Below are 70413 nucleotides of genomic sequence, written 5' to 3' on the forward strand. Positions count from 1 at the left end.
AAACGCCTCATTTCATAATCTCAACCATCGGGGTGGTTTAATGTGAAATTTTACTCTTGCATTAAAAAAAGAAAAAAAAGAAAAGAAGATTGAATAGTCTCAAATTCCCTTTTTTATTTACTTGATTGTGTTCATTAATAATCTCTTATACATGCCGATTTGTTCCCTTGAACTTGTTAATTATAAATACATTTAAGGCAAGTCATAGCAGAAACACACAGCTTGCCTTTTTTGTAAATATATCTTAAAGAGATAGATTTATGGATGGGGTTTGGTTCACGCGCTCATGGTTACGCAGTGACGAGCTTTTTTTTCTTGTATCATCACATCACCTTTTTGAGATTAACGTTAGCTCCGAGACGGCGTTGCCATGACAACCAGCGATACGTGCTTGATGATCGGCATATGTATATGTAATAATAATAATAAACAGCTAGCAGCTAGCATGTTAGCATGTTACTGTACTTTCGCTTCTTCTTTACCCGGTGTGTTTGCTGCTGTAGTCCGGGGACAGGTTGAGGACTTTGCCATCTTCTCCGGTTCTCTGCCGGCTGCTCTTCAAAGTCCCGTCGACGGTAAACGAACTGTTCGTTTGAGTGTTGCGTCGCAGCGGACATTTTATAGTTTATTTTTCCACAGCTGCGGTCCGCTGGCGCTGACAGTAACTTTTCAAAGGATCATGACAACACGAGAGTTCAGATTGATAGCACGGCATCAAGGTCCGCCCTGGAGGCGCGCGGCGCGTTCACGACAGTTCATCCAATAGCAGAACAGTATCGACAGACTGCAGTTTCAGAAATGTAAACACTCGCCACCTACAGGCTCCTTATGGAATTACAACAGACCGAGACTATAAATACTGTATTACAATAAACTGTAATTTTTGACATATCAATATATTTCATAAAGTAATCATTCTATATTATGATCTTAATAAAACACTTTTTTGAAGAAGTTTGGGAATGAGGTAGAAACAGAGCTTTCAATGTTTGCTTTTTTGTGTGTTTAAACAGGTACATCTGTGGCTGTTGGTCTGGTCTGACCTGTAAAACAGAAGACAGACTTTGGTAAATGGCTGTATTTGTTTCCGCCTAAGGCTTCCTCAAAGTTAAACTTCAGGGTTTTCTGTCACAAAGTTCTTTCAGAAGAGCACTGACCGTAGTTCATGGTAAAGTCTAACTTCTGTTTTTAACCAAATCATCCCTACCTGGAAAAAGGATTATCATTTGGGTCCCAACCACTTGTGGAGGCACATGAAATTCAAATGATGTACAAAGTGATAAATAATTTAAGTAATTACATAATCTAAGTAATTAGAATGTATTGATCAATAAAAAATGGCTTGTAATACAGTAGAAAAACTTATGCATGATTGAAAACAAATACATTTGAGCTAAAAGCTGTACATTGGATGCCTGGGGTCACCAGAGTTTTGTGATGTCAAAGTAACGTCATCAGCCAGGAAAGTTCGGGAACCACATGGGTTAAATGTTTGATAAAAAAGTACTTCTTTCTTTCTTCCAAGAAGATGCAAAATGAAAAATCCAACAAGACATGCACATCCCTAAAATGGTGCTGGATCCAAAAACAAATATAGGTATAAAGAAGCAAAAAAACAAAAACACCAGCCCACCAAGAAGCTCCAGTTAAAGGATTTATATACGAATAACATTTCAAGTCAACATGCGCTTCCCCAGACTTGAGGAAAATCCGTAACGCCCCACAAACAAACAAACGGACAAACAAACAAAATCTGTCTCTGACCTGGATTAACTCCCTGCAGGGGTCCTTCCGTCTGGTACATCTTACTCCTGTTTATCTGCAATAAATCGAAACAAATGTATTGGTATGATGTCATTTATTTAAAGGGGACATATTATGAAAAATCCACTTTGACAGTGTTTTTGAACATATGTTTGGGTAACCTGAGTGTCTACCGAAACCACAAAAATAAAACCAGAAAACCACAGAAATAAACCCATCCAGTTCTTTGTTTGTGGTCTGCATAAGTCTTGCAGAGAAAAATGCTCAGTTTCAAATGTGCTCTCCTTGTGATGTCACAGTGGGATTCTGGTAATAAAAATCCCCCCCCCCCTGATATCTCCACCTGTGGACTCCACCTCCACCGTAGAACAAAACTTTTGCGCAGGTCTGCCATCTTTATTCCTGTTAGCAACGGAGTAATCTATACCTGGAAAACTCAGGGAGAGGTCATTGCATTTAAAGAGACATACACACCAAAACTGAGCGTTTAGAGAGCCCTGGTTTCTACAGGGTCACAAACCTCCTCTGCTGCTTGATTCATGTCATATTTGGACCAAAGCAAAGCACAGATGTTTCATTTAGACCACAGGGGGACTGTTTGAAAAGGTGGAAAAATCCCATAATATTTCTTCTTTAAGATACAAAACTAAAGAACACATCATGACGAGAAGAAAAAGTGTTCGATCCTAACTAAGTAGTCTCTCAGTATCAGAACATCACAAGAAGTGTTCATGTACATTGTCTATTTCTTGTGGTACTTTTTGCTGATAATCCTGTGGTAGCTAGTAAATCCTACAATCAATACAGGTATTCTACAACTCATCGATTGTTATTTAAAATGTTGTATTCTTACACTGTTTACTCTGAGTAAGTCGTCTTCATTAATAATAAAGAACCCTGTGACATTAGTAAACAGGAGTATAAATCACACTGATCTCTTGGACAGTTTGTCAGGTGCTTGCAGGTCAGTATTTAAAACTCCACCGGGTTATGCGTTTAGTCAAACCGCCCTTGACGCCCAAAACGCCGTGTGCTGGCCCTGATGTTGTGATTTGTTACTCTGACAGCGAGGCATGGGATTACACGCCGCTTGTAAGCGCCGTAATCCCAGCTAATCTGGGATTCAGTTTCACTCTGCTCTGTGGACACAACCTCAGACCGGCGCTAAGAGGGAATATGGAAACACTGAGGGTCTCTCTGGGTTCAGGGTTTGTCTGATGAAGGATGTATCTGCTGGTCCTGGTCCAGGTCCTGCAGTCCGCTCTGTGGGGGGTCCACTCCTGTCCGGCTGTGTGTTCCTGCTCATATGGGACCGGAGGAAACGCAGAGCTCAGGTGCAAAGAGGCAGACTTTAGTCTCATCTGTGTGTGTGTGCTACTAATTTCAACACATGAAGCTAATTATAGACAATTAGATTTTATGATGAGATTTTTTTAAGCTCTTTGGGATCCAACATGGTCGTGCTGGTGTAACAAATGTCATATGTTGATTTGATCATATGAAATATTTAGTTATGTACGTATTTATCACTGAATGTCATGTTTTGGTTAATGGTGTTTAACATAGATAGAATCACGTGTTTTACAGCTTCATAAAGTTAATTTAAGATGAAGAGTCGAAGCATAAAATGACAAACACAATCTTCATGTACAGAGGATGAAGTACACTAGTCTGGATTAAAGATGCTAAATTGAAAGTTGAATTAACACATACTTAAAGGACCAATCTGTTAAATACCTACTGAGTGACATCATAAACTAACCTTACTATATCATCAAACATTAAGGAAACATGCTAAAGGAAACATTTTCTAATAAGCTCCAGCAGCAGAAAGCTGCTCAAACTAGGATCAATGTTGGAGATGCTTTAGAAAAATGGAGAGAGGTTAGAACGCAGAAAGCTCAACAGACCCATGCAGAGCTGGCTAAACACTGAAGCTACAGGCCAAACAGGACACTGAAGCTTCAGTGTTTAGTATTTTTTTTTGATAGTATTTTAAAATTAAACCCCACAATGACATATAGTTACATTTAACTTCTGTCACTTTTGATATTTTTTCATCGTTAACCCACTTCTCATGAAACAAGATGCAAGAAATTTCAGAGTGAGACTTGTACAGAACAGTTCTCAGAATGAGCTGCATGTGTGAACTCAAACAGCCAAATCTTTAACTGGGACTTTTACCTGACTTTCACCAAGTGGGAGTGTGCGGTGACGTTTATTCCCTGTGACTGGTGCATGACCGTGTGCATCTGACCTTTGTGACCTCCTTGCACGTCATTAATCTGCAGCATTATGTTTTCTGTTCACCAGTATGTTTGTGCATTTGTGATCTTTCACAAAGCTGACCTCCCAGCTCTGTGTTTCACGTCAGGTCGGTGCGGTGCAACGACCCCGAGATCTCAGCTGTTCCCGTTAACGTCCCTGCTGACACAGGCAAACTGCGTCTGGAGAAGACCCTGATCACCAGGGTGCCCCGGGCAGCCTTCTACAATCTGTCCGAGCTGCGCTTCCTGTGGCTGAACTACAACTCCATCGCTTCAATCCACCCCAGCAGCTTCGTCAACCTGAAGGCCCTGCGGGAGCTGCGCTTGGACGGGAACGTTCTCACATCATTCCCGTGGGAGGGACTCAGGGACATGCCCCGCCTCCAGACTCTTGGTCTCCATAACAACCGTCTGTCCAGCCTTCCTGCTCACGCTTCTTTGTTTCTCTCAAACATCACCTTCCTCGATCTTTCCAGCAACAGGTGTGACCAGGAACAAGCTGCTGATGTCAGGATAGATACAGGCGTACACGCTTATTTCAAAGATTTCTCTCTCTTCGACCATCAGGCTGACGGTGTTACCCGCTGAGCTGCTCGACCTTTGGTTTCCTCCTCCAGAACAACAGGGAGGAACAGTTCAAAGAAGGATCTTAGGTACAACCTGTGTGTAAGGTGAAACAATACATGGTACATATTCTATTGCTGTGAAAAGCAGATTCAACAATGTGTGAATATCTCTCCAGCTCAACACCATCAAGTATATCCTCAAACATTACATCTTGTACCGTCATGTCTTCAGATGCCATGTTTGTTGTCTGACTGTCTTGTAGCTAGTGTGCAGCACAAGGGAGGGCAGAGACTAAAAAAAAAGAAGTTTGACTATTCCACAGTTCATCTAGGCTATCGAATATGTCCGGTGATTTTGCAGACGTTCAATCCATTAAGACGATGATGTAACCCACTCAAATTGTCCTGGGTACACAGGTCTCCATGACAACCCTTGGTTGTGTGACTGCCAGATCTCCATGGTGATGTCCCTGTCCATGTCTCTGGGGAGTCCTTTGATCCTGATGGACCAGCTCTTGGTCTGCAGCCGGTCTGTGGATCAGTCGGGGACGCTGCTGAGTCAGTCGGAGTTGTCCCGCTGTATGAGACCGTCAATTCAGCCTGCAGCCACCAGGGTCATCTCTCCGCTGGGCAGCAACGTCATCCTGCGCTGTGAGGCCACCGGATACCCGACACCCACCCTGACCTGGATCAAAACCTCCGCCTACACAGGTGACTGATCCAGACCGTCTTTCAGTAGATAGTAAAGTTATGATAACATGAGCATCAGTTCCTTCATGTTTATGCATCTGGCTCTGTCTGCAGATTGCTGCAGAAACAACATGTTGGAGAACTCTGACCAGCTGCCCAGGATTATGGAAAGCTGTAAGTAATGCTAATTGATCTCTTTCACAATAATTTGGTTAAACATGCAAAAACACCTCAAAGTAAAACCATAATTTAACAGCACAGCAAACGACTCAATTTGACCCGAGACTGGTTTAAAAAACCTGCAAGACGCCTGAGGTCATATTCACGAAGCCTCCTAAGCACAAAGAGTTGCTCCTACTCAAAAACTTCTAGAATTTCCTCTTAAAGAAAGAATGTGCAACATTTTATAAATAAATCAGGTATATCCTGTGTAACAACATTCACATCTTCTAAAAGAAAGTGTCACACCTCGCCACCACACCTCCTCATTAAGATAAACGTTTCTGTCCCCTTCTAGCTCAAAGTTGGCCCGATATATTGCGCTGAGATGTTGCACTTTTTTTATCTTCAAGTCATGCAGGAATCTCCTCGGGTCGGGGTCCGCTGGTCGATCATCACCCTGAACGGATTATCATACAAGGACGCGGGGGAATATCGCTGCCAGGCGCGGAACATGGCGGGACTGACCGAAGCCCCCATCAAACTGAAGGTGGTCGGAGTCACTCAACTGTCCCGTCTCCCAAAGAGGAAGTACCTAAAGACCCCGCTCAAATTATCATCAAAATACAGGAGGCCAAACAGGACTCGGTCTACGACCAGCAGGCCCCTCGAGAAGGAGAACCAGATACTCCAGAACGTCACGCCTTTAAATTACAAGATCCAGACTGCTGCTAATCTGGTGTTCAAAGAGTTCCTCAAAGAAAAAAGGCAACAAGTCAACATAACAAATGACAAGAAATAGACTGAGACATTTATAAAGTCTATTTCAAAGTCTCGAGAGAATTCTCCTGCTGCGTTTGTTGTGTTCATCATCGGAGTGTAAATCTATTGTGTGTGAACCTTTAGCTTAAGAGTTTACAGACTTTGTTTGTGGACGTTTTGCATGCCCAAAACAAGCGTTGATGAGATATTCTGTAAGTTAAACTTGTTTATAGAAATACATCTTGGACATAAATTTGGTTGCAGCGTCTGTGATAATGTCTGAAAACCTTTGGATTCCTGTGGTTCAGATCCAGACGACAGAGAAACGACACCTTCCTGTTTACAAGAAGTACATAAAGTCCGCAGGGAGACGAGTCCCCGGGGTCATCCCTTCTCGGAGCCCCAGAGAGGACATTGAGTTTATGACGATCTCAAACGAACTTTTGCAAGACCCTGAGATACTTCTGCATTTCTTGACTGAAGTTTTCAATCAGGTGAAATCCTACGTAATAGGTCAAAGTCAAATTGGAACATTTTGGGAAAGCTGGAAATGGGATGGGAATATCATGAGATTTTGCAAACAGTTCCTGGTATCTTACAAAAGTTTCTCAGGATTACTCAGAAGGTTATGGGATATTGCAAAAGTCATTCTCCCAGAACTTCCTCTGGGACAATTATTTCTCTGATGTTGAAAATCTTTCTTGGATCTAACACAAGTTTAGGGATCTTACAAAAGTCTCTTGGGGTCTTAAAAAGTGTCTCTGGATTTTCCAAAAATGTCTGACATTTACAAGTTTATCTGTAACGAAATGTTTCTCCTGTTTGACAAAGGTTTTCTTCAAACTTCCAAAGTTTTCCAGAGACCTTTCAAATCTCCATTTTCCTGGAAAATAAAAAGTCCTTCTCCTCTTTGACAAAAAGGTCGATCTCTGTTGGCATCATATCTGTGACGCCATTAGACACAATCTGAGCCTGTCAGTAACAAAAACAACAACTTTTAGTGGGTGGACTTTGATCAGGGACGTTTCCTCTGATGGTTCACTTTGCAGCATTTACAGCTGCTTTACGACAGCAGGCCTATGCAATCAACTGGAGGAAATACAAAACCTCTGGACCCCGAGTCGTTTATAAATAGAGCTTAAGTTGAAAAATCCTGCAGTTATTTTTCTAAGTTAAGCGAAGAAAGTACTTGAAACAGAGAATGTCATCGCTCTCCGCAGGAGGTGAATGTGAAACTTTATCTCTGAACAGCAGTTTTTTATTTATATCCTCTTCTCTCACACTCATGAACTAAGCATGTGGTCAACATTCATCCTCCCTCAGTGGTCTGACGCGAAGAGTCCCATATTTCACAATGACATCAACGTTTTCATAATCACTACCACCTGACTCCGAGGGAGGATCTATGATTACAGTTTACATTTCCATATAAGTAGTGTCAGACAACTTAACGCGGGGAAACCGGCTCTTTTCCACGAATGCATTCTCAGTGGGGAGGTTTTCATTTCGGACACAAGAGAGGTAAGAGAAAGATTTATTGCTAAGCCTTGATGAAATGTAAAACCTTGGGGCCTTTTTCACAAAACTTTCTGAGTAGAAAGAGTCGCTCCGAGTGATGCAATTCTGGAAAATTCTGAGAAAAGTAGGAATTTCCATTTAAAGTTAGGACGAGACCCTTGTAAATAGACCCATAAAAAAGTTATTCACAGAGCATGGTAAGAGAGCTCCTGAGGTGAAACACTGTTGGGAGTAGTGAGGAGGACTCTTACGAGGCTGAATTTCTCAAGCTGAGGAGAAAACATAAAGACAGACAGAGAGATGGATAGATGACCACACAAACAGATACAGCTCTCTCTCTGAATACATTGTGTTTGACAGCAGGAGCCAGAAACACCTGGGATCAATCTGTCCCACAGCCAGTAGGTGGCATCATCAGATACATTTATTTAAGGTGTTACTGTCACTGTGAGGGTACACAGGGAATACAAGTTACTCGAGTATCCCTGTAGCTTTACGTGAGTATTTAAGAAACTTACATTTTACTCTGATACATTTTAACACAAACATCAAATATGCTATAAAAAATGATATTTGCAATGTATGCTTTCATTTCTTTCTTCTCAAACGTTGTTGTCACCCATCATCACTATAGTCATTCTCTTCCTTTCAGCGATCATGATAAACATCCTCGTGCACACTGTTCGCTGTTCTGCACAGGTCTCATCACCCTTTTCTTTTCTTCGGACAGAGTTGTGTTATCTGAAACAGACGTCCCTGTTGTCGTGTCTGTGTCTCGTGTTGTTACTCAGCGCAGGTCAAGGATGTGGAGCCGTAATGTTTATGAACTTCTAATCTCGGTGACACGAGCAAAGACAATAAAGATACAACATGAGGAAGAGGCTTAGGGTCAGGCTGGGGGCAAAAAGCTGATCAGCTGAAACCTCTTCAGCCTATTAGTGTCTGAAAAGAACAAACCTATCCATTTATCAAGCTCTGGTATCGTTTGAAATCAAGCCTTAATCTAAATGTAAAAAGTTGAGGCCAAAAAATGGAAGTGGCTGGTAGCCTCGTAGTTGGTGTGCGGAGGCTCTGCTCGTCCAGGTCGACTCTGGCCACTGTCCTATCTCTACAATAGAGACATAAAGAGCCCAAAAATAAACCTTAAAACAATTTGGGGTGTTTAATTAATTGGAAACAAACTGAATGGAGACACTTCTATACAGTACAGCAGCAGGTTTTTATAACTGTTCCACCTTAAAAAAGTGAATTAAACAGTACAATAACTTTCAACCTGGAGTATGGTGTCTGCTTGTTCAGAGCTTCCTGGTCACCTGTTTGCAGCACTTTGTAACTTTGGCAGTGGGCTGAGGTCATCCAGTTCACACGGCATCCTTCAGTTATAAAAAGACGCCCGTCTCGGTACGGTTTGGGCGAAGAGGAAGAGGGGAAAGTGCAGACGCACTCAGAGACCGTTGGCAGGTGCTAACGTGACTACGTGCTTTATCAGGTGCACAGTCGTCTAATCCCAGTTATGTCTTATGCTAACAATCAAATTAAAAACCAAAACTTGTCTGTGCAGCGGGCTGTGGCAGAGTCATAGTTATAGTTAGGCCTTCTTTGGGAGCCAAAACAACAGGAAGTTCTTTGGAAAGAACCATGGATCATTTTTAGCGTAAAGTATGAACAGGCCTTCCTTATTTAGACATGTTTTGCATTTAACCAGAAATCTGCTGTTCTACTGATTCTACTGATTATTACACAACATAATACAGGCTTTTTTTTTTGCCCATGTCACTCTGTTGCATCATGTTTAAGTTGACCAAAGAGCAAATGCAGAGTCATTTTAAAACAACAGACTTTTAACTCTGTGTGCATCCACTGTAAACAGGATCCGAACACTTTGAATTTAAATCACTGCCGTAGGGTTCACTTTTCTTTTTTTTAAAGCTACATGCATGTAGACGGAGAACAACATGTAGTTGTTCTGTCGCACATAATGTTGAACTTCAGCTGTTGATTTACAGGCAGATTGTTGATGTTTAACAAGAGGAGGCGTGTTAGCAGCACCAAGGACAGAATAAATCTCTCACTTGATCTGTCAAAGTCTCTCTGCTGGCTGACAGTCTCCCTCTCCTCACCTCTCCTCCTCTTTCTTCTCTCCACCCCTTAAACAGCTCAGAGGCAAGCTTTTGATCAGCTCACACTGCTAATCTAAAAACTGCTGGAGCCAAATCCTGCAGCTCTGACTTGGTGTCAGCTGAGGGGGGAAGTCGTGTTTTAGTCTGGAGAGCTTTGTCAGAGTTTGGACTCGTCATGGTGGAGAGCATGGACCTGGAGAAACAAGAGAAGCGTTACTGCATTAGCACTAAGCATGTTGGCATCATCTGTGGGATGCTGGCGGTGTGCTCTTTGGCTGTGGGCCTCGGGGTGGGTCTGTCCTGTTCAGACACAGACACATCCCCCCCTCCAACCCCATCGCCACCAGAGCCTACGCAGCCTCCGGCGCCTACGCAGCCTCCGGCGCCTACGCAGCCTCCGGCGCCTGACAGAGGCCCCTGCACGCCTTCAGCGGACGCCAGCGGGGACTGGAGTAACTTTCGTCTTCCTGAATACGTGAAGCCCGTCCACTACGACCTCCACCTGGAGCCCAACTTTGACGACGACACCTACAGCGGCACTGTTCAGGTCCACGTGGAGGTCACCAAGGCGACCCGCCACCTGTGGCTCCACATCAGGCAGACGTTTGTCAGCGCCCCACCCCGGCTGAGGATGCACTCGAGCCAAGGGGGCCAGAAGGAGATCGGGGTGAAACAATGCTTCGAATACAAAACACACGAGTATGTGGTGGTGGAGGCCACTGAGGAGCTGAAAGCCACCGGAGCAGGAGAGGTGTACGTGCTCAGCCTGGACTTCCAGGGCTGGCTTAACGGCTCCGTTGTTGGATTCTACAGGGTCATCTACAATGAGGAGGGGGTCCAAAAGTAAGTTCTCTACGGCGGCCTCATACATGTTATTTGCAGATACATTTTGGTTGTTCTGTCTGGACTCTGACTCACTCACCTCGTCATCTTAGGATAACAGCGCTGATAATTTATCAACCCAAACGTTCTCGTTATCACAGGAAGACAAAATAAATGAATGATATATGAATGCATGTCCGCTCAGGGCTTCCGTAGTTCTCTGATTTGATTAGATTCTGACGTAAAGAATGAACATAGAACACGTTTATGATAGTCTTTTCTTTTAAGAAATGCTGCTTACATTATGAATCCTATTGAGCATCTATTAGCAGTAAGACATTTAGACTATATTTGTATTGGAACTAAAATGCATTATGCAATTAAATGGTGTATTAAATGTATTGAGATAATGAAGAACAGGTTGTGTATCAGGAGTATTGAGCACATATACTCAATCTTAAACCAAAGTGTGACTGATTTTAACGTCAACATAAATTGTGTTAATCTGTCAGGTTGTGTTGAGTCTAATCTGAAATCTTTAAATTTACAGTAATTACAGAAACAGTTATCATTGTTGACAAATAAATCTCATCTTTTCTCGTTTAAGCTAAGAACCTTAGTTTAAGAAAAGTTGATCAAGACAATATTATTAAAAGGATGGAAATACAATATTTAACCCTTTACTTTTCATGTTCACCTTTAACAACATGAGGTGCAACAAAAAGGCTGACGAGTGATTCTCTTACTGAATCCACCATGTTGGACCTTTAATGTTTCTGTGCTTCTACTCTGGAGTCGCTGCGGTCCTAAATATTCTGACACATCTTTTCAGTTTAATCTTCGTCTTTGAACATTTGTCCATGTCGTATAAAAAAATTGGATCCCAAAAGAAGTGCTGAAGGGTAAAGAACCAGAACGTTCTCATCGACGCTTGAATGACTCACAACATAAAAAGCCATAAAACAGAATTGCATATAAAGTTTGTGCCGACTTCAATTGATTTTTATCAGAAGAAACAATCAGGCTGAAGTAGCTGATAAGAGGCCAGTTTGTTACTGTGGACTGAAACCCGAGCAGGTTTCTCTCTGGTGTCTGATGTAACAGTTCTGGTTATATTTTGTTCTTATAAATCACTAAATGTCAACACAGCATTTTCCTGACAGATCAAATAAATCATACCTGTTACGGAGCTAAGTTCATATTCTAGATCATTAACTCATAAATCATTCTCTGTTTAGTTTGGCACGTTTACTGTCTTTGTTATTCTTTGGAGCTTTATGATAAATGCTTAATTCTCGGCCTTTGATATGAACATTGACCTTTATCTCAGCTGTCACTGAAGTGTAACGCTTTAAATCAAAGGGGTGATACTGAGCTGTAAGCTCCAGGATGGGCAGGTCAGTGGGCAGATAAAATCCCTCTCAGTGTTTCTGCTTGTTAACTTCAGCTCGACCGCCAAAAACATTCACGGTTTTGATTGAATTGGAAAGTCCCTGATTGGAACCCAAACAGTTAATTGGCTCGTACAGATACAACAGTTTCCATCGTTTAGTAAGGTTAAGCTTCTCAATAATACCAACATCTGTCAGCTAAGGAAAGGTCCTCCGCTCTCTTGTCCTTTTTCATCTTTCACCCAACCATCTGGACATTCACTTGGTTTTTTTTTCCAATGGGTACTGAGTAATGAGAACTGGCTCGACTGAATCTGCCTTAACTGTTTGCCAAAGTTAGAAGTTGTTATTTCACAGGGAACAGCTGTGCTCAGCTTGGGTTCGTGTCAGTTATGATGGATTCTCTCTGTGATGCATGTTTGGACTTTTCAAACAGCCACAGTACAGTTTCTCAGCCCTCTTTGGTTCTGTTTGTCTGTGTTTTCCTTGGCTGGCTGAGTGGTGGATTAGGCTGCAGAACGTGAGATTAATTCAAGCCACACTTTAAGTCTTTGGGGAATTACAATGAATCAAAAGAGCTCTGAGTATCACTTTGTAGTTGGGGTTTGGGTGAAGATCTTCACTTTTATAGCAAACACTGCCCTGATTGAGTTCATTGGGTCTGCAGTGTTTGGTGCTTAATCATGAAAGCTCTGGACGTCAAGCTTCGTCAGGAACTGGTGCAGAGTATCATGGGTGGTCTCAATCACAAACCTTGTGTACAGCAAATATTTAAACAATTTAAGAATGAAAGAAAACTGTCTGTAAAAAGACTCAAGGTGTCTGTGCATTTCGTTATTTGATCACCAGGAAGATTGCAGCGACTGATCACGAGCCAACAGATGCTCGTAAGTCTTTCCCCTGCTTCGACGAGCCCAACAAGAAGGCCACCTACAAAGTCTCCATCACTCATCCAAAGGAGTATGGAGCGCTATCCAACATGCCGCCAGAGGTAGGACTCAAATCATAAAAAGTGTAGACTTTCACTTCAAAATCCTACAGAGCCAAGAATGTCTGATCGGCTTTCTCCAACCTGTGGGCAGATTACATTTGTTTCTCATGTGAGATCATCAGGCTGGACTGTGAGCAATGTTTTTTCAAGCCATCACTTGTAGTTTGTGTATCCACACATCACCTGCTGTGGTCGTAATATACTGATGCAATAGAAAAAAATCCTCTTGCTTTCCTAAAAAAAATCTCTGGATCAAGTCGTTTTACAGAAATCCTCCATCGCACCATGGTTTTTTTATGTCCTCCATTGTGCTATGCTAACAGCGGCACGGGTTATGATGCTCTACTTTCACTTAGGATTTGATGTGCTCACGTTTTTTTTTTGTTTTTTTTACTTGATGGAAGACGACACCTTGATATCCACACCTGAGCGGCATGGCATCCAGCGGAAGATATGTGAAGAGACAAAGAGTCTAACACAGACCCGACACCTTAACCCAAAGCTAACTCTTAGCACTGATAACTGATGCCGCTGTCAGCTGGTTTTCCAACACAAACAGCGGATGTCGCGGTACTAATGGACAGGCAAAGAGTGTATCCTCTTTCCGACCCGTCACGGCAGGAAAAGAACAGGATTAGAGTAATTGATTCAATTAATTATTGCCATGTTCTGTTTAAGTGGCTCTGAACACCAAAGCAAAAAGGAACTCACAGTCTGGAAGAAGACCGGACCGGCCCGAGCAGGATGTTGCAAAGATCACTTGCTGTAGTTTAGTGCCAACCAATCCCTCCATACTTTCACCTTCAGAAAGAAAAGCAACAGTCTGACCTCCACAGATACTCAGCCAATGACGGAGAGACAAGATTTACCTGCCACTCACAACGCAGACATCAGACTCAGGGTATTCGACTGATAGCATGTAATCTTACCGTAGGCTGTATATTAACATGGACAGCATGTCTCCGCCTCCATCCATGTTCCAAATGTGAAGCCAAAATACAAACATGACGGGCGCTGAGATAGTGATATCGCACCACTGATGTGATCAGAGGGGATCTGTCCGATGGAACCACAGAACCTTAAGGTGGTACAGTTTCAGGTCCGATTCTTGTGTCGCTTTGGAGCAGACATTCACAGTTATGGAGAGTCATTTACTCTGCTTATTTAGTAAAAGACTTTGCAGGAGTCACATTTATCAACAGATCTGCCAATCATGAAAAACAGGAAAAAATAATTACTAATTTTTGGGACTAAACCCAAAAGTTGGACCTACTCACAAATAAAACAAACAAACACTGAACAGCATGAAAATACTTGCAGAACTAATGAAATGGACAGCACAGGGGACAGAACTCGGACAGCTGAAGATCAGTACCAGATGTGGACAGATGCACTCAGACAGGACACCCAGACGCTCTAATATCAGAGCTGCGAACAGCCAAACCTCAAAGTGTGGTGACAGACTGTGATTTTGTGTGACAGGGTGGTTGTTAACCGTAAAACAGCTGTGATAGCAAAAACAATGGGATCATAGACAATTATGACCAAAAATGACATTACAGGTATAAGTTACTTCCAAGTAAATAAGTGGCGTCATGATGGGTTTGATAGCTCTAATGCTTAACAATAAGAAAGGATGGGGATGGAGAGGGGCATGGCCTGCTTGTCATTGTGTACTGTAAGTCAATGAAAGGAGTGTCATTGGTTGGGTAGTCAAAGAATAAAAAAGCCTCAAACTCCATCATCATGAGGAATCTTAAGAATGTACTTCTGTAAGCAGAAGAGGTGTGGCCATTAGCCAGCACCCTTCTACCCAATTTACGTCAGCAGCGCAGCTTGTTGGGGTCCCTCGGCTTGAAGGGGTAATTTGCCTGCAATTCTGTCCAACAGAAGAAGACAGAAAAACACACTGTAGTAATGTCAATAGTCAATGGTTCACATTTTAACAGCCCTGGAGCTCCAATCCTTTTCTGCTGCCCTTAAAGTCTCCAGCCATCTGTTGTGTTGTGACCTGCTGAATCTGGACAGAAACAATCACAAGGTAGATGTGTCACAACTCGGGCAGAAAACAGAGAAGAGGACCCGAATGCAGAAACAAAAATTATGTTTTTTAACTAAAAAACAAAAACTTACTATTCAAAACAAGAGAAAACCATGAGCACAAAACAAAGTAAATCCAGGAAGTAGAGAACACGGGGAAACAGCCAACTTCTAGAAAAGAACAAAAAAGAGGGTGAGGAAACACAGAGACGAAATAAACTAAATCAGACGCAGGTGGGACTGATGAGACAGGTGAGGACAATCAGAGTCATCAAGACAGGAGGGAAACACAGAGAGCAAAGAAGACAAGAGCAGAACACAGAGGACAAGTACAAAGTCAAACCTGGCACCCAAAACACAAGCTGAACCAGATGTTACAAAATAAAACAGGAAACACTAAACTAGGAAGCTAAAAACAGGAAATGAACTTACAGGCAACGTAGGAGGATACAAGGAAACACACTAAAGACTGAAGTAAACCACACTAGGAATCATTCATACACTAAAACAAGATGAAACACAGGAACAAAACCAAACGACAACCATGACAAGGTGGTGGGACATTACATTGGGATGGATTCGACTGAATCTCTGAAAACGTGAAAAAGTGAAAGTTCATAAACTCCCCTGAGCGCATGATGAGTCATCAGACATTTTAAACATTTCACAGGAAGAGACACATACAGGTATCTTGATGTAAACATACACACATAATGCTTTATTGAAATATACTTGTCTGGAACAAAATTGTGGATTTTTTTTTATAATTCTTATCGGGGACGACTGGCTCAAACTAAAGACTACCAATTGTGTAGACAAACATTTTGCCTGGGATACAAGCACACAACATGATTGAGCCTTTGCTCATACTTACTACTACTACAACCATTACTACTCATAACCCAGTTAGACGGGTGGAAGACAGGATTTGTCCCTTGTTAGCAGGGAAATAAAACAAAAGAGGAAGCCAGGTGTAGAGGACACACTTTAAATCCAAAAGCAAATGAATCAGTCTTGTTCCACTGTTTGACAGGCAGGGGGATCCACCCAACTTCACAGTCTGAGTGACATTCACATTAACCCATCTTCTGCCTCTCCAGGGACCCCCTAAGGAAGTGGCTGGCAAACTCAAGACCTCCTTTCAGATCTCTGTTCCCATGAGCACTTATTTGGTATGTTTTGCTGTGCACCAGTTTGACTTCGTGGAAAGAATTTCCGCCTCAGGAATTCCTGTGAGTTTACCATTATAGGTTTCTTTTAATACCATTATGTACATTGAGTAGTTAATGTTGACGCAATATCTCATTTGAGATTCACACTTCTGTATCCATGTTTTGTCTCCCTGATACAGCTGAGAATCTATGCTCAGCCAACTCAGTTGAAAACTGCAGAATACGCAGCCAACACAACCAAGGAAATCTTTGACTACTTTGAGGAATATTTCAACATGTCATACTCCATCCAAAAACTGGGTATGTTGAGACAAACTCTTTCTTTATCAAGGGGACCTCTCAAGACCCCACTTTGACAGGAACCTGTCTCATAAGCACACCCATCCACACTGTCATCATGGGCACACACAGGTCTGGGTTTTTTTTTGTTTTTTTCCAATGCCTCTGTTTTGAAATTATATTCTGGTTCTTATGCAGTTTGGTTTATTGTGTTAAACTCCAGAATTAGCAACAAAAAAAAGCTCAAAGTTTGGCTTCAGAGTAACTGATATGATGTAGGAGGCAGTGACGTGCGGTGACGTGCGGTGAGGTTCATGGCTGGAGCATAGACTGTAAGGAGAGGCACTGACTTTTTCAGAGTCAGATTTAAAAATATATGAACCCATTTATAGAGTATCTTAAATTCATCATTCAAGGAGCTTGCACAATGACTACTGGTTGTGTTTTACATCTCATATACACATTATTACACACGTAAAGACATAGTTGGCCATGGAAGAACGTTATTTTCATAACACAAGTCATACTCAGTAAGAATGAAACTGCGGCGTATTCGTGGCCTTTACTTGTAAATGAAGTCCCTTCGCCGATCCTTCTGGACAAAAAATATCCGTGACTTTGTTGTAAAAGTCCTCCTTATCTTCTTTTCATTTTAAAAGTCTCTCCGTCTCAATAGAGATTACTGCCAGGGATGAAACTTAGTTATTTTACGTCCCGTCGTATGAAGCTAACCTTTTAGCTTTTAGCATTGGTCTTCCATTATATATCAGTTCACGTTTTGACTGAAAGTCCAGTTTTGAAAAAGCTTTCATCTTTGATATAACATCTTCCCCTTCATTTTTGCAATCAGACAAAATCTGAAAACATACAAAGTCGGACTCCTGTAACGAACTTGATTATGAATAAAAGAAAAGTAACCAAGTATGAACTCTAGGCCTTATTAGCCTCACGCCCCTTGACGCACGCCCCCTTCGGTTGAGGCAGAGGTAGTGACTGTCTTACCTCGTGCTTTTTCAGTGCGGTTTTAGCTAGCTAGCTAGATGTCGATGGATGGCTTGATGGATGGATAGATAGTACCGGTAGATTTGTGAGGGATTGAAATGTTTTGAATCATACAGAAATTACATTTATTCCACAGATCAGTAGAAAAATATTCATATTTATTTTATTTGAGCATTGTTTTTGTTTTTTTAATGACAAGCCAACCCCTGACTGCACTTCTCTGGTAAGAGGTGACCCCCAAAACAGTGTCAGTGTCATTTCTCTTTACTTTTCATGTCCTGCACAAACTCAAGTCTACTCATCCTGCCTTTTGTGTAACCGCCTGCTGTCACTGATAATCATTTACAATTTACAAAAGTATTTACAACCATCATAAAATAAAGAAATCAATCGTCCTGATTGTTCTCTTAAGATTTCGTAGGTCATAAAGAGGAATCAATTATCTTAGTCTCTCAGATAAAAACTCCTGAAATAACAAATCCAACAGATTTAATGTTTAAATGCTCTCTGACCAAGGTGTTCACAGAAGCCTCTCCAGAATATAAAACAAGGGCAGCATGTGTCATCTGTTCTTGCCTTGTTTTTTTTTGCTCCTTACAGTTATTGTAAGTGTTAACTGGAGCTTATCATAACCTCAGCTCGGATCATAATCATTATTCACATGTTGTATTCCATCCTCTCTACAGAAGTGTTTTTGATCCACTCTATTTAATAACGTCATGAACATCACTGAGTTGTCTCCTAAAAGATGGTGCCTTACTAAACTTTAACACTGACCTTCCCGCACTCTGATCCAGATAAGATCGCCATCCCTGACTTTGGTACCGGTGCCATGGAGAACTGGGGCCTGATCACATACAGGGAAACCAACCTACTGTATGATGAGGACCAGTCGTCCTCCTACAACAAGCAGCGAGTGGCCAGCGTCATCGCCCACGAGCTGGTTCACCAGGTATCCCATCACTTATAACCTCCTCTCTTTTTTTATTGACGCATTTTATTGTCAAGGCTTTCAGAACTTTTTTCAGCATCCTGCAAGACAATAAAACTCTTGCTGGATTCTTTGACATGCCTGATGGGTGTTAGATAGCCCTAGAATGATTGTAGTTTCTTGCAGGTTTATCCAGTCATCTCACTGGTGCTTTGCTAAAAGCGTATCTTTAGACACTGATGGAAAGATTAAGAAGAGCGCAGAGTTCAGAAGTGTAAATGTTTAAAATCCTTTTACTGCTGAGTTTTTTTACGATATAATCCAGGAACATTTCTTTCCTTATATCGGCCGTTTCAAGTGATAAGAGATCAGAAGCTTTGAGCCAGTCAATAAAGTTTTATGAACTCTTAACAATGTACAAATAGTCTTTGGGACTAAACCGCTTTGATGAGGCGCATACACTGAACCAGAAACCTTATATTGTAAACAGACATTAAAAAGGTTAAGTTACGTAAGTGTTAAACATGCTGAGTTACTCTGTAGAGTCAAGGTTTATTGTGTCCAGTTTTGGTAATTAGCTTAATGGGGCACATTGTTTTGAAAATGGCCTCATTTCGATGTGATAATCGATGCATGTTATCCATAGCTCGGTGACAGTGAGCCGTGATGTAACAGTTCGTCACGAGGCTTAAAGCCCGCCTCAGCTTGTCCTTGGGTTGACTGAAAGTTAGGCTGTGCCTTCAACCCTTTACGGTATGTCTGACCATCAGCAGAAAACCGCCCTCTGTCTGGATGTTGGTAGTGTGCTGTGTTCAGGATGTTTCTACCACTGAGGGCCTGAAAAAACATAATGATAAGGTTGCATTGCAGCACGATGTGCAGAGTTGTTACCGATTTTTCAACAAGATAAGATAAACTTTATTATCCTTTTAGTTAAACGTTCTCTTTCCTCCAAGCTGCTTCTTCACACGAAACACTTGGCACAATGGATTATTGCATTTAGGAATAAACGTGACTCATTTTACCTGCTGAGCATGACACAGTACTTCTAATAGATAAGACAAGTAATTTACCTTTAGTCATTAAATCAGGTAAAGATGATGAGTCATTGACCTGAAGGACGGAAGTCAAATCCTAAAGTTAGAACGAGTTTTTAGTACGTTTTTGTTTCTCAGATTATACGTCAAAGACAGGTTAGCTGAACACAGTTTACAAAAACCTGTGTTGCATTTTTTTTTTTTTTTTAGACTGGCAGAGGACCGCTGCAGTGTTGTAGTACTTTGAATCGGTCATGGACTCAAGTCGGCTCCCGAGACCACTTTATGGAGGTCTTTTTTTGTCTCGGAATCGAAAGCCTTTCTACTCTGTCTTGTGTCGCCCCGGACTGGGCCGACTCTGGATTTTGAATGAAAACCACCACGATTGGCTGTTTTAACGTCCTAATTGTGATTACAAGGACATTTTTTAAAATTCTTTCATAATTTTTTTCCCGGCTGTAACCTTAATCTTATTTATTTAATTTAAAACCATTCAGGTTTTCAAGCATGTTTTTATTGGCTTTTACCATGACAACCTCTGGCAGGTTAACTTATTCCTCCCAGTGCTGCATGTAAAGAAATGTCTTCCTCTCAAACTCATATATGACGTGTTTCTCCAGTGGTTTGGAAACATCGTGACCATGGACTGGTGGGACGACCTCTGGCTAAACGAGGGCTTCGCCAGTTTCTTCGAGTACATCGGTGTGGAGAAAGCTGAGCCCACCTGGGGAATGGTGAGATATTCTTTCAAGGCACAACCCCCCCCCCCCCCCCCCCCCCCCCCTTCACCACCACCACCACAGTATTGATTATCCTGAGAGTAAACACTTGTGTTCTCTTGTGCTAATGCAGCGAGACATCATGATCATCAGTGACGTACTTCCCGTCATGGTCAACGACGCCCTCCTCTCCTCTCACCCCATTATCGTAGATGTTTCAACTCCCGCAGAGATCACCTCCGTGTTTGATGCCATCTCTTACAGCAAGGTACTAAACGGTCCCACACATTGAAAGTGTTAATGATCCGCCTCAAATACTGTTTGTAACAAACATGATCCATCTTTTTTTAAGGGAGCGTCCATACTCAGGATGCTGGAGGACTGGATGGGAAAAGAAATGTTCAGAGACGGCTGTCGGGTAAATCAAAGCAGATTAACAACGTTGATATAAAACAATGGATGTCCTTCTTCTGATTAAGATTCAGTAACGTTTCAAATTAATGATATATATTTGTTTTTTCCTCTATGCCCAGAAATATTTGAAAGACTACCACTTCAAGAACGCCAAAACAGCCAACTTCTGGGCGTCTCTTGCAGAGGTATGTTTTATTTTTCTTTCTGCTTTATACTTCAACTTTGGTGCAAAGCCTAAAAAAACAAAGAATACTAGTTAATTGTCCTGAAAGAGTAAAGGCCTTAAGAGTTATTGAAATTTAGGCCAAATAAGCAATGTTAGAGAACTGGCTCCCAACCTGGTGCCTTGGCCCCCCTTATAGGACGGCAAAGATCTCTCAGGGGACGAGAGGTTTTACTCTCTTAGACTTCACTGAAGACAAACAGTCAGAGTATGGGAGTCTATTGTTTTCCATTACTCTCCTTATTAGTAAGTTCAATTTATGTGAAATCATATTTTTGCAGGCATACTTCCTTTTAAAAGGAAGAGTAACTCAACAACACAAACAGCTTCGACCAAATAGGCAGGGGAAGATCTGCAACTTAAACGTTATCTATAAATTCAGCCAGTTACCAAGATGTGTCCTATTGGTTCAACATTCACACAAACAGATATAAAAGATTACAATGGGATTTCTTTTTACACAAATCTGCTAACGCTCAGACAATCTCAGTGCAAAGTGGAGCGATTTAAGAAAAAACGGTTCACAATCTAAAACCAATGATACATCTCACCTTTAGCTTTGTTTTTTTAAATCTTTGAGGGTTTACGATTGTTCCTCTCTGTGCACAGGTGAGCGCGTTGCCAGTTGCACAGGTAATGGATACTTGGACCAAACAGATGGGATACCCTGTTGTGGACCTGATAGTCTCAGAAACTAATGCCAAGTTGACCCAAAAGCGTTTCCTCCTGGATCCTAAAGCTAATGCCACCCAGCCTCCTTCACCTTTCGGGTCAGTGCAGATTCCCACCGACCACTTTCAAGACATTATTTAATGGATTCATTTCACTATAGGTGTGATTTCTGTTACAGGTACAAGTGGACAATTCCAGTGAAATTGCACTCAGTGAATACCGACAAAAATTTGTTGGAGATGTTTGATAAGGACACAAAAGGTACGACGGTCAAATTTAGTTTTATATGGAAACAATGAAAGCGATATTATCAGCACAGAAACATCAAACTGTTCATCAGAAGGTTTTCTTCCTTTTAACTGTGCTGGAGCAGAAAAGTGCATTTACACTCACCTTAGAATAAACTCTTATCATTGATTGTGTCGACTTTCAGAGCAAACTGTCAGGAACTACTCGGTCTCTGTGGACGGGCTGCTGAAGGTGAACAATGATCACGTCGGGTTCTACAGAGTCAACCATGACAGCAACACGTGGAACGCCATCGGTCAGCTGCTTCAGAGCAACCACTTGGTAAAACACACGTCCTCAGATGTGCACACACACCTTCTCCTTATTCATTTTGACAGTGGTTTTTTTTTTTTTTTCTGTCGGTCTCATTTGATGCTGTTGATGTTGCTAACCTTTTTCCTCTGCTGTGAAAAGAATGACGCTGAAGTGGTCGACGCTATAATTACCTTTTTTTTTAAGAACCAACGGGTGAACAGAAAACTTAATGAAGCAGTTGTATGACATGCACAGAGCTCACACTGGCCATGCACCTGTGACTGGATATAAACATCATTTCCCCTTCACCCTCATCCACTCATAACAGTACATGTTCCTGTTTATTTCTGGCTGCGTCCATGCATCGGCTCACTCGGTGTCATGCAGAGAGTCTAACCCTTTCATTAGACCACGTGAGCTATTCTTGCTTCATTACTGTTAGAAATGGACTGAATTGCCCCCCGGGGACGAATAAAGTTTTTTTTTAGTTTTTTTGAATTGGACTGATCACATATCTTTTGTTTCTCAAGATTTTCCAACTTCATTCTCAAAATGTCTTTCAAACCTTCGTGACTTTCCCACTGACGACCCTTCCATACATATATTTATGTTACAATGATGCTCGTCCTTTATTAGACAACTAAAAAACTGTTGACATAAACTTGTTGTTTCTGAACTGACATAAACGAAGCAGAAATTCAGCCGGCCAGCTTCTTCCCTTGTGTATAAAATCTGTTTAAGTGACGGACTAGAGTAAAGAAGAATGACATACTGTACTGACCGCTTATTTGAGCGCCTTATAAGTGTTTTTTAGATCACGGTCATTCAGTGTAAATTTACATACATTCATATATGCCATTTAAAGCTACAAGCTAACTAAATAGTCCTATCATTAGCCTGCTAACACAACAATGCAGCTCGAGACAAGGACACTTTATTCTTGTTTGATAACTTCTTTGTGCAAACCTGAGGGGGAAGGGGATGGAGGTGTGTCGCTGTAGGAGAGCGGAGGATTCAGTATGGCGGAGGTGTGGCCAAACAGCAGTTTGTTTAGGTTTCATTGCTGGTGCTCAGGGGCGACATCTACTGGATCAAAAAGTTTTATTTTCCTGTTGACACAGTTTCTCTCTCAAACAGGAGTTTGATCCAGCTGATCGAACCAGCTACATTGATGATGTCTTTGCTCTTGCAAGGTAAAAAATCTCACCCCAAAACACAAAACCTCTTCAGTCATATAAACCTGTTGGTAACAGTGTGTTATTTCACCTTTTAGGGCAAACGTTATAGATTACGGTAATGCCTTTAACCTCACCATGTACCTGAACAAAGAGAAAGACTACATCGCGTGGCAACGAGTGGCCTCCTCCATCGCCTACGTTCAGGACATGCTCTCAGCCAACGCTGGACTCTACCCAAAGTTTCAGGTAAAAGGACTGATGACTCCTCCTTTACTTATCTGTCAAACTTTGGAGAAAGAAAAGATCCTCTAAGCTTCATGTTGGTTTAACCATTTTTATGACCCTAACCCTTTTACGTATGTCAATTACCTGACCGTGCTTATAAAAAGTCCTGTTAGTCTTCTGGTTGATGGTTGTGGTCATTTTAACCATCCAAGTTGCAAAAACCAAGAATAAGCCAGAAGCTGAAGTTAAAGTTTTTTCTTTTCCACCAATACACCAAGATAAAATCCTCATGTTTGTTAATGTACTTGACAATAAAACTGACGTGTAGTGGTTCAATAGAAAGGACATTAAATGGAACAGGACCCGCCTTCATCCTTCATTCAAAAATGACCTGGTGTAGTAAGTTTCCCGTGTGCTCGACGAAAACACTGATCTAACTTATAACCAGAAAAGCTTTAAGATGTGTTAAAGATACTGACGGATCGCTCACAGAGAAGAGTGCATCATCAGCGTATACAGAAAGCTGATATATCTTTTAATGCCAGTCATCTGGCCTGTCAGAGAAGAAGACCCCAAAGCTGGATCATGTTAGACTTCTGATGGTTTTGACCTTTAGACAGTCCCAGATCAGCCTCTGAGGTTAGCCTACAGCATAACAAGCACAAAGAAGAACAAAGAAAGCTTTGCACATTGATTATTAGCTCGTGTCCCTTTTTCTTCTCAAAGTTAAGTCCATCATGATGCATTTATTGATATTTTAGTTAGATCAGTATCGCTCCTTGTTGTAGCTCAAGCACTGTGTTTTCCTTCCCAGAAACTTTTCAGAGAACACGTTCAAGTTATCTCCACAGAGCTCGGGTGGACGGATGAAGGGACGCAGACACAGAGGTACAGCAGGAACAGAGCCCAACACTGAAGATCTGTCCATTACAATATTCCTGATTTGAAACTTTTGTCACCATCTGTAACTTACTGTTGTACTTTAACTACATGGCAGGTTACTGAGGGAGACTGTCCTCAGTATTGCGTGTCAGATGGGAGATCAGGCAGCTCTGGATGAAGCCTCGCGCATCTTTGACCAGTGGATCTCTGGAGCTATCGGGTAAAACTGGGGTCAAAACTTCTTACGAGCATATAAGATAAGACAAGATATAACTTTATTGATCCTCAATGGGGAAACTCAGGTTTTGCAGCAGCAGCAGTATAGAAATCAAAAAGTCAAAAAACGAATAAAATAGTAACATAAATACAATTCCAAAAATAATAGAGGGGATATATACAGAGGACTATTCATAATGAGGTGAACTCAACAGGACAATGATGAAATTATGTGCTGTAAATGGCAATATTGAAGCACCCAAAGGCTCCACATCTGCAGGTTTTAGATGTTGGGGGTTTTTTTGTTTGCAGTGATGTAGCAGTGAACTTGAGGCTGCTGGTTTATCGATACGGTATGAAGAATTCAGGAACTGAAAAGAAGTGGGACACAATGTTCCAGAGGTACAAAGACTCGACTTTGGCTCAGGAGAAGGACAAGCTGCTGTACGGTCTGGCATCTGTGAACGACGTGAAACTCTTATACAAGTAAGTTTTTTTTTAAATAAAACATCTTGAGGACATTCTTCTTTTATATTTTCACCTGATAAGATAACTGGATTTCACATAGTGCAGATGTTGAGTCTGAGTTTAGAGCAGATGTGAAGCGAGGATGACACTTGTGTTCCGTCCAACAGGCTGCTGGAGGCGTCCAAAGATGAGAGTGTGGTGAGAAGTCAGGATCTGTTCACTCTGGTTCAGTATGTGGCTCGAAACCCACTGGGAAAGAGCATGGCCTGGGACTGGACCACGCTCAACTGGGAATACCTGGTCGACAGGTGAGTGCTCCGAGGCCGAGGTCGTGGACATCGCACAGCTGACGGGAACAGAATGAATGATTAAAATACATGTAGTCTATATTTACAGATTAATAGATGGAATAATCAATAATCAAGCAGCCTGGTGTGAACAACATCTCCCAAACATCCTGCAGATATCAGGAAGAGCTGTCTCCCAGCTGTCCTTGTTCTCTAAACAAAGCTGAACTGGATCAGGTCTGACTGACAGCAGCAACAGTGAATTTTCACATTTAATCAAGTAATTACAGAAATTCCACCACAACAAGCAAGCTGGTTTCATGTTGGTGTTCATACAGCTGAAGTCACTCGTCATGAAGCTTCTGTGTGACTTATTGTTGACAGTTAAACTGAGACGAGAAACAGGTGAGCCGACGCTCCTCATTAACCAAGAAAGGTCTGAGTTTATTCTGCAGACATCTGGAGGAGAGATTTTCATTTTGCTCACGATCAGAAAACACAATCGTCTCAGTTGTAAAAAATAAAAAAATAAAAATTCTAGAAAATGAATGGACCCCAAAAGTCGAGTCAATGTGTGCTCAGTACAGAATTCAATACGTCTTAAAATCTGAGTTACAACTTTAACATTTTAGAGTTTGAAGACCTTGTTTGGAACTGTTTCAGCAGATGTTTTTTGTCAACAATAGCGTCATGTTGTTTCTCATCTTTACTTTAACTTCAGTCTGCTGTAAAGAACAAATAAAGCCATAAAAGTTAGTGTAGTCTGTCCCTGAGACTGAATGAGACACAGACAACACGAGGTGTCTCCAGCTCATGAACATGAGTTTATATTTAAACTCTGACATAATCACCTGACTGACAAATGAATTCCAGGATGTGTTGATTAGACGACTATCACAGCCACACTGTGGAGTCAGCTGGAACACACACACACACGCACACACACACACACGCTGGCTGATAAAGATCAGGGCTGTTTCGCTGATAAAATGAAGCTCATAAACCCGAGTGATGAAGTCGTGGATGATAAGAAAGGACCAGAGGAACCGTTTCTATCTGTGAAGCAGGAACTTTAAAATAACATGTTCCACTTCATGTCAACACATTGAACTTTAACATGCTCTGTTACCATCATTCACTAAGCTTCATAAAGACTGATCATGTTTGGACTGACAGTAGAATAAATGTCAAACGAGTGAAGTCCAAAGTGTGTTTTTCGGGTCATGATGAACTCTGTTCTGTCTCAACAGGTACACCATCAACGACAGGAGCCTCGGCCGTCTATTGAGTCAAATCTCCAGCAACTACAACACAGAGCTGCAGCTGTGGAAGGTGAGCACTGGCCTTCAGATCTCTGTCCTACTTTACTCCCTCCTTTTTCACACGACAGTAAAGGTGCGGGATTAGTCAGTAAGCGTTTCCACAAATGTGTTCAAAGATATGGAAACATGGAAACATATATTCATGAGTGTAAACAATGCACTGATAGCCTAGCGGCTATGTTGCACGTCTCATGTTTAGAGACTGAACTCCTCATCGCAGCATCGGTGGGTCTGAATCCAACCTCATCTCTTTTGCTGCATGTCATCCCTAAATTTCATTTCCTGTCTCTCTTCAGCTGTTCTTTCCAAACACATGAAACAGCTCAAGAAAACACTTTAAAAAAATGGATCACATACTTTTTTTTATTTTTATTTTATTTAACCAGGTAATTAACCCATTCAAGATCTCTTTCACAAGGCTGACCTGGCCAAGAGGGCAGCAGCACACGTCATGATTAAAACAGTTTACAGACAATAAGTTAAGAAAAATGAACAGATCAGTTTACAGATAAAGTGTCGTGATGACAGGTTGCAGTTCAGACACACAGACACTTGGTCTGCATATGAACTGATCCCTGTGAGACTTTGTGGATCTCTAACCTGTGTACATATTTATGGATCTATCAACGCATTTCTCAAACTTTTTTTTGCATCAACAAACAGATTTCTGTCTCCATGAGTAGATCTGTTCTTCTCTCGCTGCAATAAAAAACTGCAGAGACATTAATCACACGTTAAAAAGGATTAACTGAAAACAAGTTTTAACAATAATGTAAAGTGTTTGTTTTAATTCATGCATATTCACTATTATATCCATGCAACCGTTTATACAATTATTTAAAATAAAACATCTGATAGAAAATCCAACATCCTCTAAAACTCTCACACTGATTCATTTACATATCTTTGATGAACCTCTTGTCTTCTGAAGCTGCTCATCATTTAGACACAAGAGACGGTTAAAGACCAGCCCTCAGGTTGATGATACGTTCACAGGATAGAGAACATGCACAGCTCTTTTCATGCTCTCTGGACCAAAAATCTTTCTGTTTGGCATAAAATCCCCCAAGACCACAATGACTCATACTGTTGCTGTCTCTGATGCAGAACAAAATAATTTATGAAGATCCATAAAAGCTTCTGATATCCGCCCTGACCCACATCCCTGCTGCACAGCTGTGCGCTCACTTCTCTGTGATTTCTTGTAATGTGTTTCTGCTCCTGCAGATGGAGCATTTCTTCCATCTAACACCTGATGCAGGCGCTGGTGAGATGTCCCGGAAGCAGGCGCTGGAGACAGTGAGGAACAACATCGAGTGGATAAGAGAGAATGAGAACGAGATCAGATTGTGGCTGGAGAACAACGTGGCCTAAACAGACAGAACGTCCAGGATGTTAGTGTTCCTTTCAAAGGGGACGAGATAACCATTTAATATTTGTGGTTCTTAATGACTGAGGAACAAAGAGCTTTGTTATTGTTCCAGTACATTGCTTTAGACAGCAGCTTCAGGATCACAAGGTGGTTCATGTGCCAAATCAAAGTACGTCCACTTGAAGTTTTTGTTTCTGCCGAGATAAAATGAAAACTCTGCGTCACACTGAAAATAACGTGACTCTATTTTATTGTGAGTGAACAACACCGTGCACCTGTAGCCTCCTCACCTGAGGAGCATTTCAGACAGTTAAGTTATTTTCTGTTTGCCACAGAGTTTTGATTTATTATTCATGGTATGTTCCTGCAACCTTTCACACCTTGAACAGGGTACCAGTCTATGTTTAACAGACGAAGGATTCCTACTGATATCCAGCTTTTTTTTTTTTTTTTTTAAGTAATATGCTTTTTTAAAATCCAGAAACAGAGATGGTAGAACAATCTCTTTAAAGCCACCAGACTCCAGTGAGTGATGTTTCTCTGTAGAGCTGCAGTGGGACTCAAAGAACAACAACCTGAGTCTGTCAAATGGTAAAAACCTGAACTTTTAGTGGACCGTGTTCAGATCACACTGCAGCCACTCGAGCCCGTCTCATTCCTGACAGCTGAAGCTACTCTCTACTGCAGAGCCTGATTATCACTGAGACATCAACAATAAGAAAAATACACTGCTCTTATCTCCATAAGCAGAAAACCACTACAAATACTACTTACTGTACATAATCTTCACGTGAACACAATGTACACATCAAGGGATTTCTCACATTGCTTCTTAAAGTCTGCAGACCAGAGTTTGATTTCTTCCCCTCTGTCTGTTATTAAGGTCATAATCAGACACATGGACATGTTTTATATCTATTTAATGTACATTTATCCGACAGTCCCAGAAAGTCCATCGCCATCACTCCTTGTACAAACCGTTTTTTAATGCAAGTTCTTTAATATTCTTTTTTTTTTTTTTTTTAATGAAAATCTTTTTGATATTTTTAATAAGTCTCGTTTACAAATGTTGTGTTGAATAATTATGACCAGAAATCTCAGCTCAAGCTTTTTCTCTGTCTGAGGTTATTCTGCCATGACTGCTTTGACTCTTCTGTGTTATTCTGATGATGATGATGATGATGATGTGCTCTTCCTGATCTTACCCTTGTTTCGTGTGCCTTTTGGTGTTGTAATGAAGGTGAAGAGTTCTCACTTGAATGATTTGTAATTAAATATCTTTGGTTTCTAAACTTTTAATTCATGGTGTGAAGTGAAGTGAGTCACATTACAGTGAAGTACTGTTAAATATGACAGCAAGTCTGTGCTATACTGCCCCACAGAGGCTAACCACAGTCACTACATAAAGGGTTAACATTAAAAAATGAGCATTAAGTAGTAAAAGGTATGAATGTATGCATGTGAGGTTGCAGTTGTTGTCATTTGGAGATTTTTAAGGCCAGAATCACATTTTTGACCCTGAAAATGAAAATACTGCACAGCTGTGAACGGCTCTTTCACCAATGCCAAAGGAAAGTGCAGTATTGACGTTGCTTTCCTTATATAATGATTTATTCTTTCTAATGAAGTATCTATATTAAACAAAATCTCAAAGTGAAGGTGCTCAGTGTGCAGCATCAGAAGGAGCCTGTTGAGGTGATTCGGGCGTCTGATCAGGATGCCTCCTGGTTGCTTTCAGGTCACATCCAGCTGGAGGGAGATAGATGTGGGGTAGATCCAGAGTTTTCTGAAGGGATTATATAGTATATCCCTTCTAGCCTGTGAATGCTCTAGGAGGAGCTGGAATGTGTTGCTGGGGAGACAGAAGACTGGGGCCTCTTGATTAGCCTGCTGCTATATGACCCGACCTCGGAGAAATGGAAGATGAATGTAAAATTGAGCATTTAAGACTGCATGTTATTACTTTTTAATTACATTTCACTGTTTTACCTATTCATCCATCTAGATATAAACTATTTGTTGATTACATTTTGCAACAATATCCTTATTTCATTTTCGTCACATTAGCCTCTTTTACAAACCTCCGTGAGAGTCAAAGTAATTATTTCAGGAACCCTGGAGTTTATCCTTTCACACTGTCTTGTCAGGGTTCAACATGAAGGGAGAGCGAAGTCTGCAAAATCACAATGTTTAAACTTCGCTGAATCGCTTGCCATTGTTTTGTATTTTCTGCAATTTGTTTCTTTAAAAAAATTAATATAAATAAGTAAAATGAAAGTTTTTGTTTAAGTTTCATAAGAGATTATGTTTCAGACTCTTTCATGCCCAACGTTTCAAGGCACCCCGAGTGCTGCAAAATCAGTTCCTCGATTTCCCACTTCAGGGTGGCTCCAGAATCTCTGCTAGGCCCCATATTGACAGCAGAGATGTGCTTTTTAACAGCCACGTTAAAAAAAGGAAGAAATTTGGTCTGAATTGCTCCTCGATTTTTCAGCACACGTTGTCTGGGAAGTGATGTTTTCAAATACCTAATCAGTTTTGATTCCCAATGAGGGGCAGGGCCACGTGTATGTGTTGTAGCCGTTTTCCAGGAGGCTTAAAACTGTAGCCTCAGCTCCACCACTTTACCTGTTTCTGTCTGATTGAAAGTGAGGTAGAATTTCCAACATGGCCACCAACAATTGTTCTGCTTCTTAAAGTCTCTTCTGATGATCTGACTACGTCCATGTTTCACACGGTCTGGTGAAGTAATGCCAAAACCTTTTGAACCTATTTGCAGTTCAAATATGCAAAAACTCTTCAAAATGTTGAGAGATGGAAGAAACTTGAGGAATTCAGACCACACACAAGAGATTTTCATTGTCAGTTTGTTAACCAGCACACCAACAAAAACTACAGCGGCACAGCATGTGAGATTTACACAGTAAACAGCACAGTGCATTAAAAGCTACAATGGAAAGGAAACATTCAGTCATTCCTGTTATCGTCCTACCAATCTTCAGTGTTTACATGGTTTTAATGTCAGCGGTACTGACGCAGCGCCGCCTCATTGGGTCAGAGTTTGTTGGGAGATTGTCATGGGAACCTGCGAGTTGATTGTGATTCGCTGCCTGGTTTGACACCTGATCATACCGATGATGGCTCTCCTGAACCTGCACAGACAAAAGCTTTGAGTCAGACTGAATGCAGCACACACTCACAGTAAATCTAGTCCAGCATGAAGACAAGACCAGTGCTCACAGGAGCAAATATCAAACACCATGAACGGGTGGGGGGTGGGGGGGGGCTCACTTTTTGTTGGCGATGACATAAATGCAGGGGTTGTAAAAGGTGGAGGACTTGGCGAAGAGCGGCGCGATGATAGCCATGGGGGCGGGGATTGTCTTTGGGTCCCCAAAAGACGCCCAAAGACACACTATGGAGTACGGAGACCAGGCCACGAGGAACATCACGACCATCACGATGGACATCTGCAGGCCACAAGCACAGCAGCACAACCTTTACATCGTACCACAAGCATAGTGTTGGAGAGGAAACCGATAACACATGAAGTTTAATGTTGTATTTAATGTCACATTCTGCATTTGTCGGTGCACAAATTTAGAAAAATGTAATGTGGTGTGATTTACAATAAGAGAGCTCCTATAACCCTTACCCAATGTCCCACAGAAGAATCAAAAGTAATACTGCTCATGTGCAGCTATTGTCCAGTATCGATTCCACAGGTAGAAAGACCCTGGACAGTTGTTCCATTATTTTTAATAGTTTAGTAATTCACTCATTTCACACATCAACAAAAGTTGAAGGTTCACTGGACGGGCTTCAGGCTGTAAGATCGTCTTTGCCACGTGACAAATATTTAATGACAGGAGAGAATCGATCTCATCATGCCTCAGCTTTTACCTTAGTGACGTCCATCTGATCCGACCAGTCGATGTTGATGCTGTCCAGACAGTTGCTGGCTTTGTATCTCTTCACGGTTGCCGACACGTTGTAGTAGCAGTAGAACATGACGGCCAGAGGCACCACGAAGTTCACGGCTATCACCGCCATGGTGTAAGAGACAAAGGAGCTGTGGAGGAGAAGCAGCGGGGTTTTTAAAGTCCATCTTGCACCATGTATGCATTGACAGCAGCAGTCTGTTGTTAACTCACGCATCGTTCTGTCTCCAGTTAATGGTGCACGTGGCTCCAGTGGGGTCAGGGGCGTAACCGGCCCAGCCCACTACGGGCATGGTGGACCAGAACACAGCGTTGAGCCACGCTGCCAGAATAAGAAGGTTGTAAGATCGCCCCGTCATTTTCTGCTCTGGAAAGAAAAAAGAACTCATCTTTACAAAATCAATATAACTGACCTGGAGCTACGCACTTCAGCAACACGCTTTACGACATCGAACAAGGGCCCACACTGACTTTATCTGGAGCTAATGGTGAGGAGGGATTGATGTGTTATTCAACATGAAAGGGAACATATTATGAAGAAATGTTTTATGAACATATATCGGGGTAACTTGAGAGTCTATCGACCCACAAAAAGTGAAATTAAGCCATCCTGTCCTTTCCTTGTGCTCTGCAGAAGTCTTACAAAACAGAGAAAAATGCTCTGTTTCTTAGCTACTCTCCTTGTGATGTCACAGTGGGATTCTGGTGAAAAAAAATCCCCTCCCCTCCCCTGGTATCTCCACCCATGGACCCCACCTCCAGCTTCAAGCTAAACTTTCTAAATGGTCCGCCATTTTTAATCTCACTTGCAAAGGATTGATTCCTACCTGGAAAACTCAGGGGGCGGGGCTTATTGCATTTAAAGAGACACACACACCAAAACCGAGCGTTCTGAGAGAGCTGGTTCCTACAGGGTCACAAACCTCCTCTGCTGCTTGATTCATGTTATATTTGGACCAAAGCTCAGAAACTCAGATGTTTCATATAGACCACAGGAGACTGTTTGAAAAGGTGGAGAAGGGGGATAATATGTCCTCTTTAAATCATGGAGGAAATGACCATAACTCATGGATAACTTCAGCATCAATAAAGGATAAATTGTGTACCCCTATTGTAAGGATTGATGTACCTAAATCTGGTCTGCAGATGGTGAGGTAGCGGTCGATGGCCACCACAGTCAGCAGGCCGATACTGGCCATTCCAAAGAAGATGTTTAGAGCCGCGTAGATCTGGAGACAAAGACAAAGGTATTCAAAACTCTTGAAACATTTTCTTGTCTTAAAACAGCGTTATACTGTTGTATTTTAGTGAGAATGAGAGCATTGTTTGACAAACTAAATCATTTCCAAGAGATGCTTCTTAAAGTGTTTGACTTAAAACACTATAAGCTGGCGGGAATGTCTGAACATTTGTTAGAAGCCCCCCACACTGGAGTAGCAAAGTAAAGAAATCTTTAACGACCGAGTGACAGCACTGAGTCCTCCTTTCCAAGCTCCACTTCCTCCCATAGATTAGTATCACATGTCTCAGTACTACAGTACGACAACAAGGACTAAAGGGAAAAAAACTCATAATCTGCAGTAAGAATCCAAACACGCGGCCGACTGCAATGTAGCAGCTGAAGTGAACGTGCCTGCTACAAGGTTTAGTCTCAAGTCCAGCTCAGAGTAAGTTAGTCACGTTAGTTATTACGACATTTTAAGGTTTTAGAAAACATGCACGAGACATTAGATAATGTAAGTAAATATATCAGTGCGCAGCCTGTCATGTGTGAAAGTGTAGGAAGGTTCAAAGAGAACATCACGTTTTGTCTTTCACTCTTATCGAGCCAGCGCTTCATGTGGGTCATTACACAAACAGTATAACTCCAAATCACTCAGTCAGTTTAATAATGTACACTGATGGGCCACAGATAAAACCCACCTGGCAACCTGTGTAGCCAAACTTCCAGCTGCCGTGCAGGTCAGACGCAGCAGACATGGGATAGCCGATCCCGGCCACTCCGATGTCAGTGAGCGCCAGGTTGATGATGATGTAGTTGGTGGCGGTACGGAGCTCCTTGAACTTCACAAACATGAGCAGCACCACGATGTTACTGGTTAAACTGAGGACACCTGAGGAGAGACAGAAAACACGACGAACGGATTCAAGACGTAGGAGCTAAAACAACCAAATCTTTTATTATGTCTAATATCCACTGAGTGCTTCAGAAGAGAGAGAACACGAGTCAGCCTCATTGAACCTGACCTCTGAACTTTGAAATCACTTTTTTGTCTTGTTTTGTTTTTTTCTTTTCTGGACTAGAAACCTGCAGGTCCTCTTCACTTAGTCTGTGGCTTCAATAATTTAGTCCACAATAAGGATGTTATTCACTACATATTATGGACCAGGCAGCGGCCTCACACTGCACATGTAGCCGCCTGTCACTGGCTCACATTGGGGTAAGGTTCAGTAATTATTTGGAGGTGAAAGCCTTGTAACTGACCGGTGGATTTTTCTAAAACCTCTTCAAAGTTTACATTATAATTGAGCTGAGAACTTTTGTTTTTGAATTTAACTCAACTTTATTTATGTAGCATTTTACACACAACACAGTTAATCCCCAGTGCTGAACAGTGCAGATTTAAAAATAACCCGGCATTAAAAAGTAACAGACAAGAACAACAACATTAACAATGGGAACAAGTAACAATTGAGTACAGTGTAACACCAGTCTAACAGAGCTGTGGATTTTGTACTTGACAGATTATTAAAATTAGAGGCGATTTAATATAAATATGTGTTGAGGTGAGTTTTAAAAACACCAATAGAGGGAGAGAGACAGAGGTTTGGAGGTGAAGAGATTTTGGTCCTGTAATGGAAAAATAACCATGCATTAATTTCCTCAAAAACCTAGTCATGGTTATTTTAAAGTGTATCACTCAGAGAAACTAGGCCAGTAGTTATTGGATGTAACTCGAGTTCTATGAGTATGTGCGAAGCCATTGTGACCTGTCGAGGGAGTGCAGATGTAAACTAGCTCGAAGCTAACTATGGTGCAATACATCAAATGGCAACATTCATGTTTAATTTTGCACATGGGCCCTTGACCAATCAAAGTTGAGTAAATCGAGGGGGAGAGAGGCACGGAGAGTAGCTCAATGAAAACCTCAAGCCATCACATGTTTCAAAGAATTTTGACTAAGCATCCAGACAGCTTATAAAACTTTAGATACAAACAACAATAATAAACAGCGGAGAGAGAAACAGATTAAATAAAAGCATGTAGGCAGAAATTCAGTCATAAATATGAATATGCCAATATAGTAAATCAATGTGGTGCTTTGAAGGGACATCAACTGCATTGTCATAATAGACATGACATCCTTTAATGTAGTGTTCATCTATTGTTTTTGTTTCTTCTTATTCTTTATGGTAGCCTAAAAGAAAGCTAATAAAAACCATGTCCAATATAAGCCACACCCACTTCCGGTTTATATCCAAATACAGATCATCTTTTGGTTGAACAGATGCAGATAATAACGTCTGTGCAAACAAAGACTAAACCTCCGTACTCGGTCCAGGTTCTGTCAAGGTTCCTTCATGGGATAACAATGGACGGAAAAATACATTAATGTTATCCCAGCTATTACTACTTAAAAAAACTATCTGTGTATGGATACCTGGCTTTGACAAACCACAGTGTTGGCTGGAAAAAAATATCTTTTTCAAAATGAATTGCATTCTGCATCAGGCCCAAAATCAAGAAGCGGAGCCCCGGGCAAGTCGACGACACGGCACGTTAAGGTCTTACCAATCAGTGAGCGGCCGATTGATTTATTCTCTACATGACATAAAATGATGACGATAGAAAAGCAGCATTATAGCCTCAATATAATGAGGTAAATAAATCTGCTGATTTTGTAAAAAACAGGTAAGCCTAGTTCCCGAGAAAGTTAACTTTTTGTGGGAAAACCAGCATTTTTTTTTTTTTAACGATTCTCAAGAAAACACCTTGATAGTGCTCTTTAACTTGAATAAATGAAATGTACAGATTTCTGTCTGCTTATGACTCCACGGTAATAACTGTACTCAGTCTGTAAGATAACTGTTTTCACTTTGTTACAGCAATCCTCATAGTCCTTCACAGCTTACTGTAGAAGGTTTTTAGGCTCCTCAGGGCATCTTTGTTTCACTATTTCACCCTACAAGATCTTACAGAGAATCTATATGAGAAACACACTAAAAACAGAATAGTTTATTTACCACGTTAAGAATGTGTGAATAAAATCTTTTCTGTGTTACCTGCAGTGAGGAGATATCCAGCCACTATGTTGTGCTCCAGTTGGGTAAAAGCACTTTTCCCTCCATAAGGTGCGTCTGAAATATTGACTCCAGAGTCGATCCCCATGTTCTCAACCAGAGGAGACAAACAAGACTAAAAAAAAATAAAGACAGATGACAAAACTGAGATGAGATGAAAATATAATCTGACAGAAAAAGAGATGCAGGGAGGTTGTAGTGCAAACTGCTTCTTCTACCTCAAACCTCTACGGGGTGTTGTTGTTGAAGGAGTGGGGGTGAAAGCGGGGGGCGTAGGGCGAAGAGGATTATTACATACCACCGTTCCCCCGTGCACACTTATTAGGAGGAATTCTGTAAGAATCACGGTCGGCAGCGCTGCAGGATTAACACTCACGTGGAGTTTGCCTCATTAGCTTTCACGTTACAAAACTCAAGTTGTTTAATGCCTGAACCTCAGACTGAACACTGTTTACCACTCAGAGGGTACATACTGTAAGTAAAGCCGGGTTACTAAGAGGGAACCTGCAGAGTCATTGTTTGACAATATGTTTTAAACACATTTCTGTTCCGTCTTGTTCAAGGACAAATTCTGTTTTTTAAAGACTCATACAGACACAAAAACAGACACACACATGGACACATGCTCCAAAAAGGGTTGTTTAAGGTTACAGTAAATGTTAACTACACAGACCTCTTCTTACATACACATAAAACAAAACAATCAATCAATATTTATTTGTAGAGTGAATTCATAACAAGTGTTATCACAAGGCACTACACAAAAAAATTGTTTGTGAAGCAATAAAGCTTTTCCTTTATTGCTAAGGGGCCAGCTTAATCCGCCATAGCGTGGGAGAAAAAAACTTCTCTTCAAAAGGCAGAAATCTTCAGCAGACAGAACAGCCGTCTGCTGTGCTGGGCTTGAAATGGGATAGAGGGAGATGGGATAAGATGCAGATTGAAGGATAGGATAGGATGGGGGGTGGGTTGTTTGTTCTGAAGTGTCTCTTGAGCTTCAGCCAGAGGGAGCTCTTTGTTGCAAGTTTTATGGGAAACAGAAAGATGCTGTCACACATAAACACAAGTGATTCCTCTGCTGTGGCATCGATTTGAAGATGAACATAAAACAGAAAAAAAAAACAGAAAATAAAGAATAATTACAAACAGTGGAAAGTTTAATTCAGAAGAAAATAATAATTAAAGCACCATTGAAAGCACCGTCAGGCTATTCATGCCGATAATCTTGCAAAATGGAGCGTAAATCACAAATACATGATTTTATTTTTTTTTAATTAATTTCAAATTATTACAATTTTAAGAATCTTAACAGATTGTATTATAATTGTTAGACTATACTGTAACTAGCAGTCGCTGAGGTTCACGTAAACTAGCTGTATTGTTGTTTGGACTCCAGCAGGAGGCGGTATTGGAACTTTGAACACCAACAGCCAAAAGAAAACACAGAAGAAGAAAATCAACTTCCGTTTTGATCAACACCAGTTTCCGCTTCAGTTACATACTAGAAGACAGCAGACAGAAACATGTCGGGACTCCTGAGGACCTTCGCCAGCCGTGCTGCCCCAGCTCTGCGGCAACACAACGTCGTCCAGAGGGCAAATCTGTACAGCAAAGCGGCCAAGGGCAAGGTCGGAGTGATGGTGAGTCAGCAGTTTATCCGGCTAACAGTGGAGCTAACGTCAGCTAGCAGGTGCATGCTAACCGTCCTTGACTGAAGAGGTCAAAATAGAAGTCAAGAAAGTCTGAGAGAGCCATTTCACTCTGTTTTTAACACGGATATGTTTAATAAGGCTACCATATTAATCATTATTACTTAATTAAACCGTCAAAGTCCCGGCTCAGTGTGTCTTTATAAACAGTTTGATAATTTTCATGAGGCTGTCAGGCTAACAGACGATGCTAACTCTGTGTGTTTGAATTAGAGGAATAACGTCAGGTCAAAATGTGTAAATATAACCATTTATATATGTCAAAATAACCATTTAAATATGTAATTATAACTACTTAAAGACTCTAAAGATAGACAGATGCAGAGTCAGGTTGAAATAAACACTTAAAGGGTTAATTAAAATAAGTTTACAAGTCATACTCTCTCCACATCTGTCCTCACAACACCTTTTCATCAAACTCAAATGTATTAATTTATAATTTATCAACATGTGATGGATACACAAAAACCTCTAAAACACGTTTCTCTCTGAGCCACAGTATAAACTAACAGTCGAAAGATTTTGAAAATATTAAAGGACGAAAATAAAAGGCTAAAAACACTTTAAAGATGTGCATTTAATAAAACCACACGCATGTGCATGAACTTGTGTTGTATGAAGTGATGTTTAAGAGGGGAGTTGATTTAACATCTTTACTTGAAGTTATAAATTAGGAGAGAAGTTTTTTTAATTACTGCATCATCTTTACATTTTGACAAAAAAAGAAGCTTCTCTCTGATCCATTGTATTTTATTATCTTCAGGGAAAAGCCGTTTTATTTTACTGACTGAGTTTGGTAGCTCATTCAGTAAAGTGACAATTAATGAAAAAAAAGAAATACAGTGATAGTCTCTGTGCAGAAATGTTCCTGACCTTGCACATCAGAGTTCAGTACATTTAAACATGTCCAGAGTCAAGTCTCTTATCAGGGTGACACTTTCGCAGTCGTCTGTTGGCACCAGAAGAGAAAAGTATGATTTTTTTTTGCTCCACTTGTAATAATTCCCTTTGCAGAAGATAGATAGATACTTTATTGATCCCGAGGGAAATTCAGGGAAAGATCTAATGAAGATACTTAACTTTACACCATGTCATTACGTTCAAGTTAATTCCCATTTTAACATTAATCAGTTTGGTGCTTTTGATATTCAGTAAACCATACAGCATCTGAATTGTGTAATGCGTTTCCTTTTGAGCTACCTCCTCCAGCTTGTAAATCGCTCTTCATGCTCTGACTGAAGAGAGAACTGAGGTCACTTTGAAAATTAACTCCAGACTTCTCTATGAGAGACCAAGTTTGTGAATTTCTTGAATGAGGAGCAGGCTTCAGTTTCAGACGTGTCGTTTGAACACTCAGAAGGTTCTGAAATGTTCTGATGAGGATCGATTCGCTTCTTTTAGACTGATGGTATTTATATTTTGATAGCCTTACTTTCTGTGTGTGGACGGGATGTTTGACTGTGTTGGATTGGTCAAGACTCATTAACATTTGGTAACATCTGAGAGAATAATTTCTTTGTGCTTCAGATTTATTCATTGTAGTTGTTTGACTTTGTGAGACTGAGTCCTTCATGTAAGAACTTTTCAGTTTATATATTTGAAAGGTAGTAGTCCGTTTTCTACCCCTGGTATACTTGATACCCAGGTATAGGGCCAGAAGAATGATGTTGTCTTATTGAAAGCGTCACTAATGTTACTCGTTTATGTAGCCGTGAAGATGCTGATTGGCTGCCAGCTGACTGAATCCTCTCTGTTTCTCTCGTCCAGGAAACTGCGATCGGGTTGACCATGTTCTCCTTGGCCATCCTGGGACCATCCGGGTGGATCCTGGCTCACCTGGAGGACTACAAGAAGAAGGAGTAATGTGAACATTTTAGCCGTCTTTTTACCTGACGTCTCCAGTGACAACCTGGGACCATCTTCGTTTTCCTCTCCGCTGGGCTGGAAGAGAAGTTTTACCTCCTCTCCTCTACCTCTCTGACGGCTCCACTCAACATCCCAAAAGGATCAACTGTTTCAACAATACTGGCTCCTTCACATTGAATACATTTAACATTGTATTGTACATGTTTCCTCTTCAGGAGTATGTTACAAGATTAAATTTTAAACAACACTCTGCTGCCTGTCATGTCAATATTTCCCTGAATATGACTCGATCTAATGCTCACATGTAAAAAAAAAAAAAAAGGTTTCATGCAGTCGGAGGACTCTGGGTTTATCCGATGTTATCAGGAAAAAAATTAAGAAAGAAAACTCTCCATAAAAGATCATGTAGTTTTTCCAAATGAGTCAAGAACTCCTTCGATTCAAAACATGTTCATTTAAACCACGAGACTCCTACATTACATCAGAATGTATTTGTTTATTTCAAGCTCAAAATAGTGATTTAACAGGTACAGGGGTGAGTTAATCTTTCTGTTTAGCTTGTAATGTGAATAATACATAAGACTTTTATAGAGCTTTTCTGAATAATCCAAGACTCTGAACAAAGCTCAACAACAGAACAAAACCGTGAAAGCAAAACAAAACAAGGAACACTGTTAGAGCAGGATGAGAATAGTTTGTGTTGACGATTATGAAGGTGGAGCTTGAGGGGGAGCCTCGTGTTTTTTGGGTTTTAAGTTCCAGAGGGTGGGAGCGGCACTGGAGAGGGCCCTGTCTACCTCAGGACTGATGCTTAGTCCTGCAGGCCGGGGGCAGGTTTGTGGTTTTTAACTGCCAGATTTAGCTTTTAGTTTGGGCGTTGCCACACCTGACTAAAAGATGTGCAGGTTTAAAGGGGTGTCTTGTATATTATATTGAGTATATTGAGGTGTCTGTCCGCTCCGTCATCTAGCTCACACCTGCAGATCTCATGCAGCCTCCATCTAGTTTCAGCGTTTACCGACATCTTTCAAACCTGCTGCGTAAAAAACCTCCTGAACTTATCGGAGGTCAGAGATGTTGGAGCCCCCTCATTTCCAAAATGTTACATACAACATCTTGTCCTTGTTGAACAAACACAAGATGTTTTATTTTACTTTTTGGGTCTCTGTAAAAAAAAAAAAAAAAAAAGCCATCAAGCTCATAGTTTAAACTTTATTTTGTTTTTGAATGAAGGTCAGAGGCTTATGATTGCAATCACAGTGAAGGATTTTGGGTGGCCATCCTGCACACACCTGCAAAATCATTTAGAGTCTCCAGTGTTTGTGAACATCAAACTTTGGTTGTAGATCAGGTATTAACAGATTATATCCTTTTGAAAAAATGCATTAAAATCTCGTTAATTATAAAAAGCTAAGTATCTTTGTCTTTAACACGTTTTGAAGTCATTGTCAGTTGATTTGACTGAATAAAGGTTTTTTAAAAAAAGAGAACCTGATCATGTGACAGAAAAAAACGCTTTGCAAACATCTGGCATCTCGTCTGACAAACAGCAAAGAGGTAAAACACACAATGATTCTGTGTTCAGTTTGTTTTATTATTATTTTTATTCATGTATCAAGTATTTCAGGGACTCGTCATCAGTGAAGGAAACCCGGAAGTGTTCTGTTGTTGGTTTCTAGCGTTAGCTGCCTCTTCACCAAACCTCATAGACAAATATCTTAATTTAGCAGGTTCATGTAAAAGCTCAATAAAACTCCTACAGACCCAGATTCAGTCTTAGGAGGAAACAACTTTAACCATTTAAAATGCAGACTTGTTTCCACACGGTTTTCTTTTCAGTTTTCTTCTTCACACAGGAAGTGGCTCTAATCTGACTGAAGTTTGGCGAGATATGTTTGGCTCTAATTTACGACTATTTTTATGTAAAGTTGCACTGTGGAGTAGAGACATGTAAAAGTGTGAGAAATGAAGAGATACTGTGGTATATGTTCATAAATCTCTATAAAACTGTCCTCACAGGAAAATGTGCTCCCTGCAACTCTGTTTGAGGATTACATGTTAGAAAGTTATGATGGAGGGTCAAACTCTCTGTTTTATTTATTTAAATGAAGTTTATTAAGTAAAAAAAATATAGCACAGAATTGTTTCACTTCTCCAATTTAAACTTTTAAAAATCTACATTGTGCACCTATACTCATTGTATTATCTCTTATTTTACTATTTAATTTCAGACCGTTATGTCTATATATATCATATGTCAATATTGTGCTGTGAAAAAAGAGAAATATAAATGAACTGCAGGGCATCATTTTTAAGTAATTAAAATACAAAGAGACCCTTAGTGTGAGTCTGAGACATGATTCAATTCAACAGCACATAAAGCAATAAATGAATTAAAGCTTAAATGAAGAATAAAGTGTCAAGATGTAAGTTCAAAATTACAAAGTTAGAGACAAAAGAAGGTATAAGTGGACAGCGATCGGACTAAAGATGTAAACAGAACTATAGTGCAGTAACTAAGAAATATATGTGTATGTATAGACAGAGAGACAGCTATGTAAGTGCTGGTGGTACATGGCACATAATAGAACTAAATATATACTAGGTGTGACGTGATGTGTGTATTTCTACCGCCTTCTTCTTTAGAAAAGCAAACACAATGAGGCTGGTGATTCTGGACGAGTACGATCTGGCCAGTGAGTGGGCGGCGAAATACATCCGCAACAGAATCATCCGGTTCAAACCGAGCGCTGAGAGATACTTCACTCTGGGTTTACCCACAGGTGAGAGTCGTCCACACTCCCAGTAAGCTGTCTGTCAGTGTTTTCACTGGATCAGGAACACGACACATGACCCACGCCTCCTCTCTTCCAGGGAGCACGCCGTACGGGTGTTACCAGAAGCTCATAGAATATTACAGGAACGGAGACATTTCGTTCAAGTACGTGAAAACCTTCAACATGGATGAATATGTTGGTGAGTGATCATCAAGAAGGGAAGATTCTCCCCTGATCTGTTAACTCTGGATTTTGATTCTTAAGTTTACCTTCTGCTCTAAACTTTGCAGGTCTGCTTTTAGTGAAACCTTTTTAATATCTGGTGAAACGAGTGTTGGTGGAAAAACGTCCCTCTTAACTTCACTTATGACGCCGCGTCTCCTCTTTCTCTTCAGGTCTACCTCGTGCTCACCCAGAGAGCTATCACTCCTACATGTGGAACAACTTCTTCAAGCATATCGACATCGATCCAGCCAACGCTCACGTCCTGGACGGAAACGCAGACGACCTGGAGGCCGAGTGCGAAGCCTACGAGCAGAAGATCGCAGAGGCCGGAGGGATCGAGCTCTTCGTAGGAGGTCAGACATGACGTGGGATATTTCCTCGTGTGCACAGAAGGACGGATTGAAAAGCCTTTGTTTGTCCTCTCTCTGTAGGAATCGGCCCCGACGGTCACATAGCGTTCAACGAGCCGGGCTCCAGCCTCGTCTCCAGGACCAGAGTGAAAACCCTGGCGAAGGACACCATCGTGGCCAACGCTCGATTCTTCGGCCACGACCTGCTCAAGGTTCCCACCATGGCTCTGACTGTGGGTGTAGGAACCGTCATGGACGCCAAGGAGGTCTGACAGCAACCAGCGTAAAATACTCTGTACTGTGCTTGAGCATGTTCATCTCCTGTTTAGAGATTCAGGATCGGCCGGTTGCAGGACTGTTGTAGTACGTGGTGTCGAGGTGTCGTCCAGTCTGTGGAGAGCAAAAGGCAGAACACAGTCCGGTCCAGATCCAACCTTTATACCCTCTAAGCCCTCAGTGTTTACACTTCTGGACTTCCTTTAACTAAAGAATACTTCTGACCTTCAACAAACGTTTAACGTTCTCTTCCTCTTGAGGAAAGACCTGACGCAGCTTGTTTATTTTACTTTCTGCAACATGATGTTAATTTAGAGAACTTAAGATCTGTAAGTACCCGTGCAGTAAGCCTGAGTGAAGCCTCTGTGTGACTTACTGTTCCACTGTGGACTCACCACAAACTAATGAACAGACGCTCCTCTGGGAGGTCGACGCAGGAAGCCTCGAAAAGATGGCCGCTGCTCCCAGGAGCCGAGTCATCTGCAGAGGATAACCGAGGAGTTATGAGATGTATTTTTTAAAAGTCTGTTTCAGCAAGATCGCGTCTTTTCAGAGAATACGTTCGACTTCTTTAGGGTGGCTGTGGCTCAGTGGTAGAGTTTAGGAGTTTGTCCCTGCGGTCGACATGTTGAAGTGTCCTCAGGCGATACGACACACAATACTTAAAAACACTGTGTCTTCATCATTTGAGAATCAGCTTTATTGGGACTGTGACTTTGGTCGACTGTGCTCTCTCTGTGTACGATGGAAACATTAAATATTAAAGATTGTAGAAGAGTAAATAAGATCAGATTTGCTTCCTCCGTCCGTCCTCACGTCTGATGAGCATGACCGTGTCTGTGCTTTCGCTCAGGTGATGATTCTGATCACAGGAGCTCACAAAGCCTTCGCTCTGTATAAAGCCATCGAGGAGGGAGTGAACCACATGTGGACCGTGTCGGCCTTCCAGCAGCACCCGCGCACCATCTTCGTTTGTGACGAGGACGCCACGCTGGAGCTGCGAGTCAAAACGGTCAAATACTTCAAAGGTATCGGAAACACGGCCTCCATCTTTGTTCTGCTGCGTGTAGAAGAAGGAACATCAGAAAGGTTAAATCCACTTTATTATTAGTCAGAACGGGTCATCCCGTATAAAAACAAGGTTTATCTTTTCCGGATTCTATTTTCAAGTCACTCCGGGATCTTCTGCAGAACTTTCTCTGCTAATTCTTTTTTTGTTTTGCTTTCTTTGAAGGTTTGATGCACGTTCACAACAAACTGGTGGACCCGGTGCTCAGCATAAAGGAGAATTCAAACTGAGAAGAGACAGTCGCAGATCCAACGTGGATGGACGGTGGACTTCTTCTGCTGTTGTCCACCTGCAGATTTGAAGTACTGTCTGAAAAGATTCAGGTCATTGATGTGACAGAAATAATCAGGTATGGTACATTTAAGACGAGAGCTTCACTGATTAGTTTTTTTCTTTAAGGGGCAGAAACAGTTTAAATCACTGCTGGGGGTCTGTCTGGCTCTTTATCCAGACAGGAAACAAAGGTTCAGGGTTTTTTTCTTTCTGAACTCAGACTGTCTCTGAGTGATGTGAGTGAAACGGTAAATCATTTATCTTGGTGTTAGCCTTCTTTATTCATCCCTGATCCCTCACTGAGTGACGAGCGACCAGCCAGAGGACGTCACTCGTCCACATCTGCTCTGGAAACCAATAATGATAATCACTCGACAGACGCTGAAGATTTCATATCATCTTTACACGTTCGTATCCAGGAAAGCGTCAACGAGGGGTTAACCTCACTGTTACAGGAGAAGCCGCCCAACAAAACCACACATATCCTTTGAATAGAGGATTCCTGACATTTTAAACCTTGGCCTTTTTTTTTTGTTTTTTTCGGATACTATGAGGTCTAAACTGCGATCAGTTTTGCAGCCCTCATGTACCATCTTTACTTCTGTCCTTGAAGAGAAACATCATTCTCGTGTCAAATATGAAGAAAAAAAGGTTAAAAACATCAACTGTTTAGTTCGACCAGTGGAGCGTATTTCCCCTGAAGTCCGGGCTGAATTCAGCCCTCTGGTGGGATCAAGATGAGCCAGACTTTTTTTTTTCCGGTACAGAAATCTAAATCCTGCAGAACAGCACAAACATATCCGTTTTCAGTGTGGAAACTTAAAAAGAAGCAGGCTCCGGACTCGCTCCGAGCCCATCACATGGCTTCGTTTGATGATGAAGGGAGACGGTGAAGGTGTCTGCAGTGTCCGATGGAAACGTCGTCCTTCCTCTTTGTGGATGATGTGAATATTTACACTGACAGCTGAAGTCGTCTGTTACATTCAGAGAAACTTCCTTCGATAAAAATGGAGGATTTAGTTACACAAATAAACCCGACGGTCAAAAAGGGAACTTCAGTCCTCAGCGCAGTCTTCAGTTTGTTTTACTGCATTGTTTTTTTTGTTTTTGATCTTTATGTGACATAACTCCACTGGCTGTGACTGAAGTTCCTCTCATGCGTCCGTGTTTAAACTCAGGATGCACCTGCTCACCGTCTCTGTTTTTAAGGAACATCTCCATCTCTCTTTTTTTTTTTTTACTGTGTGAAGGTGTGACAACATTCCTGCGTTTGTCCCCTTTGTCTCTGAAGTCACTCCTCCTCGTGTTCACGCTGTTACACTTTTTACTTCTGTGTTACTGCACACGACCTTTCTAAGTCTTGGTTTTGTAATGACAATAAAGGGTTTTACTACGACTCTAATGACTCTCACTTTGTATGATGAAAAAGATGATTTAAAGCTGCAGAGAAAACATCCCATAATATTAGTTAAAAAAGGGAAACATCACACACCAGTCGCCTGTGTGATAACAGAATACAGTACCAGGTTTATTTCTAAACTCAGATCATCTTATTTAGTGTACTGCTAATGAATTCTGTTAAAAAGCAGAAAATAAATAAACAGTTTGCATGTGTAAAACACCTTCAGGAAAGAAAGGGACAGTTTTAGATTTTGGCTCGTGCAAAAATATTTCTTGGTCTTTGTTTCTTTTGAGTCCAAAAAGGTTGAGCTCCACTATTTAAAGAGAGTCTACAGATACTGTTGTAGATTATTGACGTGATTACAAAGGGTTAACCCCCTAAACACGACAGAAAAAAAACAAGACTTAAAAGACAAGGATCCATTTCTGGAGCTACAGAAAGAGCTGCATAACATGGCAAAACAGAACATTAAAACACAGCTTTAAAAGAAACATATGAGACTTTAAATAAAAAAACATCTTTGAATATCAGATTCAAAAATTAAGAATGAATAAGACATAAAGGAAAAACACGAGAGCTACACTCAAAAAGAACTGGGCTGAAATAAAACTCAAAATAGTAATAAGATTTAAAACAGAATGCAAAAAAGAAAAAGCATGAGATCACTTTAAAGTAAATGAGTACAAATCATCTTTCAGTGTGGGAACTATAGTCAATAAAGTTAACAGAAGAGAAACTTAAATGGTTTAATGTTTTTGTGCCTTCCTGTCTTTGTCCACAGGGGGGCGAACTTCCCTCAGATTTGACACTGATGACTAAGAGGCATCATAACATAACGTACTGTATGAATGTTGGACTGAACACATGGAGATGCGTTAGTGGCACCAGGAGCTCCGTCTGTACGGATCTGGGTTGGGAACCGGACGGTTGCCGGTTCAAATCCCGGTGCGGACCAAATGTGGAATTCCACCTCCGACCACCCCACTGTGTGTTAGTGTGAAAAAAGTACATCATCCTTTTAATCTAATAAAGAAGGTCTTTAAAGATTCTCTTTACTAAATGTGGCTGTGTTTGTTCCACAGTATGTTTGAAAGTAGATTTTTATTTCTTCTTGTTTAGATTTGTTATAATATTACTGTGCGTGCATGCGTTTGTGTGATACCATACCAGAACATACGAATCAATAAATAAATAAAAAAATAGAATAATACATCCACATGTAAACAGAGAGGAACCTCCCAATGCTAAAGAGAATATAAAACATGTAGGAACACTGTGACACATTATTCAGATTACACAGGAGGCTGCCAGGTCAGCATGTCCTGCTGCTCTCATCACTTCTAAAAATGTTTCTTTACGTTGAGTATAGCATTGCATACTGTACTGTATGTCAAGACAATAAAAAGTATGACCTCCTATTCTGTAAACGCCCCTCGCTTATAACCAAACATTCAGACTGTGAAATCCATTTTCAGAGTCTCTGCTCCACAGTGAGTGAAGACAAACGTTATTGATCCCAGGCAGGGAAGAGCGGAGAAAAGAAGTAGAAGAAACCCTGTAAAGTATGCTTCATCATTTCAAAGTGCCTGATGTTCATCTGTTTGTCTGAGGCGCCTCCGAGTGTTGCTTTAGCTCGTTGTTAGCTCGCTGTGAGTGGGGCATCCATTGAAGGTTTGTCTTTTTTTTGTGCTGCTGCTCGTTGTGAACAGTTTTCAGGTTTTTCTGATGTTTGATCAGAGAGTGGTCGTCATCCAGAGAAAATCTTTTTTTTTTTTTGCTTTCGTGTTGGAGGTTAGATGAAAAGATCAAAATCAATCTCTTATCCGTCTGTTGAATGAAGAGCAGGCGTCGTCGAGCTTAGCATACAGATTGAAACAGGGACATCAGAACTCTGACTTTCACTAACCTCAATGTGTGTTCGTCCAAACAGTGTTTATTAGAAACGTGTTCAGTTTGGAGCGAGGGCCAGGTTGTGGTGTCGATGATCTCTCTGATGGTTTCTTGACCTTCTGGAAAGTACAAGTCAAGTGTTCTCAGAGCACGAACTGTGAGTTCAACAAAGACATTTGGTAGAAAAACAGATTAAATTCTGGTTGGTCATCCAGCTCTTCTTTTCTTAAAGGTAACTTTTCTGCCTTTTTCACCACCATTAAATTAGACAGCAAAGAGAGAGAGAGAGTAAAGTAAGGGGACGACATGAGCAGAGGCCAGACTCAAACCTACAGCCGCCCAGACAAGGAGCCCCTGCACATGGTGCGTGCAACACAACCGCTAGGCCACCCGGCATCCCAAGCACTCCTCCTGACAAACTGATAAAATGATGTTTAAAAATCAGCATGTCAGGGGTCGCCGGTGGCACAGCGGCAGTGCGCGCCATCCCATGTATTGAGGCTCAGTCCTCGCGCGGGCGACCCGGGTTCGCGTCCGGCCTGTGGCCCATCTCCTGCATGTCTCTCCCCACTCTCTCTCCCTGATTTCTGACTCTGCCCACTTTCCTCCCTCTATAATAAAGGCCAAAAATAAATATAAATAATTTTTTTTTTTTTTAAATCAGCATGTCAGAAAAAAAATCATTTTTGCAGTGAGATTGGTGAAATCTCGTATTCCCAAAGACGTAGATCCAACCTATTTTATTCTTCATGGACAAATTATAAATGAGGCAAGTGATGCTGAGAAGACAAACAAACCTACGAGGCCAAAACATCCCGCAGGGCGCTGATGCCACTGAGTGATACCTGACGAGTGAATCTGATGATGGAAGGTGAGGAGAGGGAGACTTGCAGTAGATTGAATCCAGCGTGTGTGACTCATTCTTTTGTATTTTGTTCTCGTTGTTGACGATGATGCATGGCTCAGTAATTCAGCTATTTCAGCCCCAGCATATGGGGTGTGACCTGAAAAATCTGTGAGAGCTGGTTTAAACATAAACGTGTTATCAAAGTGATAAAACTTTCACTTTTGAACATCTTTAGACTTTTTTTTTTTCACAGGATGACGGCGGAGGGTCGAGGTAAATATTTGTTTGTAGATAGCATCCAAAGTAAGAGTGAGCATTAACAGAGAGAACCTCTCTCTGTCTCTCTTTCTCTCTGACAAAGGGATGTAATAATGACTGAAAAGTGTAGATTCAGTGACATTAAAGGTCACATTATTCTCCTCCTCTTCAACAGGTTTGAATAAGTCTCAGATCTCAGTGTCCTGTTCTAAACCCACTCTGATCCTGTGTTTGATCATGCCTGTTAAACTCTTCTATTTCAGTATTTTACCTGCAGATCCTATCTCTTTGCTTCCTGGGTAAAAAACCCCCCTCAAATACAGAACAGGCAGTAAAAATGAACAGAGCGGTGTCGGTCATCCAGCGTCCGTTGTCATAGAGACAGGACAGGCGAGCGGTGCTTTTTTTTTTTTTCTCTCTCAGCGCTTAGCCAGCACTTTTCTGCCCTGAGAAAAGACCAGGATGAAATGAGCTGCATGCATGAAAGCAATCAAAGAGAAATAAAAAGGAAGTATGTGTCTTCGGAGAGAAGAAAGAGCAGCATGCATCGGCACAGTTGCAGACGTAATGGTGGTGAACGCTGGCAAAGAGGGACTCCCTACTTAATGTTCGCCTCGGGCCTCAATAGACTCTTAAATGGCTGAAGCTGGAGGGAGGAATATCACGTCCGGCTCTTAGGTAAATATTTAGACTGTAAACGATGCAGCACACTGACAAGCTAGTCTTGGCTGAAAGTCGTTTATCACCAACAGCTGGTGACACCAGAATCATCAGGAGGGTGCAGATTGTTCCTTTAGGCCCATATCATCGTCGGATGAACAGCCGATGGGTTCTGAGATTGCATTTACTGTAAAATTACCTCCCACATCCTCCCACTGTAACATCACACCACGTGTTTGTCTCATGTTCTCTTAAGTGAACCGTGTTATGGAAATAGCATTTTCTCCGAGCGACGCGTCACATCTGTTTAAAATCAAGTTAATAACATTAGCATTAGCGTTGCGTTCAAAGTGTCCTGCTGAGTGGTGAAAGTCGTGAAGATGCTTTGTGTTTTTTTTTTTTTCCTTCCTCTGGACGCGGCACTTCCTGTTTTTATCAGTCGCTCGTGTCCTGCCTGTTTGAATCAGGGTCGAGAGTTCACTGTGTCTCACCATGAAAGTCTGACACAGTAAACAGTGCTGCGTTTGCATTTTGGCACCTCTGAAATCCATGCTGCTGATTAAATATGACATGTATAAATACTGAGTAATTACTTTATTATGATGCGCTGAAGCCTGATTAAACAGGCAGCAGGATGAGAGCAGCTCAGCCTCCTCTGTGTTTTGTTTCGGCTCTGATGGAACCAAGTGACACTTGCTCTCTGATTCGCTAATTTAGATTCATGATGGTGCAAATAGAATTCAGATCCTTCTGAGACACACCATGGGAGACCAATCAGGTGCCCACACACAAACACCTCTGCCTGCTCCTGTTTTACACCTGTTGGATCTTCAGCCCTTCTTGTAGTGCTTGTCATGATGGGACATTAAAAGCTTATTGTGTTGTAGTCAAGACCACAGTAACCAAGACATACCTGAGACCAGCGTGCTCCGAGACCAAGACGAGACCAAGAGCATAAATATCAATGAAAAATCACGTGTTTGTGGGACGTGTGATTCACTCTTTGCAGCCGTAACACTCAGATAAAAATCAAACTACGAATGAATTAAAGTTGTTTGTTCTTTTAGAATAGACTAACCACAGAATACAAAGCCTCAAGATATCTCTGGTTTAGTAACTGTAACAGTTAACGTCTAGATAAATAAATATCTGTAACTAATGTGAAAATTCAAGTTCATAAACATCCAGCGGGTTAAAGGCCGATTTGTAATGAGATCAAAACACATCCTGCAATCACTTTTATTAACCAGCGGGGAGCTGATTTACATGATGAGGAGATTGATTAGCACTTAGATTAATACGCCGTCTTTCATTAGTATGTAAAACATGTTCACACATGCTCTCTGCTTCCAGGAAACATAATGTGTCCAAACCAAACACGTGCATGTTGATTTCCAAGAAGCTGCGGATCACCTGAGTGAACCCGAATATTCAGTCAGCGCGGGGATGAAGGGTCTCTAAAGGTCTGACTCGCAGAGGAAATCGATTTGTGGCAGCGGGGCAGCGGCGTGAGGGTGCAGGTGAAGAGAGGTGACGAGCGGAGGGGTTTGATTGGTCTGTCAGAAACTGTCAGGAAACGCTCGGATCAGATGACCAGGAGGAGGCTGCTCAGGGCTCCATCGCTGTCTCGTGTGTGCATACGGCAGAGAGGGATCAACAGAAGATAAAAAAAACAGGTTTGATTTAGGAAAAGTCAGTTAGGAATATTTCTTTATAGAGCCCTCATCAAGAACAGACGTCACAAAAGACAAAAAGATTGAGCAGAGACTTTACAAACAGTCACATAAAATGAGTCTTTCACAGAGGTCACAGCTCTCAGGTCTGCAGGAAGACAGCTCCAACATTTAGGTGCCACGACATCAAAGTCACAGCCTCTTTATCTTTCAACCATCTCGTCAGAGGACCTCAGGGACCTGCTGGTGTTATAGCAGCTCAGTGACCTAACCTGGAGTTTGAGCATGCGCGGCTCTAAACACATTAACACAACAAGTCCTCCAACCCATACGACCGTAGAGGTCGTCTGTCACGTTTCCTAATTTAGCGCCCCTACTGGCCAACTGGAGAAATGCCAGTAAATCGTCACCCTGCTCCGTCACACTGCTTGATGCGCTTACCAAGGTATGTGTTAATTAACTATTCTTTTGGGGAAAAAAGTTAGCTAGCTTGGACTTGGATTAACCACGTGTGGCATTAATATTTACACCTTTTTTTAATAGTTATGACTGTCGATAATCGAAGGGGAACGCTGATTGTTCCAGGGCGATGTCAGGGTCAGGGTTAGTGTAAGGGGTCAAACGCCTTTCGATGACGAACACACATTCACTGGATCGAAGTTATTTATACATCCGCCAGAGGTCGCTCGACTCTAAAATGTAAAATATGGGTCGTAATTTGACGTTTGGACAAACGACCAGTGGAGTGGTTTTTTGGTGGAGGACAGGCTGCACATTAACGTGGGGAGCCGACGTAAAGACAAAAGGTCAGGTGACCAGCTGAGCAAGAAGAACAGAATACAGACTCAGCTGTCATTACACGTCAACAAAATGTGTTGCTTTTCTAAAGAATTATTCATATTTCCATGTACATGCAATCACACACACACACACACACACACACACACACACACACATCGGTGTGTTTCATTGTGGATGCAAAACAAGAAAGAGGTGGAGTACTTCTACTTAACCTAGAAATAGTGCATGAACAGATCCTCACCAAGCAGAGAAACTGGGCTGTGAATAAGCTCAGATAATGAGAGCAGCAGAAACACGTGTACATGAGCTGTGAATAAAAAAACAAATACACACATTTTGCATTTTGAGTTTTAAAAGACTGAAAATCACAAGACTATGGTTTTTGACAGATGATTCCAGAGTCTGATGATTGAGAGCAACACCAGAGTCGACTCAATCACAGGTCACATTTCAAAAGCTTGCATCGCCTCTCAGGAACCATCAGTGTGTTGATCTTCGTGCGCTCTATGACCGAAGCAGCGTACCTCCTCATCTCTTCATATTTTGTCCTGTGCACGTGGAAGCAGTGTTTCGAATGAACAAATGTCATCCTGCTGTCTTTCAGCGCTCACACTCATCAATCACTCTGAGCACATTTCTGTCAAAAATGTAAAGCATATGTAAATTGCTCTCAATCTGCTGGAGGGCTTCGTTTGAATCCTGCGGGTCTGACTGCAAATCTCACAGGAGCGGCTTGTTTTCATGGGTAGGAGCCGGTGGTGAAAACCTCCCTGCGGATCCCGGAACATAATGCTTACCATGATGGAATTTACTAAAGACTCGTAAAAGAAGATTTGAGCTGTTTATAAAAAGAAGTGGACCTTTGTCGAGCTTTGTTAGTGTGTGTGCAAAAGTTCAGATATTCAACAGAAACTCAACAGACAATCTGACATGTCACCCGCTCTGTTCACCCAGATCACACACTTCTTTAAAGATAAAGCACCTGTTCCTGCACATAGTAGAGAAGACACAGCAGAGACATTTGTCACACATCAGCGTTCAAATGTTTCACTTACATGTTTCAAGTGCTGCGCATACGTTTGAGCCAGCCAGAGCGGGGATAAAGAAAAAGCCTTACCCAGAATACCTGCTGTCACAAAGTGTAGTTTCAGATCTATTCACATGTAAAACATGACCTTTAACAAAATGAAATCATAACAGAACAACCGCTTCTATGGGAGTGTTGACAGTTTCATGTGCAGTAGTGCTACTTTATTTAAGCTAACACTCAGGTTTAGGTTGTCTCTGACAGAGCAAGTTTGAGGAATAAGACAACGGTGCTAAACAGGAGCGGGGGCGGGGGGGGAGGGGGGGGGGGGCGCGATCGTGACGCTGTCCCTGCGTCGTCGAGGCCGAAGGTTACAACGCTAAAGATTGGAGTCAGTAAAGAACATAAATGAAAATGCAGCTCAAGAAATACGGCCACATGTCTGGCTCGTTGTATCTTCATCCAAAAATAGCCCAGCTCCTTTTTTTCTGCAGACTTTTATGTGTTTCTTTATGATGATGTGAGTCCCTGCAGGCGTCAGCCCCCTGATTTCACTTTGCTTGTTTATTAACACAGTTTGAGGTCGTGGGTCATTAAAATATGATCACATGCGTCTGGAGCTGCATCTTTTCCCTCTCACCTCCTCCTACCTCATATCCCTCAGTGAAGGTGGATGATTAGGTTTCCCTTTGGATGGGGGGTTAGTGCATCTCCGTCGAGGAGAGTGGGCACTGTCACCATGGAAACTGCTGGGCTTAGTGATTGGGTAAGCCCCTGCCAGCGCGCACACACCCGGGGGTTTGTGGAATCCCTCCGTGCTTCGGTGCAACATCTCACGTTAGTTGCAGACAAGCGGCAATTTTACCGCAGAAGCTGCGCACAGCAAAGCGTCCTTTCACTGTGTGTTAGCAGCAGCAGCAGCAGCAGCAGCACAGTATGCTCATTGAATATCAATTCACTTTCAACCTGTGAGCTGAATCATTGATTTTATTAAAGTTGATTTATTAGTTCAGGCATGTTTACCTGAGACCGGCTCTTTTTTACACAAAGGACCAGTTCTGCCTCACAAATCAAATATAATGCAAGCCATTATGTTATCAGGCACATAATATGTCCTTTATTTTACTGTAGAAGAAAAAAAAACAAGGTAATGAAATCTCCAGAGTGACGCAGATGTTTATTTACCCTTGTGCCTCTTCGATGGTTCAGCATGCCTGGATCACTTCCATAGTAATGAACAGCGATGCAGTGTTTCCTTCCTGTGTTTGTGTGTCTTTCACTGTGCATCATTTATGTTTTTGTTCCTGGCTTTTTTTTTTTTCCCAGCATATTTTTGGGATTTGTATGTTTCAGGGAGGATGTATGAACGAGCTCATTTGAGCATCTTTAAAGAAGGCAGTTTATTTCGACGTTCTTGTTTTAGACAGGCTGTGTGTTGTTTGTTGGATTTTTTTTGGACTGAATTTACAATGTTAATGGACTCAGCTAGTTTTATAACGGGGATGCTAAAGAGAAGCTGAAGGAAGGAAAAACATCTCACATGTTATCCATATCTCTTATCATGTACAGGGTCGCAGCGGGCTGAAGCCAATCCCAGCTGTCATTGGGCGAGACATTGGATCACACTCTCTTACACACAGAGAAACAACCAGTCACACTCACACTTAAATGAGAATACCAGCCTTCGTCTTTGAGTTGTCACCCTGAGAATAACTGATTTAAAAAGCCTCTGCATGTTTCCAATACGTTCCACCAGCAGAAACCTGCTCAAACATAGGATCAATATTGGAGATGCTGTGGGACGTCAATACTTCAGCTCCACTAAATGAACTTTGAAGCTCAGACTGTGACTCCAACAGAGCCACCTGTCAGCTTCCGTCACAGTCAGTCATCATCAGACGGGCGCTTGTGGGACGACACAGTCCGATGATGGCGGTGGCATCGGCTGGTCGGAGTGCCAGATCACCTCGCTGAAGGTAGAGGGAGCTGAGTCAGGTCATGTGTTCATTTCATTTTTGTATAAAGGCAGGCGGTGGAGACTCCTTTGTCATGTATACATTGATTTTAATCAATGATTTATTCAAACAGACGAATTGTTAGATCTCACATTATTTCCAAACCAGTGTTTAGTGTCGTTCAGGAACTTCTCTGATGGTTATCGTAGGTTCATCTGTTATCACCTGAGGCTTCACTTTCCCTCTTAATGCCCGTGACAGCGGACATGTTCCAGTACCTGAGGTTGACGCACTGGTCTCAGATCTGTTCGGTGGTTGAGGCGTTGCATTAATCCAAAAGATCCGTGCAAATATTTTCTCACCTTGCATCACCCGGTCATGATTCATCTCTCCCCCTGCTATGAGTCATTACAGCTCCTCTCAGAGTGCATGTGTGCAGGCTCTGACCTGACGCTCAGCACACTAGTATGCTATTCATGGTCATTGCGGCTGTCTCGTCTGCTTCCATGGAAACTGAGCTGCTGTTATGAGGAACGGAGATTGAACGTGACAAGAAGTAATCCGGAAAATTACGGTTCACAGCCGGACATGGCCTGTCCGTTTTCAGAGAAGGCGGCTCCGTCCTGTACTTGTGTGAATGAACACCTTTTGCCGATCAGCTGAATAAACTTAATTATTATCTTTGTCGTTGGAGGAGCTGCTCTGTATTAAAAGTGGGTTGTTGCCTCACCATGCCAGGGATAAAAACACAGCAGGTTCTGAATCCAGCTCTGTTTTTGTAAAGGAACAAATCAGTCTACAATCAGCCCTTCACATCACAATCGTTTTCAAGAGAATGGTGAGGAGGCATTAAGTGCTGGCTTCTCTGACAACAATGCAGCAGCCAGTATGTCTTATACATGTTTAATAAACTGGAAGCACTTCCCTGATAGAACATCATCACAGTGATATTTTCAGTTATGTATAAGAAGTTTTGTGCATATTTAAAGTGACATCTGTCTTTGTCTGATCTTCACCGGCACTGACACTCTGAGTGGAGTGCATGCAGACACATCAGTGAGAAGACTCTGACACATCGGGGGTGAAAGTGGCACTGAGGAGACAAACCAACCGGGACTATATAATCACGCATTGAAGGGAGTGACGAAGGAAAGCACAGCTGAGGCCTTTCTGGACAGAGTGTGCGTGACCCAGCGAGACCTGTTTCCCTCCCCTGACCTCTGAGCAGACAGAAAACTGAGAACAGACCAGGATGATTTAAATCAGGAGGCATTACAAGTCGAGGGGGGAAGTCAGAAGGAAAGTTAAATAATGAACAAGCACTTTGTATTCGTAATACATGATTCTTTCAGATATTTTAAAAAGGTTTTCTTCTCAACCGGGAAAGCTTTTTTTGGGTCATGTATCACTTCCTGCTACTTTCATTTTCACAATGTTTCAGTTGCTGAACAGACAATCTCAATAAAACTCAACATCTGCTGCACAGGTTTTTTTTTGTTTGTTTTACACAAAACAGATACAAATCATCTTTGTCCTTGGAAGCTTTTAACTTCAAACATCTGCAGCGTGTTTGAGATGTGACGGCACTAAACTGAAGAGGAAATTACTGTTCTTGTTTATGACTCATGGGAACTTGTTTTTTACGTTGTTACAGCGCTGGCCTTTTTGTGTTTAGTTTGTCTGTGTTTGTGTGTAAGAGTGAGACCTCTGTATGCGTGTGAAGATCTTAGATGCTGCTCCACAGGTGGAGCTCTGTGATTGGTCGGAGGAGCAGATCGGCAGGAGAGAGGGTGCCTGCATCAATGGTCCGGAGGTCTCGCCAAGTCCGCTTGTCAAGAGCGACTTTGGGCTCGTTTTCTAAAGTGTAGTTGCTTATTTTGGCTTGCTTTACTGCCTGTACGAATCCCAGGGGGCGCTTCTAGGGTCTGTTGGGGCCCTAGGCAAACATTCATTGTGGGCCCCTCCAACCAGCGTCCATTATTATTTTCACAGTAATAATGCATGTGCATGCAATTAGCAGGGTATTGAGAGTGAGTACTGTCAGATGGGGCCCTGTTAGGGAGATTTCCTGTCATTGCAAAATGTGCACATTTTTGAGGCAATGCTGTGGGGGAAAAGTTGGGGGGGGCCGTACCGACCTGGAGCCCCAAGCAGTTTTCTACTTTGCGTGTTGGCGAGCAGCGCGTTCTGTCATTCTGTCCCCGCTCTGCACAGTAAAGCGAAACACAAAGGTGATTAGCGTGTCCTTTTCCAGAGTCCGTCCACAACCCCATTTCCTTAACACATTTGAAATTTGAAATCGAAGCAGCCTTGACATCCTTCCAAACAAATCTTAACGTCTCTCTCATGGCAGAAAAATCTGACAAGATGATCTTTGGAGAGGTCAAAATGCAGATCAACCTTATGAAACCAAAACGCATCGGGCTAATTTCTTCATAAAGATCTTCATACTTTAAGCGCTGCTGGAGCCTTTCACTCACCAGGAACCTTTAAAAGAAGAAATACACACACATGCACAAACAGTATCCTGTGGACATGAGGGGGCTGCACACAGAGGGCGCTCCTGAGCTGGAGGAGGGATTTAGTGCCTTGCACAAGGGCACCTCAACTTAAGAAGTAAACTGGCCCCTCTTCCACATTTGGTCCGCACCAGGACTTGAACCTCATGTTCCCAAACCAAATCCCTGCAGACTGAGCGACTGCCGCCCCCTCAGTCGGTGAAGCTGTGCTTCTTCATCATGAGCTTTTGAACCAACAAAAAAATCATTTTCTGACTCGTCTCTTTGTGTGTTCCTCGCTTAAGTTGGCACATTAAAACGGTACAGTTAATTCTGTTTTATTAAACGACTTCCCGACTACAGATGAACTGAAGACTCTCTGACCTGTATTTTCTGTTCTAACTGCATGTCACCTTTCAGGTATCTGGAGTGTCTAAGGCTTTCTTCAACTTTCTTCAGTTGTCATTTGAAGTGTTCAGAGCGAGCGCGACTGAAGAATGCCGTTTGACTCAAGTCAGACTGTCAGCCCTCCAGCACGTCTGATGACAAAACGCCGGGCAGAGTTCAGATTTAGGAGTCATTTCTTTGTTGTCACCAAGATCAGCCCTTTTTAAAATCTTTACAGGTTTTTATTAAGTGTGCATGTCAGCCTGTAGACACATCCATCCATTATCTCTCCCATGATTCACTGCAACATCATTCCTACAGGTTATTTATGACGCCAAAACCTGAGAGCCTCGGCTTCCATTACTTGAGGAGTGAGAGGGGAGAGCTGCACATTGTGCTCTTTAAATAATGAACCCATATGTCTGGATGCATTAATAAGTCATGTAACAGCTGCCTGTGAGCACGGGGGAGTGTGCAGCTGCAGGGGACAATGTATTAATTGATCAATGTGACTATAAATCAGCGGCTCCTTCAGCTGAACACGAAATCTAAGAGCATCTCTCAAGCCGCTGTCTTTACATGACTCATGTCCTTATTAACAGCTCTGCTCTCAAGCAGCCTTTCAGGACATTCACTTTGTTTTCTGCAGGGTAAACACACACACACACACACACACACACACACATATAAGGAACTAACTCTGCTCCACCTGACTGATATGTTTGCTCTGCTTCCAGGGGGAGGGATCGAAGTGCAGCCGAGCTCACAGGATGCAGCCTCAGCGTGAGCAGCTGAGGGGGAGACAGGAGTCTCAGCAGATCCTCACATCCAGGTATTTGTTTTCCTCCTCATGTTGTCGACAGCCAGTCTGAAATATCTATTATTATAAAACTCAGTTTTCCAGTTTTTTAAGGATTACAAATACACCAAACGCGTAACATTTCCATAGAGTTGTTTTTGATGAGCACAAAAAAACAAAAAACAATAGGACATGGAGCGAGTACACCCGAGCCCTTCCAGAGAGGGGGCGTGGTCAGACCCAGCTCATTTACATATTTAAAGCTACAGACACAGAAACAGCCTGTTCTGAGCAGGGCTGAAATAGAGGGGTTTATAGACATGATCAAATACAGGATCAGAGTGGATTTACAACAACACACTTCACACACGTTTGAAACGTATCATACAGATTTTTTTTAAAAGGAGGACAATGTGTGACCCTTTGTTTTTTTATTTTGTATAAACTTATGGCTGCTGAAGCACACTTGTGAAAAGGCTCCACTATAACATCACCTTGAACAGTTACCAGCTTTTAGGGCTGGATGGTAGAGACGGGACATTCCTCCTTCATGCTTTCGTAAAGTACAGGTCATCAGAGTGAGCACTTCACTGACATATATGTGTCATACATTGTTTATGAGACATCACTGAAAGAAAGGCTTTCTACACTTGTCCTGCAGGAAGCACACACGGACCAGAGTCCTGGAAGAGTGAGATTTCTGTCGAGATCCTCAGATGGCTGCGAGATAGGCTGCTAAGATTAGCATTATTATTTATTAAAGCTGATAGATTCTGAATGTCATCTTAAAAATGCTCAGAATCTATCTTTATCTGCGTGTGACGGCTCACACTGCAGACCCTGCGAGGAGCAGATTTAGACCTTTGCAAAGAGAAGTCATTTAGACATTTTCTCAGTGCAGAGGCTCTCGCAGGCGACACTTCAAACTTGTGATATATGCTCGATATTTTCACATGAGTTGTTCTGCATCATTTTGAAATATCAACCAGTCAAACAACCCAAAAGAAGATCACATTAAAAACCAGAAATGTATTTTGTTTTCTGTGCAATAACATTCAAATATCTAGAATAAGGCTTCATTTAGAGAGTAAGTAAAAGAGAACATCTTTTTTTCTTTTACGTCTGTCATATAAACTCCAATTCATTCTCAAATAAAGACCATTTTTTAATTTATGTGGTTTCTTTAGAACACCTACAATTCTACAGTTCACTTAGCAAACCAAAGTAGCTTACATCAGAGAATAAGAACAACACAAACAAGGACCCAGAGACACACAGGTGCTACGCCACCAGCACCTCTACAATTATGTCAAGTTTTACATTTAGAAATTCCATCTCTGAAAAATCTCGAGTCCAGACTTCTTGGACTGCCAGTTTCACCTCAAAGAAGAGCAACATCTTTTTCCAACGCTCGAGTGAAAAAATCCAAACGGCAACACAAACGATTCAGTGACGATGTGATGATGTCACACAGACCGCCTCCAGGCTCCACCTGTCACTCAAAGTGGCCCCGCCTCGTTCAGCGTCTTTAAGACAATGTTGGCTCCTACAAAGTTTATTAATATGTCACTGATTTGGACACAGGGCACGACTTCATGTGTAAGCCTCGAGCACGACGGGGTCACAATGTTCTTTTCTGAACTACACGTTGTAGAAAAGCCTGAATCCTGTCAGCCCAGCAGTGTTGACTCAGTGTGGCAGATGGTGAACACGTTTTGTTGGCTCTGCAAAGTTTTCGCTGTGTTGCAGGGTCACCTTGCCCTCCGGCTGATGACGGTTATTATCAGATGGGCTGCTGATGCCACAGGAAACAATGAAGCTTTCACATTTGACTCCAAACAGCTCCAAATGACTGAGAGATGAGTCAACTGAGATACATTTAGCACACATCCCTACTTCTCAACCATGGCCCTAATCTTGGGAATTCCCAAACAAATCAATACTTTCTATGTCAATACTTACTGATTTTGCTCTTCCATTCAGAGATGGCTGCGACACAGGAGAAAAGGCCAAGATAAATGTCTCATTTAGAGAGACAATAAAGTTAATCTTGAATCTTGAAATGAAATTTGATATTTAAAATGTTTTCAGATGTCTCTGTAGTTCGTGTATTTTGCATAAACAGGATCAAATAATTTTGCGTGCTTCCTGTCCACTGTTGGACAGCTTTCAGGGGAGGTGATAAATTAAATAATCGCTTTCTTTTTTTTTCAGAAACATCTTATCAAGAGTCTCTTAAGGGCTCCAATCTGTTTACATTGCATGAAGATGTTTTTGTTGGTGAAATGCAGTGAAAGAACAAACTTATCATAACTGTGATCTTTGCCTTCATGACAATGAGCTTTTCTTCTTCTTCTTCTTCTTCTTCTTCTTCTTCTTTCACATGCAGTTCTCATATTTCATTAATAATCCACACGACTGTAGAGGAACACCAGGCGGCTTTAAGATCACTCCATCCATCCTTCTATTATCTATTCTGTTTTTTTTCTGTTCGGGGTCACGGGGGTGCTGGAGCCAATCCCAGCTGTCCTTGGGTGATAGGCGGGGTAAACTCTGGAAGGGGCCGACAGTCAATCACAGCGCCAACACACAGAGACCTAAGGGGAAATTTAGAGTCCCAACAAATAGAATAACAAACATGGCTTTGGACTGCGGGACAAAGCCGGAGTAGAGGGAACCTGCACAAGGAGAACATGCAAACTCTACAAAGAGACATCTTAAGACAGCAGCGAGAACTGCTGCACCACAAAGTAACTCTGATAAAACACAAATATTATTGATTACATCCCTTTCCTACTTTGGTCCCCAACAATTGCCAAAGAAATATATTTTTATTTTAAGTTGCGAAACGCTAATTTTAAAACCATTTCATTTTCCTGTGCTTATCTCCGGTGGTGTCTTAGTGCCAACACGCTTGGCTTCAGAGGTCCCTCGAACATTTTCCAGCTCCTCCTGAGAATCCCAAAGGGGTCTCATAGAAAAATTGAAAGGTAATTATGAAGCGTAGGTCGACTGCAGGGTCACGTCCCCGGTGTAAGACCCTCGCAGCTGGCTCCTTTCGATGCGAAGGAGCAGCAGTTAGACGCCGAGCTCCCTCTGGATGTCATATTGAGGGTACTCCCAGTGGAAACCCATTTTGTCCGCTTGTGTCTGAAATCTCATTCTTTCAGTTACTGTGAAAAGTAAAAGTGGGAGCGTAGATTGAGAGGTAAATCGAAAGCGTTGCCCTCCAGCCTATAGCTTCCTCCGCACCATTAGTGCTGCTGACACCTCACCAATCTGCCCGTCCATCTCATGCTCCATTTTCCCCTCGCTTGTGAGATCCCAAGAGACTTTAACTCCTCCGCTTGGGGCAGCTACTCATTCCCAGCAGAGAGGAATCAATCCACCACTATACAGCCAGGAATAATAGACCAAAGTGGTTAAATGGTGGCGAGCGTAGAGCTTAGAAAGAACTGCAAATTTCCGGACATTTCCCTCTGGGTTACTCCAAACAACATCTTTCACATTGCACACACAAGATTGTTAAAGTAAATAAATTATTTAATGAAGGTGAGTTATGGTAGTTGATCATGTGATAGCACCTTTAAAAACAGAAGTTTACAGACTAAGCCATGGCAGGAACTCAGACACAAAACAATAAGAGGGAGATATAAACAAAGGCAGGTTTTAAAGTTAAGACTATAAAGCTATATGAGTAAAGAAAACGACGTCACATCACAGGTAATAACAATGAAACATTTAGACAAAAGGGTTAAATAGGAGAAAGTCCAGCAGAGTTCGACTTTATAAGATGTTAAATAATGTATAAGAGCAATATAACATGAACAAAGGAAAGAATTACATTTCTAAAATGTAAGGATTAGCCATTCGAAGATGCGTTAAAAAGGGGTAAAAAGATAAGATCAATAAAAATGAATAAAGATCACGAGATCAAGAGAGACCATAAACGTGAGTTTAAAGAAGTGGTTTATAAGATGTTACCCGCTCTGCTCGCCTCCTCTCCTCAGGCAGATCGTTCCACAGGTGAAGGCTCGGTCTCCTTTCGATTTGAGCCTCTACTTTGGAAGGAGCAGAAGGGCGCCACCTGGGGGTCGGAGGCTGCGTGGTGGAACATGTAGGGGGTCAACATTTCAGAGACAGAGACGATCAGTAAAATCTTAAAATCAGTTCTAAAAGCGACCGGTATCCAGTGGAGGGAAGCAAGGACAGGAGTGGTGTCATCTGTGAGAAGTCAGCGGCTGCCTTCTGGACCAGTCGGAGGCGAGAGAGTGATTTTTGTGAGACCTGAAAGAAGCGAATCGTCCAGTCGAGAGAAGATCAGCGAGTAAATGATTTTTCTTTTTTCACATCGGTCCTCTGATGGTAATCCAGTGAGATTGTGAACACCAGTCATTTGAGATAGTACTTTTAAAGCAGCTCTTTGTGGGGGTTTCTACACTATAAAGTTGCACTAAAGCACTTCTGCCTGCACAGAAGAGGTGCTCTACATCGGCAATTTGAAAAAGACGATTCATTGTAGCTAGGCAACATCAAATCAACACCGCAGACACTTTCCCATCAATATTACTAAATATTTCAAATAGCTCGGTGTGTGTGTGTGTGTGTGTGTGAAATACTAACGTTGGAGTGTAATTACCCAACACACGAGGTCCCAATGTAATACAAACCCCTTCCCCTTCTACTTATTTTTCATTCTCTTGAGAAAAACAAAATTGTCCTCCCAGTTTATAGTTCCTCCTGCTGCACAGACGAGCAGATATTCAGTGATCATATTTGAACAGAGTTTATCTGTTCAAACCTGCAGACACATCCCGACGTTGACAGCGACTCAAAGGAAAAAATGTAAGGCATTTTTTTATTTCAGCAGAGACGTTTCTGATGTTGAGGAAAAAAGATCTAATAATTTATGCAGGTAAGACTTTAAAAATGTCCACCCTGCACAGTTTCCATGACCTAAACAGTTTTACAAGGCTGTAAAGAATGATTCCATTTTTAACATGCGGATCTATGGGGGGTCGACTCACATTGGAGGCAGCCTCATATGGCCCCTCCAGGAATTGCATCTTTTGATTCTCTCAATGTTTCCCTTTATTGATTGAATTTTCCGCCCCAGAGGTTTCTGCCTGATCATAATCTAATTGACAACAAGATGGTTTTTTTTGTTGTTTTTTTTCAGTTTGGTGAGCAGCTGTGCAGAAGGTCTGACACCTGCAGACTTTGCAGGAAACATATTGAGGCAGTCTGAATGCAAATCAAACTCAATCAGGAGAGAATGGATCAGAAAGTGAAAGCTCAACAGACCCCATTAGAGGCTAATGAGCCCTTCATGAGAAAGCAACAGATTCCCTCCAGACTTCATCACTTTCAGCTCCTGATGCTGCAGGTGTCACACGAGCGCACCGTGGGCTGCGATGGAAACTGCACACATTAGATGTCTCCCTCTGAGTGTTTGATTCAAACTGAGGCGTGGCTTAGCATTAGGAACAAATACGCATGAAGTAGACTTCTGTCATGCTCCATTTACTTTCTAATAATACAAGTCAGATACAACCTAGAGCTAGGTTGGATTAGTTCCTCGTTTTTCATCTTACAGATCATGAAAAAACAAAGCCTGTTGTGTCGACAAGCACCAGACAAGCTGTGTATTATTATGAGTCAACTCATTCATCAAACGATACTGCAATCAGAGTCTTAAAGCAATATGTGCAAGCAACCTAGATCTACTAAAAAAGCTGGTTTGAGTCTTCAATGATGAGAGAAGCTGCAAACTGTTTCGCCCTTCATCTTAACATTCACGCATTACTTGAAGTAAAACACGTTCAAAGGGTTTGAAAATGATTCATTGTAGGGAATTATTATTATACTCCTCCTTTTCATCTCCGTTCATGCATCACGTTCTTGTTACGGTGGCTGAACAAATAGTGCAGCTTGTCCCTCTGGAATCCCTTAAAGTTCTCAGTGTGATGCCATCCAGGGGGCATCGATATGACCCACATTAACATACTGTATCAGCATGCATAATTCATCCAGGTAATATTTGATTTCATTTGGGGTAAATGTAAAAATCTCAGTCTTAATTACTTCCTTACTGCAGAGATGAAACACAGCTCACAGTGATTTCTCATGGATGTTGATTTCCAGGTCAAGGTATATTATTATTATTATTACTATTATTATTATTATTATTATTATTATTATTATTATTACTATTATTTCTATTATTATCATTATTAGTATTATTATTTTATTATTATTATTTTTATTATATTTCTATTATTATCATTATTATTATTATTGTTACTATTATTATTATTATTATTATTATCATTATTATGATTACTTTTTTTATTATTATTATTATTATTGTATTACTATTATTATTATTATTTTTATTATTATTATCATTATTATTATTATTTTATTATTATTATTTTTATTATTATCATTATTGCCACCTCTTGCAGCACAAGTGTATTTCCTACTTTTCTCCTGACTCAGTTGTCATTTTGACGAGCATCATGTTGTTTAAAAAGCTGCTAACATCAAACATGTTTTTCAGAAAAGTACTGAATGTGCACTCGGGAGCGTTTAGATAAAGTGTTTTGAACTTTGTTACTTTTTACTGAATGTTTTATATTTCAGATCGTTTTTTTTTTTTTTGTTGTCCAGATCAGAAACGGAGCATCGAGGATGTGGGTACAGCTGGAGCTCAGAAAGAACATGCTAGTTGTACACGGGGCCCAACAACAAAATCCAGGTATATTTATGAAAAATAACATGAGTACATCAGTCTGTAATCAGAAATGATTGAGAGACACACTTGGTTTCAGTTTCAGATGTGAAAGTTTCTTTGTGTGACAGGTGAATTTACCCTGCAGGAATCAAACAACAGAGCTGGCTGCAAGACACACAGAGATTTAGTTTAAAACCTATTTTTAAAAGAAAAACTTCACATTTGATTTGACTTGTTTCAGAGCTGGATGCTGCAGGGCTTAAAGAGGCTGTGTTGATGCCTGAAGCCAGCAGACATGACGTCTCTTAACCTGCACTGATGATTTCCTTTCACATTTCAATCATTTTAAAGGAGCTTATCTTCTGTTGGGGGAGAATAGAGTCCTCTTCTTTTAAGAGTTATATTGTGAGTCATGACGCCTCAGGGAACAAGGCCCCCTTAACTTCACCACAGAAACAATGAACGAACAGGTAGAATCTCATTTGTGTGATAATTAAGTTTACAGTTAATGAGCGATCCCACAATAGTGAGTAACAGTGGCGTCTGGGAGCTCAGGTGACAGGTTCGGGAGGGCGAGAGGGAAAAAAAGCGTCAGTGACGGCAGCCGCTCGTCTCTCACGCTGACAGCAGAGACGTGGACGAGTCGTTGCCTTTTCATACGAGGAAAATGGCCTTTTCCACTGATTTCCCTCTTTAAATGAAGACGGTGAGTGAGTGCGCCTTTGAATTCCTTATCCTGCGTTCATTTAAGCGTGAAACTGTCAGCACAATAAATTATTCACACACAAATAAATCTGGAGTCACACAAGGTGTTTGTAAACTTTGAAAAATCCGGTCTTTCCTCTCTCAATATTCCTGTTTTTCTGCTTGATGGACTTTAACCGTTGAATACTCTTCCAAGAATCAGACCTGTAAATCCTTCAGTGTGTAAACTCCATTAAAATGCTTTCACCACTCTTCACTATGACTTACAATCGCAACACGTTGGCTGCTTCCGTTTGTCCTGTGTTCATGTATGTAAACCTTCAGCAGCCGACGCCATGCTGGACATCCGTCTCAGTCCAACTTACGGTCGACATAACGAAGCGCTGAGAGCTGGAGCTGAGGCGGGTTTGAAGCCTCTTCACAAACTGTTACACCGCACCCACCTGTCAATCATGTCAGCTGCACTACTATAGCTAACACCTTTCATTTTCAAATTCAAAATGGAGCCGTGGGTGAATCAAAATCAATCCTGTACATTGTGTGCCTGCGATCACAATAATTAGACCTGTTCTTGTAAACATGTTAATTTTTGCTGTAAAAACTGATTTTGTTTCCAGACATGTGACTTCTGTTCCTGCAGCCAGCCTCATGCAGACGATGAACGGCAGGATTTAACACTTCCACGTTGGCTTCGTTTTTCAAGAGCGGACGTTAATTTTGCAGCTTCTTGCTTGATGCACCCCAAACACATGCTCTCCTCTGTTTACCTGAGTTTTAAAGTAAGGTTAACTCGATGTTTTTCATCCTTTTGATGATTTTTTTTTTTGGTATTTGTATGATTATATTGTAACCATGTACCTTTGTGGCTGCTTCTTCAGAGCTTTTAATGGAAAGCACTTTGTGCTCCGTGCAGGAAGTGCTGCAGAGCTTCAAGTGCTACACAAATAGCGATGTTCAGAAAACAAGCCCACTGTAAGCAGTGTGTCTACATGCATCACACACACTGTACGAGTGCATACAACACAAGCGAAAGCAGGAGAGGATTCAGAGTACATGCACTAAAGCCCTTTCATGATGGAAGAACATGTTGCTCACACATCTGCACTCCTTATGAAAACAAAGAAATGAACCAAAGAAACCAAATCCTTTTCTTGTATTGATTTGTATGATAATTAAGTTTATAGGTAATGCACAGTCCCTGCGATCTGTCTTCAGCACCATAAAAAGGATGTACCATCTGGAGTACTTGTAGCATCGATATTTAGATATTGATCCACACACCCCGGGTATCAACTTGAATCCAGTAACAAGCAGAGATTTAATCCAGGAAATCAATCAGTGAGGCGAACGTGACCGTGCAGGGAGCGAGAGAAGCATCAAACCGTTAAACAGTGAAGGCTTCAGGCAGACTCAAAGGACGAGACCTGGAAGCAAAAACAGATGCAATGAAACACATTGACAAACCGATTTTTTTAAATGTTCGAGGCTCCACACCGGAGGATGTTGCGCTGTGGTCATATTGTTGCACAGAAACACAGATTTCATCGCCAACAACCTGATGCCCAAAACTGTCAAATGTGATTTTAGAGTCACTCAATATGGTGATAGATGGGAAGGGAGAAACTGTGACTCTTGAAGAAGACTTTGCACACATGTTTTACAGCGGGAGCTTTAGGTGAGTAAAAAAGCATCTCCTGCGGTTGTTTTGCTTCCTTCTCCCGTAAGCTCTCTTCCAATTGGCCATCATTCAGTGCATGCTCGGCTGTCCTCAGCGTTTTCCCCACGCAACAGGACATGGGACCGTAAATATTTCACATGTCAATATTTATGGTTGCACACCTCACATCACAGGAGAATCTGGCAAGAGAGTCTTTAGAACCATTCACAAATCTGACAATGTGTCCTTCATGGCCAAAGGTAGCCCATCACTTTGAGATTCATGTTACAGATTTTATACCTGCTCAGGCATTGTGCTGCTTGAGTTAAAGTCACATGACGCTAAGTTTTAAAGATACATGCCAGGCAGCTGTAATTCCCTCCTTGACTTCATGCAAGAGGAAACCCACACGAACATTGATAATCCCTTCTGAAAGCACCTGCACCAGACAGAGAGGCTGAAGCATGGAGGCAGGAGCGATCAGTCAGTCATGCTGTGCAGTGCTTCACTGAGTCTCTCTCAGTTTTTCCTGAACGCATCTGTGAAGAGAGACAAGTAAAATTAGGAGATTATGTTATGGAACATGAAGTTATGCTCACTGCTCCGTGTGCAGCTCATCCGTGAGTTGAAGATAAACCACACCAAAGTGCATTTCTGAACGCTCACGGTGGAAAACTCCACTTTTTATTTTATTTCATGCATGACTAAACAATGCCACGAAAACACTCAGGATCACGGAGTGCATGAAAAAATCCTCCTTTTATACGTCTCACATTTACAGCCAATCTCACATTTTGTCACCTCGAGGAGGAGGAGGAATTTTACTGAGCTGAGACGAACAAATTGAATAGCAACACGACACATCCTCCACACACACACACGCACGCACGCGCGCACACACACACACACACACACACACACACACACACACACACGCTGACTTCATCTCAATCAGCCAGGTGTGAAGAGAAAACCCCCCAGAGGCACGGTGACCTGTGGCCTTCTGCAGATTAGAGATGTCTGACTTCAGAGTGACTGACAACTTCCTGTTTTATTAAGTCGGAAAATAAATCCATTTGTAGGAGTCAGAAAAATACAGTTTCCGAACATTAACTGTGAGCTGAACTGTCCCTTGAATAAGAGGAGGCGTGAGCTGGACTGCAGAATCATCTACTAATGGGCCGGGTTTTCAGAAAATAAATGAAAAAGGCTTAAAGGCTACACTGAAGTGAGGTTCACACAGGAGTGATAGCCACACTCAGAGCACTCACATGGTCTCAGTGCTCTGCAGGTGGAGGAACATTATAGATTACATGTTACATCTCAAAATAGTGCTGGAACAAAGTGGCTTGCCAACTGCAAAGTAATGTGGTGAAAATGTTGTAAATAAAGTGACACCTAGTCCGACCGGCTGGAGTTTTCTTCAGCTGGTTGATTTGTTGATTTGTGAACCTTCAATAAGTTGCTGACATCTTAAAGGACTGGAATAGCAGTACATGTATATTCATTGTTGGAATAGCACACATGCTTATCATTGCTGTTGCAGGAACACAGCACACATTTCCAACTTGATTTCCACACATGCTCACAACTTCAACAGGCTCATGACAACAGTGTAAGTGCACGTACAACAGCATCTCTGCGCATCCGCCAAACACAAACGATTCACTCTCACCTCCACTGAAGGACACAATGAGAGTGGATGGAGTGAAAGAATCCTCGCAAATCATGTTTCTGACAAAGCTAAAAGCCATGTGTGGTACCTTTTTAGCTTCGGTTCACAGAGCTCGCCCATCTCCTCCACGGGTCTAATGCAGCAGTCAGACATCAGGAGGCAGTGTGTGGAGGAAGACGGAGGCAGAGGGGACACTGTGGACATTAGAGAAGCTCACAACAAAAGCTGTGGCAGAATTATTCGTATTCCTCTTGTGTGAGAAACACTATTTTATTTTTTATTACACCATCAGAAGAATTACTCTACACAATGTATTTAAAGGAGCATTTTCAACTTCATTATCTCAAACACTTTGGTAAAGGAAAACGGTTTCGGGGGTTCTGTTGAAGGCTTGCTCCTCATCAGGAGTGCTACAGGGTGTACTGCAGCCTCTGCCTCCTGCACACCATGTGTCTCATCTGCTTCAGGACACTTTCCATTTGAAGTTTTCTGCATTGGTTCCTCAGTCTGTGTCAGAACAGAGATGCTGTTTGTGTGTTTTGGACTTTCCTTTCACCTCATGCTTTGGATAACTTCCTGTGTTTTGATCTCCTCTTCACCAAACCCTGTTTGTTTGTGATTTT

The 70413-nt window shown here is 41.7% G+C and overlaps 6 protein-coding genes across 9 annotated transcripts in view; 4 read left to right on the forward strand and 2 right to left on the reverse strand.

Annotated features, from left to right (window-relative positions):
* fam241a (family with sequence similarity 241 member A) overlaps positions 1-809 on the reverse strand; it is a 5694-nt gene extending 4885 nt beyond the window's left edge. The window contains exon 1 of one of the 2 annotated variants that reach the window (XM_079369655.1): positions 466-809. In XM_079369655.1, coding sequence (XP_079225781.1) covers positions 466-531 — 66 coding nt within the window. In that variant the 5' untranslated portion in view covers positions 532-809. The remainder of the gene's footprint in view (positions 1-465) is intronic. The other variant, XM_079369654.1, reaches the window with a different exon arrangement.
* Positions 810-2763: 1954 nt separating this feature from the next.
* Positions 2764-6612, forward strand: lrit3b (leucine-rich repeat, immunoglobulin-like and transmembrane domains 3b). Its single transcript, XM_079370086.1, has 6 exons — positions 2764-3098; positions 4139-4513; positions 4599-4684; positions 5015-5308; positions 5402-5461; positions 5860-6612. The coding sequence occupies exons 1-6, from the start codon at positions 2989-2991 to the stop codon at positions 6246-6248; spliced, it is 1314 nt and encodes a 437-aa protein (XP_079226212.1). The 5' UTR covers positions 2764-2988; the 3' UTR covers positions 6249-6612.
* A 1027-nt stretch (positions 6613-7639) lies between these two features.
* On the forward strand, positions 7640-30058 carry enpep (glutamyl aminopeptidase). 2 transcript variants are annotated; one of them, XM_079368969.1, is made up of 21 exons: positions 7640-7729; positions 9883-10689; positions 12909-13050; positions 16191-16322; positions 16442-16562; positions 18341-18495; positions 20132-20245; positions 20364-20498; positions 20583-20648; positions 20764-20829; positions 21477-21637; positions 21718-21800; positions 21973-22109; positions 23220-23275; positions 23356-23506; positions 24300-24373; positions 24483-24587; positions 24896-25069; positions 25219-25359; positions 26589-26670; positions 27888-30058. In XM_079368969.1, the coding sequence occupies exons 2-21, from the start codon at positions 10022-10024 to the stop codon at positions 28032-28034; spliced, it is 2910 nt and encodes a 969-aa protein (XP_079225095.1). In that variant the 5' UTR covers positions 7640-7729; positions 9883-10021; the 3' UTR covers positions 28035-30058. The 2 variants fall into 2 exon arrangements, with proteins under 2 accessions (XP_079225095.1, XP_079225094.1); XM_079368968.1 differs by lacking the exon at positions 7640-7729 and having other exon boundaries at positions 9834-10689.
* Positions 30059-30912: 854 nt separating this feature from the next.
* On the reverse strand, positions 30913-36561 carry rrh (retinal pigment epithelium-derived rhodopsin homolog). Of its 2 annotated transcripts, XM_079370200.1 has the most exons (8): positions 36494-36561; positions 36258-36390; positions 33897-34087; positions 33103-33202; positions 32187-32340; positions 31936-32104; positions 31324-31502; positions 30913-31184 (listed from the first exon to the last, which is right to left on the reverse strand). In XM_079370200.1, the coding sequence occupies exons 2-8, from the start codon at positions 36361-36363 to the stop codon at positions 31079-31081; spliced, it is 1005 nt and encodes a 334-aa protein (XP_079226326.1). In that variant the 5' UTR covers positions 36364-36390; positions 36494-36561; the 3' UTR covers positions 30913-31078. The 2 variants fall into 2 exon arrangements, with proteins under 2 accessions (XP_079226326.1, XP_079226327.1); XM_079370201.1 differs by lacking the exon at positions 36494-36561 and having other exon boundaries at positions 36258-36436.
* Positions 36562-37722: 1161 nt separating this feature from the next.
* cox8a (cytochrome c oxidase subunit 8A) lies at positions 37723-40097 on the forward strand. The gene is made up of 2 exons (XM_079370343.1): positions 37723-37915; positions 39752-40097. The coding sequence occupies exons 1-2, from the start codon at positions 37799-37801 to the stop codon at positions 39845-39847; spliced, it is 213 nt and encodes a 70-aa protein (XP_079226469.1). The 5' UTR covers positions 37723-37798; the 3' UTR covers positions 39848-40097.
* Positions 40098-41274: 1177 nt separating this feature from the next.
* LOC306840304 (glucosamine-6-phosphate deaminase 2) lies at positions 41275-46216 on the forward strand. Its single transcript, XM_079369501.1, has 7 exons — positions 41275-41407; positions 42497-42633; positions 42725-42826; positions 43023-43205; positions 43284-43468; positions 44332-44506; positions 44713-46216. Exons 2-7 carry the CDS (start codon positions 42510-42512, stop codon positions 44775-44777), a joined length of 834 nt encoding a protein of 277 aa, XP_079225627.1. The 5' UTR covers positions 41275-41407; positions 42497-42509; the 3' UTR covers positions 44778-46216.
* Positions 46217-70413: the final 24197 nt, after the last annotated feature.

Source organism: Symphodus melops, assembly GCF_947650265.1.
Source record: "Symphodus melops genome assembly, chromosome: 19".
Taxonomy (NCBI): Eukaryota; Metazoa; Chordata; class Actinopteri; order Labriformes; family Labridae; genus Symphodus; species Symphodus melops.

Coding starts and splice junctions, on each gene's coding strand:
- lrit3b (XM_079370086.1), top strand. CDS start 2,989: ATGTATCTGCTGGTCCTGGTCCAGGTCCTGCAGTCCGCTCTGTGGGGG. Junction 4,514..4,598: donor CTCGATCTTTCCAGCAACAG/GTGTGACCAGGA, acceptor TTCGACCATCAG/GCTGACGGTGTTACCCGCTG. Junction 5,462..5,859: donor GCCCAGGATTATGGAAAGCT/GTAAGTAATGCT, acceptor TTTATCTTCAAG/TCATGCAGGAATCTCCTCGG.
- enpep (XM_079368969.1), top strand. CDS start 10,022: ATGGTGGAGAGCATGGACCTGGAGAAACAAGAGAAGCGTTACTGCATT. Junction 16,563..18,340: donor ATACTCCATCCAAAAACTGG/GTATGTTGAGAC, acceptor ACTCTGATCCAG/ATAAGATCGCCATCCCTGAC. Junction 25,360..26,588: donor TGGGAATACCTGGTCGACAG/GTGAGTGCTCCG, acceptor CTGTCTCAACAG/GTACACCATCAACGACAGGA.
- rrh (XM_079370200.1), bottom strand. CDS start 36,363: ATGGGGATCGACTCTGGAGTCAATATTTCAGACGCACCTTATGGAGGG. Junction 34,088..36,257: donor TGGATATCTCCTCACTGCAG/GTAACACAGAAA, acceptor GTCTCTCCTCAG/GTGTCCTCAGTTTAACCAGT. Junction 31,503..31,935: donor ATCAGATGGACGTCACTAAG/GTAAAAGCTGAG, acceptor TGTGGCCTGCAG/ATGTCCATCGTGATGGTCGT.
- cox8a (XM_079370343.1), top strand. CDS start 37,799: ATGTCGGGACTCCTGAGGACCTTCGCCAGCCGTGCTGCCCCAGCTCTG. Junction 37,916..39,751: donor AGGGCAAGGTCGGAGTGATG/GTGAGTCAGCAG, acceptor TCTCTCGTCCAG/GAAACTGCGATCGGGTTGAC.
- LOC306840304 (XM_079369501.1), top strand. CDS start 42,510: ATGAGGCTGGTGATTCTGGACGAGTACGATCTGGCCAGTGAGTGGGCG. Junction 42,634..42,724: donor CACTCTGGGTTTACCCACAG/GTGAGAGTCGTC, acceptor CCTCTCTTCCAG/GGAGCACGCCGTACGGGTGT. Junction 44,507..44,712: donor AACGGTCAAATACTTCAAAG/GTATCGGAAACA, acceptor CTTTCTTTGAAG/GTTTGATGCACGTTCACAAC.